General features: G+C 41.4%; 1 protein-coding gene across 2 annotated transcripts; it reads right to left on the reverse strand.

Moving 5' to 3' along the window:
• Nucleotides 1-2,585: 2,585 nt before the first annotated feature.
• Nucleotides 2,586-55,433, reverse strand: GOLGA3 (golgin A3). Of its 2 annotated transcripts, none has more exons than XM_075832671.1 (24): nucleotides 54,909-55,433; nucleotides 52,566-52,855; nucleotides 39,922-40,194; nucleotides 37,686-37,798; nucleotides 34,738-35,417; nucleotides 33,162-33,273; nucleotides 32,435-32,741; nucleotides 31,995-32,197; nucleotides 31,760-31,897; nucleotides 30,740-30,901; nucleotides 30,266-30,634; nucleotides 29,479-29,556; nucleotides 26,941-27,204; nucleotides 25,516-25,610; nucleotides 23,395-23,611; nucleotides 21,752-21,895; nucleotides 21,170-21,367; nucleotides 10,941-11,057; nucleotides 10,516-10,655; nucleotides 8,898-9,030; nucleotides 7,349-7,471; nucleotides 5,958-6,122; nucleotides 3,623-3,783; nucleotides 2,586-2,907 (listed from the first exon to the last, which is right to left on the reverse strand). In XM_075832671.1, exons 2-24 carry the CDS (start codon nucleotides 52,687-52,689, stop codon nucleotides 2,712-2,714), a joined length of 4,512 nt encoding a protein of 1,503 aa, XP_075688786.1. In that variant the 5' UTR covers nucleotides 52,690-52,855; nucleotides 54,909-55,433; the 3' UTR covers nucleotides 2,586-2,711. The 2 variants fall into 2 exon arrangements, with proteins under 2 accessions (XP_075688786.1, XP_075688795.1); XM_075832680.1 differs by having other exon boundaries at nucleotides 40,036-40,194; nucleotides 54,909-55,431.
• Nucleotides 55,434-58,785: the final 3,352 nt, after the last annotated feature.

Raw genomic sequence — 58,785 nt, forward strand, 5'->3', positions numbered from 1 at the left:
ATATCACGATAACACCTGTGTAAACCATGGCTGAGTGGAAGGGACCCCAATCCTCCCCATTGCCAAATGGAGTAAAAATATACCAGCAAACTATCTAGAATAGAACTTCTATAGAGTTTAGTAAGACCTAAAATAATCTATTACCACTGCCAAATACCATATACTGTTTGTATAGCATTAATATTTGCCTGTATGTCCGATACCCACATGATGTATGTCATTGATGTCTTTATTTGAATGTATCCTTAAAGAGTATGGTCAAATTTATTTAATCCATCAGACTCGCCAGCAAAGCCGGCAAAGTATTAATCTGATCTAGAAAATGAAAGTTACCTTTAAATGTTTACATCTTTAAAGCAGTACTGTAACCGGCAGTAGCAGAGCGCAGGGAGGAAATAAAACAAAGCAATGAATGAAAACTTAGAACAAAATGTTCTAATCGATGAACTGCAATCTACAATTTTGATGACGTAACCATGTGAAAAGTCACAGACTGATTCATTTGTTGGAGAAGCTAACCTAGAGTAGAGAACAGTCACATAAACCATGCACTGTGCAGATTAAAACAAGAAGACGGTTACAAGAGGTGGCTGTTTTTAAGTCGTTAAAGGGGGTGAGCAGTTTTGGACAATCCCTACTTATTAGAAGGGTCCATTGACAATAAGCTGATAACAAAGGGATCCCCCCAGGGATCAGCTGTAATACGTGGGGAAACCTGGTGTTCAGTTTCCCTGCAGCGCCATCACAGGTGAAATTAAGCATTACACAGTGCCCATTTAGATCAACATGTTGTCTGTGTAATGCAGGACAGTACAGGGCCTACAGAGCGAGAGATGCTCTTTGTAGCTGCTCTGCATTCTGGCTAAGAGGTGAATGATAGAGGACCCCCCTCTATTATTTTAGAATTCCCTAATAGTATATATGAAAATAATTTTCTAAACTGGACAACCACTTTTATAGCATTACTATGACAAGCAAAACAGAAAAAACTAAATTACTTCTCATTACCAATAAGACTCCATTGCTTGGGCCTATGGGGCCTATGTAGTGCAAGGGTTCACCAACCTGGCATAGTTACTCAGAGACAACACTACTAATTGCATAGGTCTCACTTAGTAGGATCCAGGTGTCGCTAATGCCAGGTCACTGTAACAATAAAAACACCAGAACATAAATAGAAAATCAAAGGACTTGGAAAAAAAGACGTGTGTTGTGAAAGTAAAATTGCACATGCAAAAGTAGTATAAATTGCTTAGTGGTTCTCCCGAAAACTTGCAGTCTATGACACACACACCCAGGAATATAATGAAAAATCATATAAATTAAACAAGGAATATATCAAAACCAATATTACCAATGGCAATAGCATAATCCTCGTAAGGCTGGATTCACACGAGCATGTTCGGTCCATAAAGGATGGAACGTATGTCGGCCGCAAGTCCAGGACCGAACACAGTGCAGGGAGTCGGGCTCCTAGCATCATAGTTATGTACGATGCTAGGAGTCCCTGCCTCTCCGTGGAACTACTGTCCCGTACTGTTATCATGTTTTCAGTACGGGACAGTTGTCCTGCAGCGAGGCAGGGACTCCTAGCGTCGTACATAACTATGATGCTAGGAGCCCGACTCCCTGCACTGTGTTCGGTCCTGGACTTGCGGCCGACATACGTTCCGTACTTTACGGACCAAACATGCTCGTGTGAATCCAGCCTAAAAGTCAAAACAGACCAAAACTTCTGGTCAGCTACATGCACATCTTAAAGAGGATATTCGGGGGAAAGAAAATTGATTGCATGTCCTCAGGACAGACAATAAATATCTGATCGGCTGGGGTCCGACTCCCGACACCCCAGCCGATCCCTCTTAAAGGGAATGAGAGGAAACTGTAATACATGTGATATTGTGATAGGCCATCAATATTCTTTCACCGGATAAACCCTCTAATAAACTACACATTTACACAGATCATATTCACAATGTGTAAGGCCTTACCAAACATCTTACCAAGACAGTTCAGATTTGTTTCTACTACATGGCACCATCAATACGCTTGCAAAGTCTTTTAGTTATGTGGGCATTATAACCATTTGAGTGAGGATGTGAACTCATCACACCCCTCTGACCACCACTCTTTATCTGAAGACCATTCTCAGGGAATGTACGTTTTTCTACACAGAACCAATTACTTGTAGAAGCTGCCTTCAAAATGCTAGAATTTTTTTATCATGATGATAAGAACACTAGAGGGTTCTACCTGTGACATACCGTAAATTAGAAAACCTTAAATGGTGATATTTCCATAATAAAATAGGCACAAGTGGGCAGCATACGTTTTTAAAAAGCCTATGCGTCTAGTAATATTCTTCCTTCAATATTCCTGTGCATTCTGTGAGGGAAGTACATGAAGAAAAATGAAAGATAGGGCCGTGAAATGAAAGATAGGGCCGTGAAATAGTTAGAAATAAGACTATAAAGGTACATCCAACCTTTCATTTTTGTTATAAATCGGGTGGTTACTAAAGGCACAGAACATATGTATGACTTACACAATATACAAGCCATCAGATCCCCACAAGTCCAACGATGTTTCTTGCCGTAAGACATTTAATGATCAAAAAAATGTGCTGTGCTTTTTTTTTGCTGCCAGACAGCGATACAGATAGGAAGGTTTCCCTCCAGAAAAAGAAAGCAGTTACAATAGACAGTAGTAGTCTATAATGCTTGCTCTTTTCTTTCTCTATCATTCGTGTTGAGGTTGTGATCCTGCAGCGGGAGCCGTGCACTGGTCACAACTTGGGTGTCAGGTAATGGAAAGTCTTGTAGCTGCCCGTCAGTCCATGAAGTCATAGATTCATGCACAGTTATGGTGTGCTCTTCCATTTGCTTTTGGAGACTGTCCATTTCTTGCCTGGAAAGCAAACATTACACGATTAACAGACTGGTTAAGTCCCTTTGAGTAGGAATTCATTGTATTTTAATCACAAACAAAGCTATCCCATTATACATATCAAGTCCCATTCATATGCCTGTAATGGTAAACTACGCCGGATATGCCTATATATTACGTATATAAATACTAAATCTGCTTGTCATGCGTTTTTTTTTTACCAAGAGCAAACCAATATAAAAGGCGAATTAGCTATGCAATGTCCTATAAGCTCAATGTAATATAACCAACTTTTTAGAAGGGCAATTTACTTTCCTGTTCAGAAGAAAAAAACTAAAAAACGCCAGCACAACTTCTGTAGTATAGAAGTATATACGACAATTTTTTTGCCTTGTAAATTGATCTGAAGAACAGAAGGAAATCTTTTTTTTTTTTTTCTTTCCCCTCATACAAATTTGTATATGTGCCTAACATATTTCTTGTTTGTAATATAATGTAAAGATATAAGTGCTTAATCTCTGCGAGATCTAGAGCCAATGTTTTGTACCAGAAATCCATGCAACGACAAGAAAACAAGAAGCAGCAGCAGCACAAAAATAGGTTGCTGACAACACAAAAGAACATATCCCTGGCGTTTTCAATTTCTGTGACCTAAGTTACAATGAGAAAACACAAAGCTCCTTTAACGATTCAAAAATCTGATGGTTGTAATATTGTGCCCCTTAAGTAGTATTACTTTAGCTGGCGCAGGCAGCTGTTCAGGTTTTTCAGAGGCTCTCTGCTGATCGTAGTCGGCTTTAAGAGCTCTTCTAGCAGGGAAGCTGGTACAGGGCAGTCCGGTATCTTAACTGGAGTCACAGGATTAGATGATGTAACGTCTCCTTTAAATTCCTTTCTCTATAGGGAAAAGCAGGAAATTAATAATGCATGCAACATTAAGAAGAATGCGCCTAGCCACACTAATACAATAGTGGTTTTATTAATATTGGGGGTGATGGTGCTACATATACACAGCGAAGTAACAATGCACATGTTAAAAAGCAAGTATACACCAATATGGAGCTGCCAAGGACAGCAGCTTGGTAACATGCGCCATTCACTAAAAAGCTCCGGTTTGCCTTCCCTGACCGCATTTTAGATTTCCCATCTACAGCAGATTTAATTGGATGACCGATTTTGACCCCTCAACGACGTTGCTTAGTTTGGGCCTTAAGCACAAAGCGAATTTTGATGTTTTTCATCTCCGCATTCTGAAAGCTATAGTTTTAGGGTAGTGTAGGGGCTTGTTTTTTTGAAGAATGAGCTGTATTTTTTTATGGCACCATTTTGGGGTACACAATGTACTGAATAACAGTTTTTTTGGGGGGGGGGGGTGGACGGGACACATTATATATATTTTACATTTGAACTTTACTCTGAAGGTCGTTACAATTACAACCATACCGAGTTGATATCGTTTTTGTGTTTTTGAACTTTTACTGCTTTTGTACAAAAAAAAAAACTAATTTTATTTGATCGCATTTCAATACTTAGAAATTTTGTTTTCCCGTTGACGTAGCTTTATGAGGGTTTGATTTTTGTGGGATGACTGTTTTCATTAGCACAATTTCAGGGTATATACAACTTTTGATCACTTTTTATTCCTCTTCTGAAGAAGGCAGTATGAACGAAAATCGCTATTTTGGCATTGCTTTTACATTTTTACGCCGTTCACTGCGCAGGATGAATAACGTGCTTATTTTATACGAGGATTCATTACGTACGTGGCGAAACGAATTATGTGCTTTTTAAAAAAACAAAAACATTTTAAATAATAAAACACTGTATAATGAAAATAAAAGGTGGTTGTTCATTTTTTTTATAAACATTATTTGACTACGTTTTTCGTTCGTCCGCTGGGGGACTTGACCATGCAATCCTTTGAACACTAAGATAATACACTGCAATACCTCTGAATTGCAGTGTATTATGCCAGTCAGTGCTACCGGACAAGCAGACTACTAGGTCCTGACATGACAGAGCTGGAGGCCATTGTTGGGCCCCCCGGCTGACACCTTGCGATCACGCCGATGGGCTTACACAGGGAGCACTCTCCCTCTGCAAAACCACTTAGGTGCCCCGCTCAGTATGGACTGTGGCATCTGAGGGGTTAAACAGCCTGGATCGTCTTAAACCCACTGCCTATGGCACGGGTAATAGTACAGAGTAATGTGGGCACTAGCCACTCCCCACTACATACTCTTGTGGCGTGGTGCCGGAAGGGCTTAATATTTCACTTATTTTTTACAGCTATTAATTCACATATTACCCAGGAAGATTAAAGCCAGTCATACATGGTTTCATATGTTGCCCAATAATTGAAACAGTTGGTTAGATATCAAGCCTTTAGGAGTATCAGAAGCTCTCAATATTAAATAAGGTTTTAAAACATGTTTTTCCAACATTATTATTATTCCTTTTCCTCATATAGAGGTGTCATACTGATCAGAGATATTGGTAAGGCTAAGTACACACTACCGTTGTCTCCCATTCAGGTCTCTTCTGTCAGAGGAAGAGATGACCGATAATCCAATTGGAAAGCATTGCTTCCGTATTACCTTTGATTTCAATAGTAATTCTTTTGTTTCAGTTGGATTCAGTTTGCCTCTGTTCCGCTAGGTTTCAGTTTTTTTTTTACGAAAGCAAAAGTGCAGTGTGCAGCACATTTGCTTTCATGAAAAAAAAAAGTTAACCTAGCGGAACGGAGGCAAACTGAATCCAACTGGAACAAAAGAATTACCATTGAAATCAATGGTTATTCAAACGGAAAGCAATGCTTTCCAATTGGATTTTCGGTCATCTCTTCCTCTGACGGGGGAGACCTAAACGAGAGAACAGTAGTAGTGTGAACTTCGCCTAAGCTAAGAAATGTTAATTAAATTAGGACGTATCATAACAAGAATTATGGTTTTAATTGTGTTAAATAACAAAGCCTATGTAGGAGAAATACATGTATTGTTAGCAAGTGATCCCTAAACAAACGTTATTATTTTTGTAGGGCTGGCAGTACATTTTTGTTTTTACTTTCGCACCTTCTTAGTCCTGCTTTGTCGAAGATCCAATTTTAATTGCTGATTCTGTTGTAGCAATGTCTTCATGCTGTTCTTTAGTTCAGTCACTTTTGTCTGCAGAATGAACTTGTCCTTTTGAGTCATGGTTAGATCTTCACGTACAACCTCAAGTTCAGCTTTGAGATTCTATGGTTTAACAAGAGGACAGAGTTATAAATCATCCAATGAAAACACCACATTGTGGCTGTGTGGATCACCAAACCAAGATGTACTAAACCAGATGATACTGGTGAAAATTACCCATGCAAGCACATAGTAAGGCCTATTGAATTTTAGCCTTCTGTTAGAAGGACTCCCGACGTATACCTCTGAGAGATGGCTGCAACGTATCCTACTGTACAAGCATACTGTGTGATATGTGGCCAGAGCCCACCTGGGCAGAGCGCTACCTCAAGTGCTGTGCCCGGGAAAGCTTCTGACGTCAATGTCCATACACGTACAGCGACCTATAAAGTACATTGACGTATATCAGCACAACAGAGACCAAAAGAACACTCTTTTGCTCTTCAGCAGGCTAATGGAGCCCTATGGACCAGATTATTTATTTCTGTTACTTACATAGCACCAAAACATATTCCGCAGCGCTGTACAGAGGTCCTCATTTACGGCCCCCATCGGGGCTCACAATCTAAATTCCTTATCAGTATATTTTTTGGGGTGTGGGAGGAAGCCGGAGTACCCAGAGGAAACCAACACAAACATGGGGTGAACATACGAACTCTATGCAGATGTTGTCCTTGGTTGGATTTGAACCCAGGACCCCAGCGCTGCAAGGCAATAGTGATAGTCACATTAGTGTGTACATTGGGAGCTTTCCGGACGTACACACTAAAAATAAGGCAAAAACAGGATGTGAACTAGGCCTGATATTTCCTGAATGCGAAAAAGGTTTTACCATTATAGACCATCATATTAAGTGATGGCATATAGCATACGTTCAATCATTTACTGATCGGCAGAGGTCCAACAGGGTTTCCAAGTCACCCACTGTACAGGGAACTGCAACACAGCCCCATTAACTTAAATGGGACTCTGTTGCAATTACTGCACAGCAGGTGGCCAGGAGTTCTGACCCTCACTGATCAGAATGTTATGGCATATTCAAGTGATATGCTACAATATTCTAAGCTGAGAGTACCCCTTTATTGGGTGTTTGTTAACTAGTAAACTGCTACAATCTAGCTTACTCTCATTCACACCGAGATCTATTAGATTAAAGGGTATTTTTTTTATTGTATTACCAAAGATAAAATAAAATTAAAATACATCATTACCTGCTTGTAAATACTAATAACTAGAGGAGACAGATGATGGTTTATGATCAAAATAACTTTTTACAAAGTTTTGTATACCTGAAGCAGCGTCTGAACATTCTCTAGTTCTCTTTGGTTGCGCTGCTCAGTCATATCCAACTGTTGCTTCAGAGATTGAATCTCATGCTCCTTCTGTTCCACTTCCCACTTTAGATCTTCTACCTGGAGAAAAGAGACACAAGATGTATTAGATGTACAAATGCTACTGCAGAAAACACAGCTGTAAAAGAAAAAGGGCAGATATGTGGATATAAAAATCCCTGTGACAAACAAATCTTATGAAGATTATGGTCATTGAATCAGTATATCTTTTGCTTCGAGGAAAATCCTGCAAGCTTAAACTGGCCACGGTGTCTCCCGACTCCCCCCCCCCCCCCCCCTTACGTATGGACGCTTGGCCCGGCCGAGCAAGCATGTCTTTTCAATAAGGAGAAGAGAAAAAGCCGCTGCCAGACTCCTTTGGCAGTGGCTTAGCTACTAACCAACTTAAGGATTGGGCATTTCGCGACGCCGCCATACACATTAGATGGTCGGCTGGTCCTGCCAAAATGGGTGGGTTCGGCCCACATACATCTAGTGTATATGGCCAACTTTACACTTAAAGTGTAGCTAAGCGTTTGACAAACTTCTGACATCATAGTGACATGTCAGACGTTTTGACTGGTGGGAGTCAGAGCACGGAGACCCCCACCAATCGCTAGAACGAAGCAGCTGAAGAGCTCATGTGAGCGCTCAGCCGCTTTGTGTCTGTTCGGCTTTTTCCGGAAAGAGGATGTATCGGAGTACGGCCCCTAGACTTTCTATTGAGTCCGTACACCGACACATTTATTCCCGGAAAAAGCCGAACAGACACGAAGCGGCTGATCGCTCACAAGAGCTCTTCAGTTGCTTTGTTCTAGCGACTGGTGTGGGTCTCAGTGCTCGGACCCCCCACCAATCCAAACTTCTGACATGTCACTATGACATATCAAAAAAGTTTGTCAAACGTTTAGCTACACTTTAAGGTGCCCATATGCATTAGATGACAGCCATCTGAACCCGTCAAATTTTGCGGGACAGGCCAACTATCTAATGTGTTTGGGGTGTCTCAACTCTCCCCGGACAAGAAATGTCACGGGAAAAAGGGATCGGCATGTTCAATTTCAAAATGCCCAATCCTTTGTATCCGCAAGAGATAAGATGCTGCCTGAGGTGTCTGGCAGCAGCTTATTCCCCTCTTAAAATTAAAAACACATGCACACTCGGCCGAGCTGAGCGTCCATGTGTACGGGGAAGTGAGGAGGAATAGCAGTCGGGCCAAAAAAGAGTTTTGCCGTCAGCTATCTAAAGAGTATGGTGTTCTTTACTGAGATATGCCCTTTACTTCCTATGTGGCACACAAAAAGTGCTGTCAGTATATCCATGTGTGCCACATGAAATTGTGGTGAATGTAGGTTTAGGTGATTGTACAAATGCAAATTATGACAAGAGTTGGTAGACCTGAATGTGTCCCTCACATGTCACAGCCTTTATTGCTATACACATTCAGTCCTCAATGGGATTTCTATTCAAGCCCAAAGTGCTTGAACATTTTTCAACTTCTTGTTACCTCTTGATTCATTTGTGGCTTCTTAGCAAGTTGATCATCTAGTTCCTTCTGGAGAAGTACCAACTGGGACCGTGCCTCAGCCAATTCCTGCTGAAACTGTGACAACTCCTGAGAATGCTTCTCATCCTGAGACCTACAAGTTGAAACAGACAAGATTTTAAAGCAAGTTCAGTACATAAAGACTTATATTCGCTTATTGTGGAACACTGACAGTGGTGGATTAAGTAGACCATAGGCCCTGGGCTGTTACCCAAACTTGGGCCCCCCCTTCTCCACCGCCACCCTGCCGCGCCATAACTATTGTTAACACTACTTTTTTGTGCAAACATTAACAAATGGTTATTACTATTCCCCTGGTCAAAGGGATGTGTCCCTACATACTGACAGTCTCCAACCATTGCTGACAGTATAACACTGTGCAGGGACACATCCTCCTGACATGGGGAATGGTAACACCCATTTGTCTATCCGACCGGGACTGCACAAAGACTTTTTGTGAAATACAAGGATTTCCTAGACTAAACATATCAGAAGAGGTGACAGATTCTCTATAAATCCAGTGACTCACAGGTGAAGACTTGTCAGATTCTAGTACTTTTTTTTCTAATTTCTTCTCCATCCAGTCCAGACCTCATGATGACTTCACCTGGCCAAGACTCGTTTCTGCAGAATTTGCCACTCAGATGTCTTCGGCTTCTCACTTTTCCAACATTTCCATAACTATAAACAAAGAAAAATTTCTCATGGTGCCACACACTGTGCCCCAAATATAATCGCACCATACACTGCGCCCCTGAACGGTTTCAAACACTGTAAGGTATAGCACCACACACACAGTGCCCCCTGTAGATAACGCCACACACAGCCCATGTAGATAGCGCCACACCCCCCCTGTAGAAAGCGGCGCACAGCCCCCAGTAGGTAGTGCCTCACACAGCCCTCCCCGTGTAGGTAGCATCACACACAGCCCCCCCCCCCGATAGATAGCGCCACACACACCCCCTTGTAGGTCGAGCCAAACAGCCTCCCCTGTGGCTATAACCACCCCCGCTTGTAGAAAGCGCCACACAGACCCCCCTGTAGTTCGTGCCACACTTACCTGTCCCCGTTCCAGCACCGTCCTCTTCTCCGATGATGCAGGTCTGGTCTCTTCTGATCAGGCTGCATCCAGCGGAAAGAAGTGGCGCGCCAACGTCATCACACCGCCTGCATAAAAATAAAGTCTGAATTGCGGGCAAAGGAACCGATTGTTCCCTTGCCTTGCCAGCGATGTCAATTGTATCCGCGTCCTTTGGACGAGGATACAATTGATTCTAGGGGCCTTCAGTCTTGTCGTGGTTTTTGCCGCGATTTGCTGCAAAAACGTGACAAAACTAAGATGTGGTCTTTGGGCGGTCATGGGCCTCCCGGGCGGCCGCTCATAGCAGACCTATGGGGATCCGCCACTGAACACGGTTTGCTAGATGCAGCTCAAATGTGGCAATCCATTGACAAAATACTCCACCCTGCTTTAGACTGGAGTACAAAACCTAGTTTACCCAAGATAACTTACTTAGGATCTATTAGCATTTGGCATAGGGAGAATCTCAGAGTTTTCATTTTTCTTTCCAGTACTTACTGCAGTTTTTCAGCTTCAGCTTGTAGTGCTTGAATCATCTGTTCTTTTGCCTGTAGTTCCTTCTTAATCTCACTTAGCTCAAGTGCTGCAGCCCTATAGTGCCTCCTGTTGTGTGCTGCTTCTGCTTTAGCGGCAGCGACCTATCAAAAGACCATAATGTGAAGATCTAGTGGAACTTACTGTTATCACTAAACTCAAAAACATTCAGATACAAATAGATTCCCACAATTAACTACGTAGAATAAAACCCTTTACACATGTATCAAATCAATACCAGTGTCCACAAGAAAAGATTAGTACAGGTCACCAAACTAAAACATGTGTCGTAAATTTTACATTACCCATCAAATAAGAACAAAGATACCCATCAAACATGTCCAAGTACATACTTTATCTGACTTTGTGACCAAGAGCATATTCTTTACCTGCTCCGCCAGATTAGTGACTTTTGCTTTCTCTTTTTCCAGAGCATCTTGCAGACTATGTACTAGCTCTCTCATTTGCCTATCTTCCTCTTCTTTACGTTTCAAGACTGCTTGAACCTGTTGAACAATCACAGGAAAGAAGTTATCATATACATATGGACACTGCTCAAATCTCAGTGCAAACTCCGTGATCTTAATAAATAGACACAAAATCTAAAAATGTCAACCCATCTAAAGAGTCAATATTATTAGATAGTAATAATAATAGTAAAACACCATATGACAATTGAATCATACAGGTATATACTGTGAACAACTGTTAATAGTGTACAATCAGCAATAAGGACATGATTGGAAAGGGGCAGAGGCCAACGAATGTACATACATAATTTCAGAATGGTACAGTACAGAGTTTAGAAATTCCAAGCTAGTGGCGTCCACACTTATCCACCGCGCATGCTCCAAGATGGCGCCCAAACCGGAAAGTCGATGAATGGGCTACATCAGATCATAGAGGAACTCCCACGCATGCGCACAATGGCGTATGTGTTCCAGCAGTTCGATGCTTGCGCTAATTGCTTCCTCACTCTGTATATATTATTCTAAATAAGAGAACAATTGCTACAAAGAAAAAACAGGCACAAATGTCACACTCCATCAAAAAAAGGTGGAGCACGACATATGTGTCTCAAATCAGACTGAAGATACATAACAGTAACTATGTCCCCAACCCATTTAAGGGATAAACGTAAGATCAATTACGCTGGTATGCATCATAACCTCAGTGGTCACCTCCTATGCTTATCGAAGAAAATCTTCTCTTTGTATATAGTGGAGAGTCTAAAGAAAACTATCGCACTATTCCCTCATACTAGCTCTATAAACATAAAAACATATCCAGCAATCATGTATACTCATAATCTAAACAAAGGGGAAAGCTAGAGATTGACATAGTGCCCTGGAGATTGACAATTGCCGTAGTTAGCGCAAGCGTAGAACCGCTGGAACGCAAGTCAATGTTTATTGACAAGATCTTAAGGCCATTTGCGGACTCTTACATCAAGGACACCTCAGATTTCCTGGTCAGAATTCATGACCTTTGTGTCCCTGACCAGTCAACCTTGGTTACCCTTGATGTGGGGAGTCTTTACACCTCTATTGATCACCAGCAGGGCATTGGGGCCTCTTTATTCTATTCGGATAGATCAGGGCTGTCTGATTAAAAAATTTATTGTCAGATCACTACTTGAATTCATTTTGATGAAAAATAATTTTTTGGTAGGTGATCGATTTTATTTGCAGGAAGGAGGGACAGCAATGGGGTCCAATACGGCCCCCACATATGCAAATAATTTTATGCGGTGGATTGAGGAGGACCTCGTCTATGTGTCCCACCACTTCAGCCAGGTGCTGCGGTGGTGGCGATACATAGACGATGTCTTCCTCATCCGGACCGGTTCATTAAAAGAATTACAAGAGTTCCATACTTTTTTTAAATGACATGAATCCTATGATCCAGTTCACCATGTCACATTCTTTTTTCATTTGTTGAATTTTTGGATACGCAAATCTCAGTGTCTGGGAACAATCTAATTTGTGACCTTTTTAAAAAAAAAAAAAAAAAAAACACGGACAGAAATAATCTTCTTCTCTATAATAGTGGACACCCTAGGACAATGACAAAATCATTGCCTTTCAGTCAATTACTCAGAGTCAAGAGGGTAGTCAGTCAAGAAGACAGACTATCCTCACGGCTTGACCAAACGCGTAGTAAATTTATCACAAGGGGCTATCCTAAAAGTATCTTGGAGATTAACGAAATACAAGTTCAAACACTTGATAGGTGTGATCTATTGAACGGTAATAAACGAAAGAAAAAGAGTGTTCGTATACCCTTTGTCTTGACGTTCTCCACGCTTAGATCAGAGATCAGTAATATCCTAAGGAAAGACTGGGGTCTGTTGACTAGGGAATTTCCAACAATTATTGAATTTCAGGATATGCCAATGATGGTTTACAGGAGAGGCAAGAATTTAAAATTGTCTAGTCAAGGTCGATATTGGGTCCAGAAGTAAGATCCAAACTTTTTGGCTCCACCTAAACAGGGCTGTTATCCTTGCTTATGCTGTAATAATAGGATTAAGGGGAATACATTTAATCATCCACAGACTGGCAAAACAATCAAAATTAATGGATTTTTCACTTGTCATACTTCTTTTGCCATCTACTTATTGAGCTGTCCATGTGGACTTCACTATGTTGGTGAGACCACCACAGAAGTAACCGTAAGGATGAAGAATCAAATATCAACACAAAAAGACGTGATTTACCAGTTTCCAGACATTTTCTGTAACAAACATGGGGTGTCACAATTACGATTCAGAATTATAGATTCGGTACCCCAATGAGACTGGAAACTATGTCCCCCAAAGGACTAAATATTGAATATCCATATGTTCCACATATCTAGAATAGTGGGGGGGGGGGGGTAACTTGCCTTGGCCCTGAGGTTTATTGTCTGTATCCGATCGTTATAGTATAGTTCGTTCATATACATATAGGAACTTGAGTCTTATTTTGACTTTTTTCCAGGTATATTTTGTATGCATTTGTCCATATATCGTGTGGACTAATCAATTATTTATTTTATTTTTTTCACAGATCATTACTTATTGTGAAGCAATTGGACGTCTGTTGCAAGGGAGCAGAGGCCGTTGATTTCTTTATATGGTACTCTCCAAAAACCAGGGCACTATGTCAATCTCTTGCTTTCCCCCTTTGTTTAGATTATGAGTATACATGATTGCTGGATATGTTTTTCTGTTTATAGACCATAATTGATCTTATGTTTACCCCTTAAAAGCCTGAGGGTTGGGTACTATCGAAATCTCTAGATTTAGAGATATTATTCCAAGTTGTTGTCATACCCCTGCTTTGGATGGTCAACCTGGGTTGGGGACATAGTTCCTATTATGTATCTTCCTTTTCAGTGGTTCCGCTATTTGGGATTTTCTCTGTGTTCTGTATTTTTTCTGATTTGAGACACATATGTCGTGCTCCACCTTTTTTGATGGAGTATAAAATTGGTGCCTGTTTTCTTTGTAGCAATTGTTCTCTTATTTAGAATATATGCAGAGTGAGGAAGCAATTGCCGTAGTTAGCGCAAGCGTATAGCTGCTGAAATGCAAGCGCCGTTGTGCGCACGCACGGTAGTTCCTCTGTGATCTGATACGGCTCATTCAACCGACCTTCCGGTTTGGGCGCCATCTTGGAGCATGCGCGGTAGATAAGTGCGGACGTCACTAGCTTGGAATTTCTAAACTCGGTACTGTACCATTCTGAAATTATGTATGTACATTCGTTGGCCTCTGCCCCTTTCCAATCATGTCCTTATTGCTGATTGTACACTATTAACAGTTGTTCACGGTATATACCTGTATGATTCAATTGTCATATGGTGTTTTACTATGTAATAGTAATAATATATAGTAATTAGATCGTATCTAATAATATTGACTCTTTAGATTGGTTGAAATTTTTTGATTTGGTGTCTGTATTTATAAATTATAGACTTACCAAGTATTTATCAATTTATATATGTACTTCCTATATAAACCTTACACTTTGCGGTAGCTTGAGAAAAGTTTTGTGTTGAACCGAAACGTCGCTCACTTGAGTGAGATGAATAAAGCAACCATTTTCATCTTTACTGAAGTTCTGGTGCCGTTCCTTTTTCCTATGGTTTTCTCTACAAATTTTTTGGTAACGTGCACATGGCCTAATATTTTTTTTTAAACTCGTTTTATTAAAAGTAACGGTCAGAGTCAAACCATCACATACATCAGGATAACATTATACACTCAATAGTACATATGTCAGAAGAATCAATACATACAAAAGGAGTACTCGCAGGTACCCATGGTGTTATACCGTGGTTCGCAGACCACATATATATAGTACAGATTGATCAAATCATTCTAACACAACTTTTAATCCGGTACATCACGAAAGTAGGAATACGCCCCCAGTTCAATATTCTGCAATAACGCACCCATCATTTTGTACAACATAAACCAAAGCACCTGGAAGTGTCCTCCTCCCGACTTCTTTACCCGCTCCCGCCCCTAGCTTGAATCAGAGCATCTGATAGCCCTTGGACTGTACAGTGAGTGAGATTCGATGAGCACCAACCATTCCAGATCAAATCAAATTTAGCCAGTTTCCCCCGGTGTTTATACACTATTTTCTCAAATGGAAGTATGTCATTGACTAATTTACGCCATTGCGCTACTGTCGGGGCCCTATCCACCATCCATCTCATGGCCACCGCCTTCCTTGCCATGAATAGTGTTTCTCTGAGGAAGGTCCTCTCATATATTGACCATTGTTCCTCATTGAGCAGTCCCAGCAAACACACCTCCGGCCTACAAGGTATCGTCCTCCCCAGCACTGCTGTCAATAATGCAACCACCTCCTCCCAAAAGCTAAGAATCCAGTGACAACCCCACAGTAGGTGAATAAAATCAGCCCGTATCTCTCCACACCTATGACATTGTGGGGACTCCATTCTTCCCATACGATGTAATCTTACGGGCGTCAAATAACATTGGTGGATGATGAACAGTTGCACTAATTTATTGTTTGCCGCTGGTGAAACCAGCAAATGGGAACCCTGAGCCTCCCTCCATTCCTCCGCTGTGAGTTGTGGAATTAGTGCACGCCACCTATCTTCAGCCACAAGGGGCTCCATTCGCATTTTAGCCTCCAGTAGAAAAGAATAAATTTGAGAAACGACTCCACGTGTAAACGGCGTGTTCAACCTCACCACCAAGTCACAGCTAGAGAACGTCACGGAGTTCAGTGGAAATTGTGCTAATAGAGCATGATGGAGCTGTATGCAATATAATTCATCCCCCGGTGGTATATTGAATGCTGCCCGAATCTCACTCACCGTCATGACCGACCCTTCTTCCGTTATCAATTGTGATAGAGCAGCTACCCCTCTAGAGGACCAGTAACGTTTCCCCACCATCCCGTGCAAATGGGAAAAACTCGGATTCTCCCACAGCGGACTTTCCGCCACCACCCCCTCAAACCCCAGTAGATCTTTAGCCTGTTGCCAGACTCGTCTGGCCAACTTATGCAAGGGTAGCAGGGAGCGGTGTCTAAAATCATGCGGTTCCAATATCGGCCACAGGGTTTTCAAGCCCAACACCCTGGCTAAATGACACTCAGCATTAGTAGTTAGGGGGGGGGGGGGGGAAGACCCAAGAAGTCAAGTACCTGAGCTGACCCGCCAAGTAATATAGAAAAACATCCGGTAACGCAGCTCCGGCCTCATCTTTAGGTCTTTGTAGAATCGACAGCTTGAGTTTAGATCTCCCCCCCCCACACAAACGGCGCGAACAGCGAATTTATTATTTTAAAGAAGCTTTTAGGCACCAACACCTCCATGTGCTCCAACACATACAAAAACTTCGGCAATACTATCATTTTTAACAGATTAACGCGTCCTGCCACTGACAAAGGCAGACCTTTCCACACCTGTATTTTATCCCTTAGGTACGTGACCAAGGGCGCTACATTTAACCCGTACGATCTAGAACTATCCCTAGCAATGTTAATCCCCAGGTATTTGAACTCTGGTCTTACTGGCAGTCCACAGAACTGGGTGCCCCATCCACAGTCATCCTGCCTCAAAGGCATCAGGTACGATTTGGACCAATTAATTAGTAACCCGGAATACCTTCCAAAAACGTTAATGAGGGATATGGCCCTAGGAAGGGTGGCATTGGGATTCGCCATAAACAACGCCATGTCATCCGCATATAACCCTATCCGGTCCTCTCTGTCCCCTATTCTAATTCCCATATATGCGGGATCCCTCCTGATGTTAAGAGCCAATGGTTCAATGGCCAATGCGAAAAGAAGTGGCGAAAGTGGGCACCCCTGCCTCGTGCCCCTATGGAGGCCAAAGGATGGGGACAGGACCCCATTCACCAGCACTCGTGGAGATTTATATAACAAGGAGACCCAATTAATAAATCCATCCCCAAACCCAAATCTTCGCAGCACTGCCAGCAGATAAGGCCATTCTACCGAGTCAAATGCCTTTGCCGCATCCAGAGATGCCACCGCCCAGTCCTGCTGCTCCTCCCATCCAATCGGCGTCACCACCTGTACCCGTCTAATATTCTCTGAGGTGGACTTGCCGGGTATAAAGCCACACTGGTCTGAGTGGATGATCTCCTTTATCACATTACATAGCCTATTAGCTAGCATTTTAGTCAAAATCTTGTAATCCACTGTCAGCAGCGAGATCGGTCTATATGACACACATTCATCTGGATTTTTGCCTGGTTTCAGCAGTACAATTATGGTGGCGTCACACATGGATTCCGGAAGAGCAGAGCTCCGATAACGATGCTCAAACAGGGTCAGCAATTGAGGGGCCAGCAGCTCCCCATACTGTAGATATACCTCAAGGGGGATACCATCCGGCCCTGAGGCTTTCCCCTTAGCCATAGACGCCATCCCCTCCAAAATCTCGTCTACCGTGAATGGGGCATCCAGCACTGCCACCCGCTCGGCTGTCAATGTAGGAAACGATATTCCATCCAAATACTTCTCCATCCTATAATCAACTTTTGAAGCATACAGCTGATCATAAAACTGTGTGAATTGTTCGAGAACATCCCTCGAGGAGGTGTAGGTTCTATCGCCAGGCCCCATTATACCCATCACCGGGGGGGATCTAGAACTGTTTCGCACCATATGAGCAAGAATTTTACCCGATTGATTGCCCAATTCAAAATGAGATTGTTTACTAAAGAATAGACTACACGAAGTCTTATCCCTCAAGACCTGTAGGTACTGTCTACCCAAATCCAGCCAGGCATTCCGGTTAGCTGGTGTGGGATCCTGAACAAATGTCCCTTCCGCCTGTGAACATTGATATGCTAAGTCCTCCTCCTGCATGGCGGAAGCACGTTTTACATAGGATATGGAGGATCGGAGACATCCCCTCAAATAGGCCTTAAGGGTATCCCACACCAGTGACTGATTTTCCATCTGAGCATGTGCTTCTATAAATATTGATAGCTGATCCGGTATACGATCGTTTTGTTGAATGAGCTGAAGCCAAAACGGGTGCATTTTACCCATACCCCTTCTGCCTGCCTGTGGCCTTTTCAATGTTAGTAAGATCGGGCTGTGATCCGAGATCCCCCTCGGTAAATGTTCCACAGAATCTACCTCCTGGAAAACTGCAGGTGATCCAAATATATAATCAATTCTGGACAGCGCATTGTACTGTGGGGTGTGGCATGTGTACTCTCTGATCCCTCTGTGTGTCGCTCTCCACAGATCAATCCATCCCATTTCCTTTACAAGGAGACTTAACTGTGAGGGGCTTCCAGGACCTCTATTCCCATTCCCCTGAAATCTATCTATACCAGGGTCCATAACCAAGTTGAGATCCCCCATCATAATCACCCGTGCTCCCGGGTATGCTGACACAAACCGAACGGCTTCCTGGATTATTGCCAGTGAAGCTGGTGGAGGATTGTAAACCTCCAAGATCACATATGGACATTCATCAAGAACCGCATGTAGAAAAATGTACCGCCCCTCTCGGTCCATGCTGGATTGTAACAATTTCCAACGGAGCTCCACATGCACTAAGATGGCCACCCCTCTAGAGTACGAGGTGTGTGAGGCATGTCCCACCCACTGCACCCAGGGCTTACTCAAACTCCTCACAGTATCAGGTGTCATGTGGGTTTCCTGCAGACACGTTAAATGTGGACGCTGTCTCCGCACAGCAGCGAATATCATGTGCCTCTTTTCAGGAGACCCCATACCCCGGACATTCCAGGACATTAACCGTAATCCTGCCATTTCGTACTGTTAACACATATTGGGGCACCGTAGCCCAGGATCCTAACCACAAGCCCCTGAGTGTCAATTGTCCCAACCCCGTCTGCAGTTCCCTCTATGTCTCGTAGGTGTACAATATTTATGCCAATTTCTGCGGTAATGTGAGTTGACTCAATATCCTTCATAACAACATCAAGAACAGACATTGCTCAACAGGAGCAAACCTTCGTAGCCAATACTCTAGGGGGTAGTGTCTACGGCTAGCGTATTTCTGCCGCAAACACACTATCTGTATAGGTATAGCGTTTCTCCCGACCAGCATCCCATCCACCAGATATCATAAAACATTTTAAAACCTGACTCATATTAACGGTCCCCCATCTCTCTTATTCAGAACACGTAAGGAAGAGATTATGAGGACTAAACTGCCCAGCTTATAACACAGAACTCAGGCCCCCCATAGCAGGTTGCAGATAACATGTTATAACATCACATCATTATCTTATAAGGATACTTTCAACTGGAACTTCTGTACTACACGCAATATGGGGTATCCATGAGTTCCATATATCGGCAATGACCTCCCAGCCTGCACAGCCACAGCGATCAGCGTCGAGGAGATGGATCCGTAAAAAATATGGCTCGATCTCCATCCACAACCCGTAATCTAGCCGGATAGGCCATCGAATATGGAATCAGCATGTCCCGGAGTCGGCGCTTGATAGGGACATATGACGCCCTCTGTCGCTGCAAATCAGGAGAAAAGTCCGGATATATGGACACAGAGGCATTTTCAAATCGAATCCCGCCGGCCTTCCGAGCTTCCAACAGAACCGTGTCCCGATCTTTGCAATTCAACATCCGAGCAAGCAGTGGTCTTGGGGGAGCACCCGGAACTGGTAACCGTGCTGGAACCCCGTGCGCCCTTTCCACCGCATACGCCAACGAGAAGGAGGCAGCTGGAAAAATCTCCTTCAGCCACTTTTCCACGAATTTTCCCGGCCTCTGTCCCTCTGCCCTCTCCGGCAATCCCACAATGCGGAGATTATTGCGTCGCGATCTATTTTCTAAATCGTCGGCTTTCTGGAGCAGATCTTGAATAGCCGCCGGCATGTTAGCAGTAAGGTCTTCCAAGGTTGAAATCCTGCCCTCCGTCTCCGTGACTCTCTCCCGCACATTTTGCAGATCCTGCCTCAATAGGCTCACGTCCACTCTCACCTCATCAATCTTAGCCGTTAGTGTCGTACTTGTCTCGAGGATGGCTGTCAGCAGCTTATCCGATGCCTCCTGCAGCGTGATTCCTGCATCCTGTTCCGAGGGAGCAGGGGTGGATGTCCCAGCCACAGCCGCGGCCTGCACAGAAGAACTCCCGCCGACGCCATCTTGGATCACCACGCGGGCATATGATTTCAGCTTTTCCGCCGCGTCCATCGCTTTAGGCGGGCTCATCTTTTTCCTGGAAGTTATCCTTCCCTTCCGACGCAGTTGGTAAGGAATTTTGGCTAATTTCAAGGATTACAGCACCGTCAGGAGGATTTTAGACAGGATGCTGGCCCGGAGCTATCGCCACACACGTCCTCTCACATCAGCAGCTGGCCACGCCCCCCCACATGGCCTAATATTAGCGGTGTTGGAGTGCTGTGTTCAACTGTGTCTGGACGTACGTATATATATATATATATATATATATATATATATATATACACACATACATATACACAATGAAATGACATAATATTAAATTGTTATCGGGTAAGCCCCCTAAGAAGCAGGACTTCTTCAGTAATACCATGCTTGTAATTTAATGGGTAAATGACAAAGGATAAAATCCAGCACTTTCTCATGTATTTTAGCTTTTGTCGTTTACCCATTACCCATGGCTGGTGATCCATGAAGCTATCCATGCACCCTCCATGTATCCAGCAGTCAACACTAAAGAGCATACCTTTAATTTGGGTGAGCTCACTAGTCTTTTCTTTTCTACATTATGGAGTCTCTTGAAATTTTAACCCTGGGCTGCAATGTATTCCTGTCAGCAGACTACACGCTGCTATTTACAGCAGTCTTTAGTGTGGAGAGCAGATACAAACTGTTATAAAACAACCTTTGTCTGCGGAGTTATCTACAGGGCAACTGTGGGGAATTTGAGATTCCTAGCAGCCCTGTGTACTATTATTGAAACACGCAATATCTAAATTTCCTCATATTCTTTAAAGCATCTCTAAATTGTAGCTTCACTGTAAGACATGGAAAAATCCATATGCCACATTTTAAATTCGACTAATTCAGTTACACAATTTTACACAAGGCATTGGTTGCCAAGAACTTCAGATGAATTTAAACGTATGTACCTGTAAGTTCAATTGTACCAAATCTGCCTCTCTCTTTGCCAGAGCGGTTTCAAGTACACTGTTGTGTTCACGTAAAGCAGCATTAGATTGTCCAAGTCCAGTCAGCTTCCCTCGTTCATGTTCTAATTCTAGTGTCAGTTTCTTGTTTAGGTCTTCCAATTTTTTTATTTTTCGTTTAAAGCCACGAGATTCCTGCAGCTGCAGCATGGAATAAATAATAAAAAGGTAATAACGGATATGTTTGAAATCTAGTATTAATATATACCAGAATAAAATAAAAATAAAAAGAAATAAGTTATGCAGCCTACACAACAGACTAAAGTTTCACATTTTTACATAAACTCACAACCGATTTTCATCCTGGTCTTTGTTTCACGCATGAGGTGAACAACCGCTCAGCTCTATGCGTTAAGGACTGTTGGTATAGATTTATGGTATAGATTTATTTTATTCTAGTGTTTTTTTGGTATTGAGCAAGCTTTCTAAAGAGATATACTTGTACAGTAATTTCAACGCAAATTTGGGCAGGGCCACAATAAATTATTCCTTTACAGGACAATCTAATATTAACATTTTGCTCACCTCATCTTCTAGCTCAAGTACCTTCTCTCTATATTCTTCCAGCTCCTGGCTGGTTAGTGATATGACCTCTTGCAGCTCACGCTCCAGCATGGCCTTACTATGGCTCACAGCCTGTAATTCGCTCTTTAATCCATTCAGTTTTTCCTGCATATAAAATATCAAAAGCATGCTGGTTATGGAAAAAATAAATAAAAAATAATAAATATATATATTTAACCCCTTAGTGACCAGCCCATTTTAGGCCCTAATGACAAAGCTATTTTATTTGTTTTTCTATAGTCGCATTCAAAGAGCTATAATTTTGTTATTTTTTCGTCTACATAGCTGTATGAGGACTTGTTTTTTGCGGGATTAGTTGTGCTTTTTAATAGCACCATTTTTGGGTACATATAATTTTTTTATTAACTTTTATTAACTTTTTTTGTGGGGGATTATAAAAAAAAACCTGAAATTCCGCCATTGTTCTATGCGTTTTTAAATTGATGCCGTTCACTGTGCGGCGTAAATAACATGTTACCTTTATTCTATGGGTCGGTACGATTACGGCGATACCACATATGTAGAGGTTTTTTATGTTTTACGACTTTTGCACAATAAAAACACTTTTGAACTAAAATTATTTGTTTTTGCATCATGGCTTTCCAAGAGCCGTAATTTTTTTATTTTTCCATCAATGTAGTGATTTTTTGGGCTTGTTTTCTGCGGGACAAGACATAGTTTTGAATGGTACTGTTTTGGGGTGCATGGGACTTATGGATTCATTTTTATTATGACTTTTTTGGGGGGCAATGGAAAAAAATTGCAATTTCGCCATGGTTTTTTGTGTTTTTTTTTTACGGTGTTCACTTTGCGGTTTAAATTACCTATTAACTTTATTAATGGAGTCATTACGGTCGCGGCGATACCACATATGTGTACTTTTTTTTTTTTTACACTTTTACTAAATAAAACCACTTTTTATGGAAAAAAATTGATACATTTTTTTACTGTAACTTTTATTATTAATCTTTATTTCACATTTATTATTTATTTCACTAGTCCCACTAGGGGACTTTACTGTGCGATCTTCAGATCGCTGCTATAATGCTCTGGTATACTTCGTATACCAGAGCATTACTGCCTGTCAGTGTAAATCTGACAGGCAATCTGTTAGGACGTGCCTCCGGCGCGTCCTAACAGGCATATGACCAGGGCAGACCTGGGGGCTTTGATCAAGCCCCCGGCTGCCATGACACCCCATCGGAGACCCGCGATTGCATTCGCGGGCCGCCGATGGGTGACAGAGGGAGCTCACTCCCTTTGTAAACAAAGTTAAATGCCGCGGTCGCTATTGACGGCGGCATTTAACGGGTTAAACGGCCGCGATCGAAGTAAACTTCGATCGCGGGCGTTGGAGCAGGAGCTCAGCGGTCATCAGACAGCAGAGCCCCGGCTCCAGCCTGCACGGGAGACCCGTGCAGGACTTAGACTAGGCGAACGTTAAAAGGCGTCGGCCTAGCCGAAGGCCCCTTAGTGACCGACGTGAAAAGGCGTATTGGTGGTCACTAAGGGGTTAAAAAAAAATAATTAACGTTTCAGTTTTACATCTACAGGTCACGGCTAACTCTTATAATATGCCCCTTCATGATTTATTTCCAAGGTACCTGAAAAACTTGACTGTCGCCTCCCTCTGATATTTGCGCTTTCAGCTTATTGAGCTCAGATTCCATTGTTTCTTTTGCAGTCAGTGCTTCCTGAAGACGTCGGCTCAGGATCCCAACTGCATTCTCATATGCTTTGTGTTTGACTTTCATCTCCTTCTGAGCGCTTGTCAAGTCTGAGCCCAGTCTCTTCATTCTGTGCTTCTGCTCTGTAATTGCCCTTAAAGCGCAGCAAGGAAAGGCTAGTTTAGGAACCCTCACTTTGACAATTAAACTTTGTTAAAAAAAAATAAAAAATACTCCCCTCCAAAATTCTCTGTAATTTATCACCTTCACCAGAGCGTTTTTAGCAATACATTTTAGTGAGGTCACTAGCTATTGGCAAACTGCAAACTTGAACTATGGTTTACAATAGTTTTTATTATATGTAGAAGAATAATGGGTGTGTGAAAGTGATTAGAATATGTTTAAAAGAGAACATTTTGCATGGACTCTATCTTGTATGGTAGGCGTCCATTTTGGATTGTTGGAATCCATCTTTTGGCCTGAAGGAGCCATCTTGAGATTAATAAGTAAAAAGTAATATGTCAGCAGATGTCCTGAAGCAATTCTATGTTATCTGTTCTTGAATTGAATGTTTTATTACTCTTGTAAGGAGCAGATCAAATAGCCTTGGTCGAATGAACAAGGACATTGTTTACCATGAGGGAAGGGGATTCAGCCCTCTGTTTAAATGATTTAAACTTATCTGCAGTCTCCATTCTCTAGTGAGATAAGAAGTAGACACATTAACTTGTGTATCTGAAATGTGTGTCTTCTCCATGGGACAAGGTTCAGGCCACCTGGGGCTTGGAGGGTGAAGAATTATTATAATGCATTGAAATATTCTCATTGGCTGAATCAGAGTCATTACCATATTGTAGATGATTGGCTGAAACCAAAGCCTACACCTTTCCTGTCATTATACTTATATACTTGTTTGGATCAATAAACCGCAGAGAAGGATTTTGAGCATACAAGCATGGTCTCTTGTGTCATCTTTTCTCTCAGATATATATATCTATTACCTATGATTTGGAAACTGGATAAATCACTGGAGGGCGGGTATCGGTTGACATACCCATTACAAATTTCAGTCTAATATATTTTGGCCCATGATTGCGTTAACAGTGTGTTAAAGGAACAGTGTCATGGCAAATAATTTTTTTTATATGTTAAAGATGTTAGTGCTTTAATAAAAACGTTTTTATTCATTTGTGTGTTTGTGTTTTACTTTTTCTTATTTTTACACTTTTTCTTCCCTATGGGGGCTGCCATTTTTTGTTCCATTTCTGTGTGTGTCGATTAACGACACACACAGACATGGAGTACGGCAGCCACAGTCCCATAGGGACTGTGAACGGCTCCCGTCCCATTCACGTCCGTGTACGGCGTCTGTGTGGGAACTGCGCATGCGCCGCTCCCACACAGTCCTATTCGAAATTGGCGCCGTCCGGCGCCATTTTCCTGTGGACCGGAAGTCGCGGCCGGACTGTAATATTACTACTTCCGGTCGCGGCTTCCGGACTTGTGCACATGGAACAGCGGCAGCAAACGGAGCGGACGGGCCAGAGGGAGCCGCGGCGGCAGGAGCAGGTAAGAGATTTCAATGTATGTTCGTGTTTGTGTGTTTACTACTGTATGTAAACCTACTACACTGTGGGTTACCTCAAAAAATGGCGACACGCAGTGTAGCAGGTTAAACCTTTCAAACCCCTCGTTTATCCCGGCACTAGCCAGGATAAAGGAGGGGGGGATGCTGAGAGCTCACTAGAGCGAGGGCTTTTAACCCAATGTTGCAATGCTGCAATTTTGGGAACAGCCCCATCTAGTGGCCAAAAATGGGTAGTATTATAAATTAGAAATAATTTATAATATTACATGGCTCGTGCCAAAAAAAAATAAAAAAATTTGAACAATGTTTAATCACCCACACACTAAATGTTTAATTTTTTAAAAAAAAACATGTTTTTAGGGCAACACCATGCCTTTAAGGTTATAAGACAAAAGACGACTATCCTTTATATAAAAAAAAAAAAAAAAAAAAATATATTACATTTGCACATTATGGTAAAAATCACTTACGTCTTTGCCTCATTTTGTAACAGTTCTATTTGTTCTTTTAGTGCAGCATTGTCTTGGGTTAGAGAGATTAGCTGATCTTTATCAAATTGTATAGACTACAAGGGGAGAAAAAAAAACCAACATGGACTAAATATATGCTCATTTATACAAGGTTTCTTAACCATCTGCATGCTAAGCAATAAAAAGGTGATTTTGGACAACTACAGTTGAAAAAATATAAAATTTACATTGCAGCTAAAAACACACATTTAATAGCATACATTGTTACCATACTGCACTCTATATTGTGTACAATATATAACACCATATTCCCTCCCTTCTAGGGGAGAAAACAGTCCCACCAGATATTGCATCTGATGGAGCACGTCACAATTTGTCTTCTTTTGTTTGATTAGCATATAGTAAAGTATTAGGTGTGGTTTAAAGTAAAATCATCCATTACATTTTCAATCTTAGGACTAATGGCTTGTATCAATATTTAAAAACTTCACTCCATGGTTCCCCAAGAGTCACTCTTATTAGGCCTCATGCACACTTCCATCAACGTTTTATCGGCCGTTTTTGACGGATCCGTGTGTCCGTTTTTGTTTCCGTGTGCACTCAGTTTCCGTTCCGTGTTTCCGTTTTACACGGACGTTTTGCTTCCGTTTTTCCGTTTAAAAAACGGAAGGTAAACTTCATTTGAACTTGTCACTTGTCCCGGGAAACACCCATAGAAAGGTTACAAGAAGTTTTTGGTGCTGTTTTCTGCAGCTTTCAGAGCATAGAGAACAGTTTGAGATTACTCTGCTTGGCTTGCTTTGGTTTTTTGGGTGTTTTGGAGTGAAATGTGTGCACTTATCTTGTGACGCTGGGCACTAGTTCCCTGCTGCCATCTGTGCGTCAAAAGCTCCTTGGCAAGTTCCTCCCACGCGGCGTCCTTTTTATAGCATTCTGCCCGGGTATCCCACAGTTCTGGGTGATCATGCACCAATGCTATGAGTCTCTCCACATCCATCTTCAGGAATGAATGTGTACTGTAGTCTCAGTCTGGGAACTTTGGCTCACCCAGCCGTTGCTATGGCAATGGATCCGTCAAATACTGACAGAACAAGGAAGCCTTCCGTGTGCCATCCGTTTTTTTGACTGACCCATTGACTTCTATGGGCCACACGGTCACTGAATCACTGACCAAAGTAGGACATGCTCTACTTTTGACGGAACGGAACAACGGATCCGTTTAATTAACTGAAGTGTGCATGAGCCCATTGAAATGAATGGGTTCAGGGTGCTATCAGTGACAAAAACGGATATCACCCTGAAGGAAAAGACTGAAGTGCGCATGAAGCCTTAGATTAGAAATGTTCAGGATGTGCAAAGTATCCTGGCTCAAGTAAAATTCCATCCAACAGGCATACAAACTTAATTATGCCTCTTTATACCAACCTGTAAACGGATTTCCATTTCATCTCTGTCATTTTGAGCAGCTTGGAGATGGGATTCAAGTTCTTCCATCTGTTGTTGCAACTTAGACATTTCCTTCATAACCCGGGCTTTTTCTACCTCTGTTGCGGACTTTTCCCCTTGCATCTTTAGAAGCTCTCTTCGGAGTTCTTTCACCTCTGAATCTAGCTTTTTCTTGGTGGCTTTGAGTTCGCTTATAAGTTGGTCTTTGGAGCTAGCATCCCTACGATAGGCTTCTACCATCACCTACCAGAACAGAAAAACAAAATGTTTTTACCAGTATTGTTACAGAAACGTATTTATTCATGAAAGTTAGGGTAGAATGTCAAGTTCACATTTTGCAGCTTTGATGCAGTTTATTCATTGTCCAAAAGGAGATGTTTTTTTTGATTAGTTCCAGCTTCAAAAACACCAAAAAGTGTGAACTGGGCCTTACTATGTTTTTATATTTATGTATTGTCTAGCAAGTAAAATAAATAATAAATCGCCTACATTAACACATACCAGGTGCATCCCAAAAGTAATGGGAATGACTTAAAATTTTAAAAAAATAAAAAATCCTTTTATTCAAAAAACACACAGTTAGGCTCGATCATCTTCAAAGTAAGTCCCCTGGGACTGAACACAACGATTCCAGCAACACTGCCATTTTTGTAGCAGTGCTGGAAGTCTTCATGTGAGAGATTGTTCAGAGCCCTTGTCGCGGCTGACTGGACGTCTTCAGCAGTACCAAAATGGTGTCCTTTCAGGTGAGTTTTGATTTTGGGAAGCAAAAAAAAAACAAAAAAAAAGTCGCACGGTGCCAAGTCAGGGCTATAGGATGGGTGAGGAAGGGTAGGGATATCTTTTTACGCCAAAAACTCCCTCACAGCCAATGATGTGTGACTCAGCGCATAGTCATGGTGGAGGATGCACGTTTTGGCAATATCCTCAACGACTTCCCTTACAGCCTTGAAGGCCTCGTGCCATCTGAAAACTTGGGCTGACAACAAAGCAGCACACCCATACGCGGTCTTCAGCGTCTTTAAAGTGTCTGAAGCGGTTTTTCCAAGTTTCATGCAATATTTGATTGTATAACGCTGCTCGATGCTCCCCTGCATTTTCATCTGTGACGAGAGGTAAAAAACAAGGGTGCAATTTTGTAACGTACTGACGCTTCGAAAGACTTAGGCTCTAGTGAGGATGGTCCGGCCGTCTACTTGAGATACCTCCGCAACAAGCCCCATCCCCACTTTCCTCAGGCAGCCCTCGTGGGGAGCGTAAAAAATAAATTAAAAAGCATGGTCATTACTTTTGGGACGCACCTTGTATATGCAAATACTGGACAAATGCTTTGCAAGTATCTTAATTAATGTCTAGTGGTATACCATGTTTCACTAATTATTATTCTAAACTTAACTCAGATAAATAAACTATTCTGTATAATAAAATCTATTTCACGTCAAACCCAAGAAAGCATGCCTGCCTAAACCTCCACCATACACTTTCAGTTGCAAGGGGCATATTCAGCATCCTTATGGGGTAGACGACAACAACCCTCAACATGCATTTCACTTTTAGGGCCCTCAACACACGCTCTCTCTGAGAATACCTTAAAAGAGTGAGTTGTATGTTAAGGGTTGTTGTATTCTACATCAACCTCCAAACTGCACCTTCACGCTCTTAGTACTCCCCGAAAAACGTTACTCCATCTGCGAGTATCAAAAACCGTAGTAAGAACTGATCAAGCTTTATGTGCATTGGTAGGTAGTTTCTCAGGCTTAGTACATAAAATGGTTGCTGCCACTTTAAGATAGCAAAACTTAAAGGGGTTGTCTCATCAACACAACTCCTTTTACAATTAAGCCAGCACAGTGACCAGCTTATTGCGGTGAGTCAGGCTTCTGAAACTTCTCACACACCGCTGACATCTAAGGAAGCCATCATTCAAAAGAATGGCTGACCGGATCAGGGGACCCTTCTATAATGCCCATAACCATTTTATCTCTATGTTTGTATATCATAATTTAGTATTGTTCCATATATTTACCTTTGTATTTCTTTATTGATCACACAGAGAATCTGTGTTTAATATGTACTTTACCTTAAATTATAATTTACAGCAAGCCTGCCTAGAGAAATAAGTATATCTGTTCAAAGTTTGTTTGAGAATAGGCAGAAACACACACGCACAAAAAAATAATATATGAGCATAAGGCCCCATGCACACAACTGTAGAAAATCTCTAATTGCAGACCGCAATACGGTCTGCAATTACGGACCAGTCAGGTTCTATTGGCCGCGGACACCTTTCCGTACCGCTACGGAAGGGTGTCCGTGCCGTAGAACTGTGCAGCGAATTATGGAGCATGTACTACTTTTCGTTTTTTACGGGCCGTGCTCCCATACTTTGTATGGGAGCACGGCCCGAAAATGCAGCACGCGGCAGTCGGCCGTGCTCGTAATCGCGTGCCATGATTACGCCTAACCGAACTAATATGTGCAAAAAAGTAGTAATAAAGGGTGATTTTTAGGACTCACTTTCTGTTGGACAAATTGTTCCTTCACTTTTTGGGTTTGTTTTTTGAGAAGGTTATTCTCTTGCAGCAGAGTTTCCGCCTACAAAAAATAAGAATAGTTTAAAACCAGCCTGCCTGTCAGTTTAAAATAACTCATACATATATTGAACATATTGCTGGATTGAACAAGGTTTAAAGAGGCTCTGTCACCAGATTATAAGAGCCCTATCTCCTACATAATCTGATCGGCGCTGTAATGTAGATAACAGCAGTGGCTTTTATTTTGAAAAACGATAATTTTTGAGCAAGTTATGAGCCAGTTTAGATTTATGCTAATTAATTTCTCAATGGACAACTGGGCGTGTTTTTACTTTTTACCAACTGGGTGTTGTAAAGAAGTGTATGAGGCTGACCAATCAGTGACCAATCAGTGACATACACTTCTCATTGTTCCAGCCCAGCTTCTTTCACTGCACAATCTCACTGTGCTGTGGATCATGCTGGGCTGGAACAATAAGAAGTGTAGGACACTGATGGGTCACTGATTGATCAGCGTCATACACTCCTCTGTACAACACCCAGTTGGTAAAAAGTAAAAACACGCCCAGTTGTCCATTGAGAAACTCATTAGCATAAATCTAATCTAGCTCATAACTTGCTCAAAAATGATCGTTTTTCAAAATAAAAACCACTGCGGTTATCTACATCACAGCGCCGATCAGATTATGTAGGAGATAGGGCTCTTATAATCTGGTGACAGAGTCTCTTTAATTAATTCTCAGTTTTGATGCCACGTTTTATTTTGTTACCTGTCCAGATTTAACAGCGATATCTTGACGCAGTTTTTCCAACATTTCTGCTGCAGCTTCAGTTCCTTCTTCTAGTTTTTTGGCTCCCTGATCCAGGTCATCTTGCTCCAGCTTGGCTGCCTGTAATGCAACCTCTAGAACAATCTTTTGGTTTTGAAGATACTGGATAGAATCATCTTTTGAAGATAGATCATTTTGTAGCTCCACAAGCCTGGCGTCAAGTTCATCATATCTCATTTGAAGATCATTCAGCGATTGATCTTTGGTGTGAAGAGTTTCTTGGGTTGAAGTTAGCTGTCTTAAGATATCAAGGTATTCCTGCTGGAGTGCCTCAAGCTGCAGGTCTTTCTGGTTCAAATTCAGCTTTAACTAATAAAAAAAAAAATTAAATCTAAATTAGATTTATCAGTTTCCTACAGTACAAAAGTATTTACAGGCAGAACCCAATTACATGCCAATAATTCATAAACAAACCTGCTCTACTTCTCTTTCCAAAGCCGTAGCAGAATCTGCAAGTTTTTGAAGCTGTTCTCTCTCCATCTCAAATTCATCCAATTTTCTCTGGAGGTCTTCTTCCACCATGTGTTTTGCTTCTTGTATCTGATGGAATGCAGCCTCCTGGTCCAACATGTCAGCCTGCAAGGAGTTAAAAAAATAAATACATTTGAAGGGATGTCTTAGGGTATGTTCACACGCAGTGTCTTCAGGCGTATTTTGGGGCATTTACGCCTCGAAACACGCCTTAAAAAAACGGAAGCTGAACGCCTACAAACATCTGCCCATTGAAATCAATGGGAAAAACAGCATTTAGTTCATATGGGGCGACTTTTTACGCATCTGTCTTAAAAAACGGAGCATAAAAAAACGCTTCGTAAAAAGAAGTAGCATGTCACTTCTTGAAGGGTTTTTTGGAGCACATTTTCCATTGAACACTATGAAAATGCCTCAAAAAACACCTCAAAAGAAGCTCCAAATTAGAAGAAGTTTCATTTTCAGCTTCAAAAACGCCTGAAAATCAGATGCGGTTTTCTCTGAAAAACAGCTCCGTATTTTCTGACGTTTTTTAGTAAGCGTGTGAACATACCCTTATTGTCATCTTAAATAAGATATTGAGTTGCTCCAGGAAACTTCTCAACCTTCTAAAATGCATAAGGCTCTGTACACATCTGCATATTTTTTGCCAGAAAAAATAGCGCAGTATGTAGAGCTATTTTGTCCCGAAAAAAAAAAAAAAAAAGGATAGACCGTATTATATAAACCCGACAAACCCCATTAAAGTCAATGGCTTCTGTCGGGCGCTGTGGCTGTCCGTCAAGAATCGGATCCAGCACTTTCATTTTTTTGTTGTACTGCTCCTATGACGGAACAGAACAACGGAAAACCCTAACGCAGATGTGAACAGACCCTTACATTGCCCTAGAGATGTGTGTACAGTACGATTATAGTACTGAAGTTTGTTCGTTTTAGCTTTGAAATTAGGAAATGCCCCATTACCTCAATAGTCTGAAGTTGTGCAGCAATGCGTTCCTTTTCTTTAATCGTCCTGTGATGTGTCTCAGTCAGCTGGTGTGTAAGAGTCTCATTCTCGATTTTAAGATGCTCCAGAATACCAGCCTGGCTCATCTGCCCAGCCTATGAAAACATAAAATAATATATTATGAACACATACAATTTTTTTAATTTTTTTTAAGTATGGTTAATGCCCATTATTAAGGAGCTAGGAATTTACCTGTATGTTTGCCATCTCGCTTTGGAGTCTGACACGTGCTTCTTGAGCCAGTGCGAGTTGCTGCTGGTACCACTCACGTGTTTGCTGCAGTGAAGTTATTTCTGCCTTTGAAGCTTTCAGTTTGTTTGTTAATGTTGTGCGGTCCAGTTGAACCTGCTGCATCTGGTACTGAAGTGACACAGTTTGTTGTCGCAGATCATGAACTATGTGGGATATAACATTATAATAGGTTGTCAGCTATAGTCAGGTCTACACAGTACAGAAAAATAGCATTACACAAAGTTATAATCAATGTTTATTTAAAGTTGGTGGAACCGATTTAGAGAGCTAGAAAAATTATTATCTGCGGGCAGTCTGTTGGTAAGAACTCATCGAAATATGGCCAAACAAAACTATGTCAAAACTGCTTTATGTATATGTAAGTAACACATCAATCTCACCAACGTTATCTTTCTGAATGATTGTCCTTTGTAACTCTTCTACTTTGCTCATCAGACGTTGATATTGTTCTTCCGCAACTTGCAAGTCATTGCCCAATGAAACCAAGCTGCTACTCTTCGCTTCTAAGCTGTTCTGAAGATCTGCCATTGCCCTCTCCAGATCTGTGCAGGACTTCTTCAGGGTGCCAACTTCCGAACTTAGAGATTCTTGCTTATGCTGGCTGGCAAAACTGTGCTCGACCTCTGCTTGAAGCCTGGTGCTTACTGCTGCCAGCTGGGCCTGGAGCTCAGTCTTTTCTTTTAGTGCCTATTCAAAAACAATTCCAATGGTACAATCAGTATTGTTAAATTTAGACTTATCGGTCACGGGTGGCCATGAATGGCGGAACACAGATTTCTATCTAAAAACGGAAGTCTTTCCCATTACGGATTCTTTGTAAAGAGACTGTGTATAAACCATTCATTTTGTTTATTTTTCAATTTTTACAATCATAAAATTTCTTTCCAGGAAAGTAAGAACATTAGTTACATATTTACCGCTTTAACTATAATATCAAGTATGTTATAGACCAATTTGTAATGAATAGATAAAACGTCACAACCCAATTTGTATTTGTAGCTCGTAAAATAAGGGTACCCGTACACATGGATTCAATATGCTACAAGCCATGCCGCTACGTGTATGGGCACCCCGAGTGAAGAAAATACGAAAGAACATGGTTTTCACCTGGCTGGCTTCTGCGTTTAGTGACTCCAGCTGCCCCTCCAGTCTCATCTTATCCTTGAGAACCTGAAGTAGTTCATCGTGGGTGCCAGCAATGGAGCTCTCCATTGAAATACTGTACATCAAAAGACAAATAGATGGCAAATCATTGTAAACTTATAGGAGCATATGGGCTCACAATAGCAATAACCTATAATAATGAATACTGCCTTAAAGGTAATATGATAGAAAATGCAGATAATGGGTGAACCTGGAAATTGTAGGCAGTGTAAGATGGATTGTCCCATCACGTTAGAATAAATATACCATGGAAAGACTTCAGGCAGCATTCTCTATGTGTATCTGCTTCAAATATGAATTTATACTGCATAAAAGGTAGCGACATATCCCGGATGTAAGGCAGAGACGTAACATTAGCAGAGAAGCATGAACAATGCCCCAGACTTTTTGACTTCAGTAATGTACTTTTCAAGCTAAAATACTAAGTTATGTTTTTAAAACTTTTGCACCAACTCCCCCACTCATCGCTTAGGATTTTTATTTGTACCGGTTATTGCCTACTTCTCTAAAACCATTTAGTTAGTTGATGTATGCCCACATATAATACTATACTGCCCAGTGTTATAATATTCATGTAGTAAAATTAAAATAACTACAATGTAAGCATCCCAATTTCAGAGATAAAAGCTTATTTTACAGGGGGAAAAAAAATGCACCAACTCTAGTTTTTGAAAAACAGAGGGAGAAAAGTGCTGCACTGAAAATATTGATGTCAAACTGCAGCCACGGTTTTGAGATTTATGTTGGTTGTGAGATTTTTCTAAAAAGGACACCTGGCTTAATCTATTTACTCAAATCTCCAATAATTAAGTAAAGACCAAATGCATAATTGTTATGCACTACAGCAGGGGATCCGCAACTTTTTCTTGCTTGCAAGCCAGTTTCACATCCGATAAGTGGTGTTTTTGCACACTGGTTATTAAAAGGGAGAAAGTCTATAAAAGTTATGCCCCAGTCATGTGGCTCTTACCCCTGTGTTAATTTCCTATGATATAATCTTAGTGCCAAGTTTCAGTTACACTATAACATCACACTAGGGCACAATAGTATTTAGGCCCAGTTCACACAGTTTCTTTTTTACGCGGAAACCACGTCAGAAAACGCACCAAAAACCGTCCGAAAATGCCTCCCATTGATTTCAATGGGAGGCAGAGGCGTTTTTTTTCTCCCGCGAGCGGAAAAAAACGCTCATGGGAAGAAGAAGCGACATGCCCTATCTTTGGGCGTTTACGTCTCTGACCTCACATTGACATCAATAAGAGGCAGAGAAAGCATATTTCGCAGCGTATTTTCCCGTGGCGGTCAATGGGAGCAAGCGAAAAAAGCGGCAAACGGCTTGTAGGCAAAAAAAAACTCTGTGTGAACATAGCCTTAGAGCAGGCACCTGCTGGGGAGCCACATGAGGGTGCCCAGAAACCACTAGTTGGAGAACACTGCACAACAGTATTGATATACTGCTTGCAATAATAACCAGTCTGCAAAAGCTTTCGCGTGAATGGAAAAAACAACAATTCCTTACCTGCTTGAAATGCTGTCTCTCCGGCTTCGAGGTTCCCCATTACTCTCAAGGTCCTGAGCACGTTGCTCTGCGGCAGCTGCTTGTAGTACATCTCTGAGTGATGGGAACTGTCCTACATCCTCTACAGCTATGCTCTGACCATTTACAATGTATTCCTCTTCCCTCCTCGGAGACACAGCATTCAAGTAAATACCATGTCCAGCAGAAACACTGCTATGAGTAGAGCCATCACTTTCATTGCCATCATGCCTTATGCTCAAATCGCTTCCATCAAACTCCGAGCTGTAGTCAGCAATATAACTCATACTCTCTGCTCTTTGTCCTCCTTCCACACTGATCTCGGACACTACAGATGTAAGACTTCCCCTGTTGGGCTTCAGGGAGCCAGGAGAAGAATCTGAATAACCTACACTGGCATTGTTTGTTTCTGAAGATTCTCTGCGGTAATCTGCCAATGAACGTATCTTGCTGGAAGACTTTGAAGATTTGGATGACTTCTCTTTGGAAGATGTTAGGAGGCCAAGGCTGCCTAGTTTGGGTCCCCGTGGGACACTTGTGCGCAAGAAAGAATACTCCTTAGTCATTGAAACAGTGCTGGCCCGAGGAAGAGTATCTGGATTAAACATAAGTTCGGGATCCAAAGTGCTTGAGGGGCGACTTTTAGGAGTTGATTGGATAGACTATAAGAAAGGATATGCATAAAAAATAAGTTATAATAGAAGAAAAAACGCAAGACAATTAAGGTGTACAACTTTTGCAAATATGTTTCCCCATACTTTGTACTAATAACCCCCATTTTTATGAAAAAACGGGAACAAATAAAAAACAGTGAAGACAGGTTTAAAGACACAGCCTATATGTTACATTTTAGCAATAGGCAAAGGACTTTTAAGCAGACCTCCACCTAAAAATGAAGGTTTCTCTAGAGTTGGATATTCCCAATCAATTTCCCACAAACAAAAAAAAAACAAAAAAAAAACGCTGCAAACTGTAGGTGTTTTTTATGTGAATAACACGAAAAAAAAAAAACTGTGTAAATCCAGCCGTAAACAGGGAAAGAAATTCAGTTAATTATCTGTAGTCACAAGAACTCAACATCTACATTGTGAGAACCCTGCACATAGCAGCCCCATCTATTTTTCCTGAACCGCTGTGGGTATGACTTTGGTGGAGAATTAGGGATTGGGAATAATAGCATTTAAATCGAAATTCCCAGGAGGTAAGATTTAAGGGTTTTTATGGTCTGATGTATGCGTTTCAGGTTTGTATGAAAACGTAAATCCAATTTATGCAAAACCACATTCTCAAGCAATACATAAAATATAAAAAAACTCACAAAAACATCATACGTGTTCTGATATTTACAAAGTCGATTTGGAAACACAATTTCCTTTTGAATTATTATTAGTTTTTTTTTTTCAATTACATTTGTTTCTGAGAGGCTGAATTAAAATAGCAGATTACGTTGGTAGGCTACAGGTCTGTGTTATCCATCACATCTAAGTTCATAACTTAGATGTGATCGATTACATGTCGATCCTGCGACCCGCTTTCACTGAACCTGCCAGTCCTGTGGATCTGATAGATTCAGATCTTAGCACACGATACAGCTGCTCTGTATACAGAATACAAAGCAGCTGTATGTCAAAAAGTAAAAATAATTTTAATAAAAACTAAAATTATAAAGTTGCACAAAACAGACTGATTGACTTTTTTTTTTTAATTATAAAATCGCTTTCAAAGGTTTACATAGCCTTTAATGGTACATCTTCAGAGTAGGTCACAGTTACCTGTAGGGTCAGAATTGGGCCCTCTTTTTTTTTTTTATAAATTTATTAAATACCTTGTAGAGGGTTTACAGAGTATAATTTCAGTATTTGCAGATGATACTAAGCTCTGTAAAGTAATCAACACAGAGGAAGATAATGTAATATTACAGATTGGATTTGGGGAAGCTGGAGGTTTGGGCAGAGAAATGGCAAATTAATTTCAATGAGGATAAAATGTAAGGTTATGCGCCAAGGAAACAAATTTTACAATGATACAATAAATCGTAAAACACTGGATAAAACTGCTACTGAAAAAGACTTTGGGATATTGGTTAACAGCACATTTACCTTTAGCAACCAGTGCCAGACAGCTGCTGCCAAGCCAAATAAAATCATGGGATGCAAAAGAGGTATAGATGCTCATGACAAGAACATAGTTTTGCCTTTATACGAATCACTAGTGAGCCCACACATTGAATAGTGTGCACAATTTTGGGCAGCTGTGTATAAGAAGGACATGGCAGAACAAGAATGGGTGCAAAGAAAAGCGACCAAGGTAATGAAGGGAATTGGTGGATTGCAGTACTAAGAAAGGTTATCAAACTTGGGTCTATTCAGTTTAGAAAAAAAAAAGACGGCTTAAGGGCGATCTAATTACAAATATGTCATTGAACAGTACAGAGATCTTTCGAATTATTTTTTACACCTAGGCCTGTAACAAGGACAAGGGGGCATCCTCTACGTCTGGAGGAGAAAACCTTTCACCACAGTCAGACGGGGATTCTTTACTGTAAGAGGAGTGAGATTATGGAGCTCTCTGCCACAGGATGTTGTGATGGTTCATTCTCTGAACAAGTTCAAGAAGGGCCTTGATGCCTTTCTTGAAAAATATAATATTACAAGTTACGAGTACTAGATTCTGGAGATGGGACGTCGATCCAGGGATTTATTCGGATTGCCATATTTGGAGTCAGGGAGGAATTTTTCCTTTAATGAGGCAATTGGCATCAACCTCACGAGGGTTTTGCCTTCCTTTGGATTAACACAGTAGGATTATAGGTTGAACCTTATGGGTCTGTGTCTTTTTTCAACTATGTAATTCCCCTGGTAGATTACATAATTGGATCACATTTGTTGATTATATTAAAAAGGAAACACAGTTATGATCTTTGGGCTCACCCTCTCCTGTTGCCGTTTAATTCTGTACTGTTTTAACTGTTCCTCCAAGCGACGTCTGGCTTGCAAACGTATTTGCTCCTCTCGCTCAAGTGGTAGGGGAGCATTACTGAAGGCTAAAGAGAATACATACATCATAAAATTAGGTGAGCTCTTGGGTATGCACCCATTCAATGTTCAAATGTAGACCTACTCAAAATGCATAACTAAAATTTACTTTAAAATAGGCAATGCAACAAGCATAGCACACAAGATGATAACACGAGCAAGAGTAAAAGGATGCAGGAAAAGAGTAAGAGAGCATCTATAGATGGTTATACTCATCAAACTAGTGGCCAACTGTGAAGAGGAAACACTCGCCAGATAGTTTTATTACCTTGTTTATATCTACTTTTGGGTCTTCATTATGTAAATGACTATCTGATGACAGATTAACTGCACACTAGGAACTATATAATCTAAGGCTTCGTTCACACCTGCGCCTGGGTCCCGTTCCGACGTTCCGTCTGAGCTGTCCATCAGAACGGGACCCTGACTGACACAAACGGAAAGCAAAAGGTTTCCGTTACCATCACCATTGAAATAGCATAGTCGACTACGGTATTGATTCCGTCAAAACGACTAAAAACCCTTGCACAACGGAGACAAACGGAAACCATTGGCACCGGATCCGTCACCATTGAAATCAATGGTGTTAGAAACGGAAACCTATGGTTTCCATTTGTGTCTGTCAGGGCTCCGTTCCGACGGAAAGCTCCAACATAACGTCGGAACAGATCCCTGACGCAGAGGTGAACGAAGCCTAATATGTTCCATTCTGAACGCACTTTATACAGGAGAACCACAGTTTATACCTTGAACGGTTAGATATGCGCTACACTTAATAGGGAAATTACTTTTTCTTTGTTCCATGTAAACTAAAGTTGATGTCAATTCACTTTTAGTTAAAGAGCCTCTGTCACCAGATTTCCAAACCCCTATCTCGTATTGCAGCAGATCGGCGCTGCAATGTAGATAACAGTAACGTTTTGGTTTTTTTCAAAAACGAGCATTTTTGGCCAAGTTATGAGCATTTTTATATTTATGCAAATGAGCCTTTCTTAAGTACAACTGGGCGTGTTTAAAGTTAAGTCCAAGTGGGCGTGTATTGTGTGTGTACATCTGGGCGTTTTTACTTGTTTTACTAGCTGGGCGTTGTGAATAGAAGTGTATGATGCTGACGAATCAGCATCATCCACTTCGCCTCTGTCGCCTGGTGCCGATGTGTCCTCGCTCGTCCGACACGATGCAGGACCTGGGGCAGGAAGTGACGTCACAGCGTGATCTCTGGAGAACACGCTGTGTGTCTGCACTGCCAGAAGCTGGGTGTTAACGAAGAGAAGTGGATGATGCTGATTCGTCAGCATCATACACTTCTATTCACAACGCCCAGCTAGTAAAACAAGTAAAAACGCCCAGATGTACACACACAATACACGCCCAGTTGGACTTAACTTTAAACACGCCCAGTTGTACTTAAGAAAGGCTCATTTGCATAAATATAAAAATGCTCATAACTTGGCCAAAAATGCTCGTTTTTGAAAAAAACCAAAACGTTACTGTTATCTACATTGCAGCGCCGATCTGCTGCAATACGAGATAGGGGTTTGAAAATCTGGTGACAGAGCCTCTAATCTACACTTACATAATAGGGAATTGTATAAATCGTAATTTTCCAAAATAACCTTTGAAATTACTCAATTTACTCTGTTATGCCTCCTAGAAATGTATTAAATAAATTGGATACTGGGAGTCACCATTCCCATTGTCAATGGGAATGTACGTGTGTACACACACACACACACACACACACACACACACACCAATCAGTGCTAATAGTGCCATAGTTTGCAGGGATACACCAGTTGTCAATTCATTCATACACTTCAAGGAAGAATAACAGAGGAATGGCACTACACGCAGTAAGTGCTCCATATTTGTTATTTCATGGGGATTGCAATTATTTACTAAAACGAACATAACAGGAGAGCTTGCCAGGGACCTTGAATTGTTAAACTTAATGCAGGAAAACTTCTATCAGTAATCTGGGGCGTTAATTACAAAATGCCAAATAGAGACATTCATTATTTTGAAGGTTATTCTATTAGTTTGGCACTAAAATAATCACATGCAGAATTTTCCAAGAAAGTTAAATGTTGCAAGGCAGTAGATGGAATTTCTCTCCAGAAAAAGTGCTTACACAGGTCAGTTTCCTGCATATGAAGGCTTAGCTTCAGCGACTGCAAAGCTTCTTTTCTAAGAACTAGGCCCTCAGTACTAGACTCCGTTATGCGGTCATTGAAACCAGCCACACCTGGGGGTGCTGCTGTACTACAGGAGTTGATGACAGATTCGGAAGATGAAGGATGATCTGAGTAATGAGGTTGAGGCCCGTTCTGACATAAGTTTTCAGATGGGTTAGTCTCCATACTGCCTCCCAGCTTTAGCAATTTCTCCGATTGCATATCGGTCACTAGAAAGAAAAGAAAAAAAAAAGAAGAGTTGTTGAAATAGATATTCAATAGAGTATCTCAGAAAAAAATATATACTAAATGAGTAATTTAAGACAATGCTTAAAGAAAATCGTACTGTCAAAATGACCCAGAAAAATCCTACAATGATGCATGCCTTTAACCTTTCTAGCCTCCAAAATACGCCTGACCAAACTAAAAATGGTCCACACAGCAGTGGACGAACAAGTCCTTACCATCTACATGCAGCTTGTGCGATGGTGTAATATAAATATACGTGTTCTTTTTTTTCCTGCTAGTCACATGAGCTGCAGTACTTTTACATTATTTCTTCCCCAAGGGTCAAAACACATGGGCTAGAAGTAGTTTACGTCTAACCTAGGTAAACCGCATTGTGGCTAGACTTCACATTGTGGCATGAAGTTTGTCCCCGAGTAGCGGTGTGTGCGCGTGATAGATATAGATATACTTCACGCTCACACACTAACCTTTTTGGGTTGCTTTGTGTGAACCAACTGGCTCTTAAAGTCTACAGTAATTTGTCTAATCTCATATAGATATATTCATGCAGGGGCAGGCACAGACAGCAGAGGGTCCCATGCAAGAACAGTATATGAGCCCACTGCTCGAATAGTTTAACAATCCACTAATTGCGAGCCATGAGCAGTTTAGTCCCGTACATACAATCAGACTATAGGAAACTTATTTTAAACTGTCTGTGCACTTCCTAATCTACTGGGCCCCTGTGAAACTGCACAGATTGCAACTATAGTATGTCCGCCACTGTATCCATGTCTATACCCAATACTTGATTTACATCTTAGCAGCCACAAAATGCCTGGTACCTTCGGGCCCACCCCATAATATAGCCATACCAAAAAGCCATGAACGTGGAAATTTAGTCTAAAACAAAAATATAATTGTCCAAAAACCATTGAATTAAGTCGAATTCACCAACTCCTGCTAAATCATTTCCAACTATGTCTCCCCTAGTCCCAAGTATAGATATAAAAACATACAAAAAGCAACTTTACAGTATATATTAGTATTTGGTGCAACAGAAACCAAATCCGAAGATTCAACCTGTTAGCACTTTTCTCCAGTATCGTCACATATATCATTTGTGTCCGTCCAGTACTTTTTTTGCTTCAGCCGGACACAACCGATGGGAAAAACCTGTCTGGCAGCCATAGCTGGACAAAGAAACGTAGCATGCAACGGTTAGAAGTCCGGCATCACAACTGATGCTGCCGGACACAAGATTAATCCCGTAGGGAACTATGGGATCAGTTTTGTCATCAGTTTTCCGAGAATATATCGCAGGTCATTATACCATTCACAGTTTTCCTCTGATTTGCAAAGTGACCTTTATACTACAAGAATGTAAAGCAGCTGCATACGTATGCAATTATACTGTCAGAAACAAAGGTTTACTACAGATTAACCCCTTGGCAACATGTCACGTACTATTACGTTGCTGTCGCCAAGGTCTTAAGGCACAGCTACGTAATAGTAGGCGATGATGATGGTGCGGGCTCAGAAGCGGAGCCCGCACCATCGCCAGCGGGCGTCAGCTGTATATTGCAGCTGACACCCTGCTGCATGGCCAGGACCGGAGCTAGTCTCCGATCCGGCCGATTAACCCCTAAAATGCAGCGCTCAAAAGCGAGCGCTGCATCTATGGGGTTTTATCAGCAGATCGGAACCCAGCAATGTAATCGCTAGGTTCCAATGACTGCTCCGGCAGACAAGAGGCCTGCCATGTACGGAAGCCTGCAAGGTCTCGCCCGAAGGCGGGGTCTAAAAGGCTTCTGTACCCAGAAACAAGATGGCGCAAGCTCAGAAGCGGAGCCTGCGACATCAGTCACCGGTGTCAGCTGTATATTACAGCTGAGACAGAGCTGTAATGGCAGGGAACGGAGCTAGCTCCAATCCCTGCCCATTAACCCCTTATATGCCAAGATCAAAAGCGATCGCGGCATCTTAGTGGGTTTTAGCTGATCAGCATCGCTGCGATGCGCAGTGTTGCAGATCGTTGCTATGGCACCCAGAGGCCTAACAATGGCCTCCTGGTCTGCCACGTATGGAAGCCGATTAGGCCCCGCCCAGAGGTGGGGCCTAATAGGCTTGCGGTCAGTGAATAACTACGTGGGTAGTGCAATGTATTAGAGTAAAGATCAGAAGTGCAGGGTTTCCAGTCCCCTAGCGGGACCAAAAAAAAGTTTACAAAAAAATTAAAAAAAAATAAATAAATAAATAAAAAAAAATAAATACCTTTTTCCCTATAATATGTATTTTATTATTGGGGGAAAAAATGAAAACATTAAAAATAAAATAAAAAGTACACATATTTGGTATCACCGCGTACCGACCCAGACTATAGAACCGTAATGTTATTTTTCCTATTCGGTGAACACTGCAAAAAATAAAATAAAAAACAACGCCAGAATCGCTATTTTTTTCACCACTCCTCACAAAACATAGAATAAAAAGGGATCAAAAAGTCACATTTACCCCAAAAACAGTACCAATAAAAATTGCAACCTGTCCCGCAAAGAACAAGTCCTACACAGCTTTTTTGATGAAAAATAAAAAAAAAAAAAAAAAGTTATGGCTCTCAGAGTATGGGGACACAAAAAAATAAAAAAAAAGGGATTTTATTGTGCAAACGCTGTAAAACACAAAAAAAACACATATATATATATATGGTATTGCCGTAATCGTATTGACCCGCAGGATAAAGTGAAATGTCATTTATAGCCCACTGTGAACACTGTAAAAAAAAATGAATAAAAAAAAAAAGAAGTCAGAATTGCTGGTTCTTGGTCACCTTGCTTGCCAAAAAAATGGAACAAAAAGGATCAAAAAAATTAAAAAATGAATTCGCATGTACCCAAACATGGTACCAATGAAATCTACAGATTATAACACAGCAAATAAGCCCTTACACAGCTCCGTTGCAGAAAACATAAAAAAGTTCTGTCTCTGTTCTATGGCAATGCAATCCATTATTATACACTCTTATTATACCCTGATGTATTCTGCCCAGCTTACATATGCCCCCACATTATAAACCGAAATACTAGCAATACCGCAAACAGAACTACCAAGCAAAGTCTGCGCTCCAAAAGCCAAATGGCGCTTCCTCCCTTCCAAGCCCTCCAGCATTTTACTTCACATATATGGTATCGCCATACTCTGGACAACCTGCTTAACATTTTATGAGGCATTTGTCTTCAGTGGCACAAACTGGGAACAACATATTGTGCACTAAAATGGCATATCAGCGGAAAATTTTAATTTTTACTTTGCACCATCTGCTATGCATTCATTTCTAATGAAAAAACAAGTCGGGCCAAAATGCTCACTGCACCACTTAATATGCCCTACTTTAGTAGTTTCCAAGATAGGGGTCATTGCTTGGAGGTTTGTTTTACTATTTGACTTCAGGGCACTGCAATTGTGGGCCAATGCTGTGAAAATCACCAAAATAGGCCTCAAAACGCATATGGTGCTCTTCACTTCTGAGCCCTGTCATTTGTCCAGGCAAATGATAAATGCCTTGAGGGGTGTAGTTCGAAAATGGGTTCACTTCTTGGGGGCTTCCATTGTACTCTGGTACCTCAGGGTTTTGCAAATGCGACATGGCACCCAAAAATCCAATCCGCAAAATCTGCATGCCAAATAGCGCTCCTGCCTTTCTGAGCCCTGCAGTGTGTCCAAACAACCGTTTATGACCACATGTGGGGTATTACCGTACTCGGGAGAAATTGCTTTACAATTGTTGGGGTGCTTTTTTTTTCCTTTATCCCTTGTGGAAATTAAAAAATGCAACATTTTAGTGTCAAAAATGTTGATAATCATTTCCACTGCCTAATTCCACTAAGTTCAGCAAAAAAAACTGTGGGATCAAAATGCTCACTTATACCCCTAGATTAATTCCCTTGGGGTGTAGTTTCCAAAATGGTGTCTTTTTGAGGGTTTTCCCTATGTTTTGGCACCACAAGACCTTTTCAAACCTGAGATGGTGCCTAAAATATTTTCTAATAGAAAGGAGGCCTGAAAATCCACTAGGTGCTCCTTTGCTTCTGAGGCCTGTGTTTCAGTCTATTAGCACACGTGTGGGATATTTCTAAAAGCTGCAGAACCCAGGCAATAAATATTGAATGGTGTTTCTCTGATAAAACCTTCTGTGTTACAGAATTTTTTTTTTATTACAAATAAATTTTGGCAAAAAAAAGAAAATTTGTACATTTCACCTCCACTTGCTTTTAATTCCTGTGAAACACCTAAAGGGTTAAAGAGGCTCTGTCACCACATTATAAGTGCCCCATCTCCTACATAATGTGATTGGATCTGTAATGTAGATAACAACAGTGTTTTTTATTTTGAAAAAGTGTCATACACTTATCTCCATTCATTTTTAGCAGTACTAGCAGCAAAGAATGATCATGCGAGATCACGTGTGCGGTCATTCACAGAAACTTTACCGAAATGTCGGGAGTGATGAATAGACATCGCGTCCTGGCTGGAAGTGATGTCTATTCACTCCCGAGACTCTTCGGTAAAGTTAATATGGGAGTATGTGACTGCACAGCATGATCTCGCAAGATCACGCTGTGTTGCGAGTACTGCAAAAAATGAATGGAGAGAAGAGTATGACGCTGATTGGTCAATGATTGGCCAGCGTCATACACTTCTCTTTACAACGCCCAGTTGGTAAAAAAGTAAAAACACGCCCAGTTGTCTATTAAGAAACGAATTAGCATAAATCTAAAGTTGTGCATAACTTGCTCAAAATTGATCATTTTTTCAAAATAAAAAAAACACTTAACGTTACAGCGCCGATCAGATTATGTAGGAGATAGGGCACTTATAATCTGGTGACAGAGCCTCTTTAAGACACTTTCTGAATGCTGTTTTGAATACTTTGAGGGGTGTACTTTTTAAAATGGGGTGATTTATGGGGACTTTAATATACAAGGCCCTCAAAGCCACTTCAGAACTGAACTGGTCCCTGAAAATATAGCCTTTTGAAATTTGATGTGAGAAATTGCTTCTCAAGTTCTAAGCCTTGTAACGTCCTAGAAAAATCAAATGACGTTCAAAAAATGATTCAAACATAAAGTAGACATATGAGAAATGTAAACTAGTAACTATTTCGTGAGGTCTTAGGCCGGATTCACACGAGCATGTGCGCGCGCAAAAGGTCCATTACAGCTCAGTGTGTCATCCCTGTATGATGCGTGGCTGGGTGAGTTTCACGCAGCCGCCATCATTATGACACTCTGTTTGTAAACAGAAAAGCACGTGGTGCTTTTCTGTTTTCATTCATAGTTTTTACTGCTGTTGCACGAATCACGCTCGTCCAACGGAAGTGCTCCCGTGTGCTGCGCGTGATTTTCACGCACCCATTGACTTCAATGGGTGTGTGATGCGCGAACAATACATAAATATAGGACATGACGTGAGTTTTACGCAGCGGACTCACGCTGCGTGAAAATCACGGACTGTCTGAACGGCCCCATTGACTAACATAGGTCCGTGCGAGGCATGTGGAAATCACGCGCGTTGCACGGACGTATGATACGTTCGTCTGAATAAGCCCTTACAAGCAGATACATTTAAATTTAGAAAAAAGCACATTTTTCCCTAAATTTTGGTGTTTTCAACAAACAAATATTGAATTTAATCGATCAAATTTTTCACTAACAAAGTACAATATGTCACGAGAAAATCTCAGAATCGCTTGGATAAGTAAAAGCATTCCTACGTTATTACCACATAAAGTGACACGTCAGATTTGAAAAAAAATCATTGTCTCCACAAGGCCAAAACAGGCCGTGTCTCCAAGAGGTTAAACGAAAAAAAAAAACACGACTAAGGATATAAAATTATGGGTAACTACCTATTACCTAGTTTTCTCAACTTTTTAATGTTGAAACATCTTCACTTGAGCAGCTCTGTTCAGTTTTCTGCACGATTTATTATTTCTATAAAGAAACGTTAGTCCATATATTTTTGAGAAGTTATTTAGTTTGCATGGCATATAATAATGCTTTTAAAATATAAAGTGTCAGCTTTGTAAAATTAGAAACTGGCACTTCAGGTCATACTGAAAACATTTTTCAGTTCACTATACTTACACACTAAAAATAGATACCAGTTTATAGATTTGTAGTCTTGACTGGCTGCATAATATAATAAAAAGAAAACAAATCCGTCAATAGTAACCAACTACATAAACTCCACAAATACCAAGGGTACGGGCACACAAATAATGAAACATCAGCAACATCCTGTAGGGCAATGCATAGGGATGCAGATTGATGGGAGAGGATGCCTTTATCCGTACAGGGTCCTTCGCGCTGGAATGCCTAGTTTGTTCACCAGGCAACCACCTATTGATGTACGTTAGATTCTCAGATCAAAAAGACAGGATGTGCTCAGTCAAGTGCCTAAACCCATTCTTGGTTAATTGGAGATTAGAATCAATAGAAATATCTTACATAAGGCTCACAGCACCACATAAGTGATTTTAATTGGTCGGGCATTGTGTTGCAGTGACGGATTTCCAGACTAGTTCCACAAAAAAAAACCTAACCAAAAGATGCAATAAACATTAAATGGATCCTGTATATACCAAAAATATTCAAAATGTTTGGGCTGGTCACCTTTATAGTATTGCGTATCCTTCAACATGGTTATTGGGCGGGCATCCAGCGTACTTAACCGCTCCCAGCCGGTCAGCAGTAGAGAGAAATAGGTCTCTCCTCAAAAAAAGGCAGGTGCACGGCAACCCTATTAAATGGCAGATGTTGATGTGTACCCTTATTTAAGGAGTGATGCAGGGGAATTTGCAGACCATGTCTATCTTTATTATTATTTTTTTAATGTATGAATTTACGTTCCACTTTTTAATTCCGTATACTTTGTATATGTATCTATATGCTTTTTAGAGGTTTAAGAGCGAAAACCTATACTTCTACTGTATGCTCCAACCGTAATGTTAACGGAGAGTGGAACAGCCCAGTTTCTGTCATTTTGGGTGGCATCATCTAAAAGATGTATCATAGTTAGCATTCTCTTTATTCAGAATTTATAATCATTATGGTCCAGAAACATAAAGTAGAATATAAGTCAGAGGGAATACAGAGCAACCAATTAGGATACCTTCAAATCCAACATTAAAGAGGCTCTGTCACCACATTATAAGTGCCCTGTCTCCTACATAAGAAGATCGGCGCTATAATGTAGGTGACAGCAGTGCTTTTTACTTAGAAAACTATCTATTTTTACCACGTTAGGAGCGATTTTAGCTTTATGCTAATGAGTTTATTAATGCCCAAGTGGGCGTGTTTTTACTTTAGACCAAGTGGGCGTTGTACAGAGAAGTGTATGACGCTGACCAATCAGTGACCAATCAGCATCATACACTTCTCTCCATTCATTTGCACAGCACATAGTGATATAGCTTATGTAGGAGATGGGCACTTATAATGTGGTGACAAGAGTCTCTTTAACGCTATGTTCACACAGAGTTCTTTGCAGGCAGAAAATTCGGCCTCTATATCCCATCTGGAATTTTGAGGCCGATTTTGATCTGCCTGCACGCCGTTTGCCGCGTTTTTCGCCCGTGGCCATTGAGCACCGCTGGCAAAAAACGCAGTGAAATACGCTTTCTCTGCCTCCCATTGATGTCAATGGGAGGTCAGAGACGTAAACACCCGAAGATAGAAGAGACATGCCCTTTCTCCCGCGAGCCGGTTTTTCCGGTCGTGGGAAAAGAACGCCTCCGCCTCCCATTGAAATTAATGGGAGGCATTTTCTGCGGGTTTTTTTTTTTTGCGGTTTCCGCGTCAAAAAACTGTGTGTGAACCGGCCCTAATGCTGCTTTTTACTGCAAAGATGACATAGTTGTAAATCACATTTATGAGATGTCCCATTCACACCATGTGTTTGCCACGCAGTTTGGTGTGGTTTATGTAGCCCCCTCCATGGCTCCAAAACATGAAAAATGCAACAAAAAAATAGCTCCCGCTCCGGAGGAACCTGGTGTGTCCTTGCATTACAAGGACAACTATTGAATTAAATAGCCGGCATATAATGCTGCATTAGCCCTGAAGCAGCCGCTTGGCATTAACTGCTGCTTACTGCAAGGATTTGTTTTTAAAAAGGGTTGTCTTCATGAGATAACCCCTTTAAATCAACCACCACTGCAAGGTTAGAACTGCATAGAACGCATCTACTAAACAATGCAGGGTGTTCAGACAATAAGGGAACAGAATGTTCTCAAGTCTAACTTGACCTTAAAAAGGATATCCTTGTTTAATAACATTAAGGCAAATAATCACAAAGCACCAGATTCTGATATACTCTCAGATAACGCTACTCTATAAAGGTAATATTTCACCTATAGTGAGGATCACGAGATATAGGTCTACCCAAGGAGCCCATATTAATTGTTTCGCCTCTTTCTTCACATTTCTCCTTAGAAATATATATATATATATATATATATATATATATACACACACACATACATACGTATTGATCCAATATTCTTTTCTATTTGAATGTTTCACCTACATGGAGTTTGTTCAAACTTTCAGATGTGTGGGTTGTTTTTTATTCCAAGTACCTTAGTTCTTTTCAGGCTTTTATACAGTAAACTCTAAGGTGACTTCTAATATTCTTATCATTTAAGAAGAGAGGGAGCAGGACCTGTCAATCTGTGGTTGGCACAAGAGAGGAGACTTCCTGTAAAAATAATCTGCAATGGACTGCTTGTGAAGAAAGAGATAAGTAGTGTCTCTGTAGCATGAATACCCAAGACTATAAATATTATAAAACAAAAACTACTAAAACACATTATTTTAGTAAAAATAAAGAAATATAAACTAAAGGCTATGTAAAAAATCTTTTGAATTGGGGTTTTTAAAAAACAAAATTAAAAAAATGTTTTACTTTTTTTTAGGATACAGCTTCTATGTATCCTGGATGCATAGAAGCTGTATCTTGTGGTCAAAGCCAAATCTGTCAGGTCAGCGGGACGGACAGCTTTGGTGCTGCGTGTCTCGGTCATGCAGGATCTAGCTATTATCGAATCACATCTATGTTGAATTTAGATGTCATGGAAAATAACTGGCTCCTACGTGTCAGAGATACGCAGGACCAGCACTCACCATTACGGATTCAAGCGTTAAAATCGCAAGATACAGCTTTTATGTATCCAGGATACATAGAATCTGCATCCTAAAAAGTTACTTTTTTTTTTTAATAAAGCCTGATTCAAAAGCTGTTAAAAATAAAACATTGATTTACCAAAAAGAAAAAAAAAAAAGAAAACATTTTTTATTTTTGTACAAATTTACCCTTAATAAAAACACAACACAAATTATTATAAATACCATATGGATAAAAAAAAAAAAAAAAGCGTCAGGGAAACACAAAAATTATTTCGGAGCCCAACTAATAGAAAATTAGGGCCGTTAAACCGCCACATACAAAAACTATTTACAAACATGTCAATGGAAACTTTACATTATATTCATAAATAATATTTGTAGATTTCTATTTGAAGTATTTTTGACAGCACATAAAGTCTCCCCAATTCCGCGTTTAGTTTCAATAAGTGTTTGCACTGAAGACAAGCCAAATTCCACACTTACCTAAAAGTAGGGAGCAAAATAGGACAAGGGTGATGTACTGAGCAATCAGAGGATAATGTAGTAGGATGGGGTTACCCTAGTCAGTGGGGGGTTTCTGTCAGCATGGGCATTTTAAGTGGTGTTTCAGACTGCGCTTCCTCTTTGTTCCTACTGGAGATATGCCCCCCCCCCCCGGCCCCATTTATGCCACGAGAGATGTCATGTGAGGGATCACAACCAGGAAAGTGGTAAGGAGTTGATTTTGGTTCTCTAGGGTGAGCTCAGAGGACAAAGGAATGTGTGTCAGACCCATGGTGTTCAGGTGCCCTCAAGTCGGGGTTGGGCTGACTGAAGTGGGATGGGAACCCTCAAAATGACTGCATTTCACTTTACGTTTGACGCACTGCTTATGCACTTTAATGACATGTGCAGTGTTTGAATTATTTTTATATAAAAGGTTATTTGTATTATTTAGATTTTTTAATAAAGGGCTGCTATGGCCATCTAATTCATGTCACGCAGTTTTTTGTTTTTACTTATACAGCTTAGGCTTCGTTCACATCTGCGCTAGGGCTCTGTTCAGACGTTCCGTCTGAGCTTTCCATCGGAATGGAGCTCTGACAGACACAATAGCGTACAATGAATAGCGTAGTCGATTACGGAATTGATTACGTCAAGACGACGGAACCCTTGCATAACAGAGACAAACGGAAACCATTGGCACCGAACCCATCACCATTGAGATCAATGGTGATGGAAACGGAAACCTATGGTTTCCATTTGTGTCTGCCGGGGCTCCGTTCCAACGGAAAGCTCCGACAGAACAGAGCCCTGACACAGATGTGAATGAAGCCTTACTTATAACTCAAGTATCTCTAATCCTTCAGTCATGTGATGGACACACAGGTGCTGGGATTGTTAGGAGACACAGCCCTGATACACATACTGTACTGTAACGATCCCCGCACCTGTGTGTCCATCACATGACCATGGACAGAATTTTATCCACTAGAAGTAAACAATGAATGTTCCTACTGAATACCATCGAACAGAGATCTAGAGAACCTTGGAAAATGGAAAAATGTATAAACTTCTCATTATACAAAGAATGAAATTTCCTGAAGCCGGACAACCCCTTCAATTTAGGAGTTTTGAGTCCACGATTCTTTTTTTTTTTAAAACCACAACATGCTCTAGAAGGAAAAAACGGAATAAGGAAAACGGTGTTTTACATATGCAGTTTAAAAAAAAATAAAAAAATAAAAAAACACCCATCAAGGAACATTTCCTCAAACAATATCTCAAAAATGCTCTGTTCACACTGGCGTCATCTTGCATTGCATTGGCTTACTGTCACCCTGACAGCAGAGCAATAAAGTCTGCTACACTATTCTACCCAGCATTAGGGGGGGGGGGGGGGGAGTTACTTTTTTTATTTAATAAATGCAGACCTCATTGATAACTAAACAGTTTATATTCAACTAAAGGATACAAATCCCCTCTTTCTATACCCCCTCCTTCCTCTTTTTTTTTGTGCCAGCAATGAAGTCTGCACTAATCTACCCTGTAAGGGTATGTTCACACGGCTTATTTTCGGCCGTTTTTCGGGCCGTAAACGAACGAAAAATTTGGAGCTGAATGCCTCCAAACATCTGCCTATTGATTTCAATGGGAAAAACAGCGTTCTGTTCTGATGGGGCATTTTTTTACGTGGTGGTTTTAAGTGCAGTTCACTTCTTGAGCCGTTTTTCATTGACTCTATAGAGAAACGGCTCTAAAAAGGGCCGTAAAAAACGCCACAAAAATGCTAGTTAATTAAAACATCTGAAAATCAGGAGCCGTTTTCCCTTGAAAACAGCTCTGTATTTTCAGCGATTTTTTTCTAAGAGTGTGAACATACCCTAAAGAAATGTTCAGACGCAAAGTCAAAAACGGTTGAAAATTACGGAGCGGTTATCAGAAAAAACAGCCTCTGATTTTCAGCCGTTCTTTAAGCTGAAAATTAAGCTGCTTTTAAAGCGTTTTTCATAGCGTTCAATGGAAAATCAGCTCCAAAAAACGCCTCAAGAAGTGACATGCTACTTATTTTTACGAAGCGTCTTTTTACGCGCCGTTTTTTAAAACAGCGGCGTAAGAAGACGCCCCGTATGAATAAATGCCATTTTTCACATTCATTTCAATGGGCAGATGTTTGGAGGCGCTCCGCTGCCGTTTTTTCAGGTGTATTTTGGGGGCGCTTATGCCCCGAAAACACAACGTACCCTTGGAAGACAGCAACCTGATAGACTCATAAGTTAATAGGATTTGTCATATATAACCTGAAATCCATTATGGCAGTGAGAACAGAGCCTAAAAAGCATTTATAGAAACATGAAGCTTTTGCTGGGTTTTTAGGTGATCGTGATACAGCGGAGTTCCACACTATTGCGCAGCACGAACGAGATTAACAACGTCATGGTGCTAGTGCATTTCTCATAGAAAATTATGTTGGTGAATTGCTACAACCAGTAGCAGTAAGCCACCAAATCAGAATTTCAAGGAGAGTTTAAAATTATAATGTTATAAAATATAATATAAAATATAATGTGTTACTATAAAACGTGAACACAATTGCTATGTTTTTCTAAGCCTAACAAAACAAAAACCTAATGAGAATACATTTTTATTGAACATTTTAACAATGCAATACGAAAGTGATCAAAACGTAGAAAACGACCACTTACCATCCTCTCCATTTCTCCTGCTTATTTCTACACTGGCACCAGCCATTGCAACTTGATTATCAGAAATGCCATTTCCATTCACTGTGCCAAGTAAGACTCCCGGTGATTCAGACACAGGCTGCATGAACGCACTTCACTGATTTTTTGCTATAAGGTATATGGAAGTGCCTTGACTTGATATGTTTCTGATGTTTTTAAAATGTTTGTATCATCTCATCTGAGAAACTGGGTTAACATGCTAGGCTGGTTGTCATGACCGAGTGTGACAATTTGTGAAATCTATGCAGTCCCTGAAAAACAAAAAGCATGGTGTCTATGAGCACACCAGAACAGATACTTACACCACATGTCCCAATACAAACAAATTATAGGCAGAGAATTTCACAGTATGCAATTAAAACAGTAAAGTAACAGCCTCATAACGGTGCAGATTTACACCCGCACGCTTTCTAATTCATAGCATACAAGAAATGACATCTACATCCAGTAGATTATCATCATCATACATCTAACATAACCAGAACAGCCAAATAGTTACTGAAGAATTCTACGGAATAAACAGTAAGGCCCCATGCACATGACCGTGCCCACAATCACGGCCCGCAATTGCGGGCACGGCCGGCCGCCGACTGCCACCCGCATTTTCTGGCCGTGCTCCCATACAAAGTATAGGAGCACGGCCCGTAAAATAGGACATGCTCCATAATTCCCGACACGGTTCTACGGCACGGACACCCATCCGTAGCGCTACGGAAAGGTGTCCGAGTTCAATGAAAGTGAATGGGGAACGGAGGTTTTTTACAGTCGTGTGCATGAGGCCTATGGGGTATGTGCACACGACCTCTTTTCAGACGTAATGGAGGCGTTTTACGCCTCGAATTACGCCTGAAAAGACGGCTCCAATACGTCGGCAAACATCTGCCCATTGCCTGCAATGGGTCTTACGATGTTCTGTGCAGACGAGCTGTCATTTTACGCGTCGCTGTCAAAAGATGGCGCGTAAAATTACGGCCGCGTCAAAGAAGTGCAGGACACAATTGGAGCCGTTTCTCATTGACTCCAATGAAGAACAGCTCCAATTACGTCCGTAAAAGACGCCGTGAAAAACACGTGCACTTGTAAAAACGTCTGACATTCTAGAGCGGTTTTCTCCTGAAAACAGCTCCGTAATTTCAGACGTAACTGGCGTTGTCGTGTGAACATACCCTAATAGAGGTTTACTATGTGTGGGGGTAACAGACTATATAGTGTTGAAATCATCAAATGTTGAGCGTGCACGGGAGAAGAACTGGAGTAAGTGCTTAGCATAGTGTGCAGCAATTGGAAGGGTCTGACTGTTTGAGTATATTCACTCCCTGGATATGAAAAAGGAGAGGGTGAGCCGGTCATAGGATGTAACATGGTATTAGGGATATAGGGCAAGTTACAATGTGGATGTGGCATGGTACTAGGGGTGAATTGCAGATTAAATGGCTTTGAGGCAGGAAGTATGGTACAAGAGAAGTTAGATATATGATCTCTCTCGTATATAATATATATATACATATATATGATAGAGGAATTGACCTGAAGCAACATACTATAGATATGACCAGGTTAGAGGGATGTGACATACAACATGCTACAGATATGACCAGGTTAGAGGGATGTGACATACAACATGCTACAGATATGACCAGGTTAGAGGGATGTGACATACAACATGCTACAGATATGACCAGGTTAGAGGGATGTGACATACAACATGCTACAGATATGACCAGGTTAGAGGGATGTGACATACAACATGCTACAGATATGACCAGGTTAGAGGGATGTGACATACAACATGCTACAGATATGACCAGGTTAGAGGGATGTGACATACAACATGCTACAGATATGACAGGTTAGAGGGATGTGACAGACAACATGCTACATATATGACCAGGTTAGAGGGATGTGACAGACAACATGCTACATATATGACCAGGTTAGAGGGATGTGACAGACAACATGCTACATATATGACCAGGTTAGAGGGATGTGACAGACAACATGCTACATATATGACCAGGTTAGAGGGATGTGACATACAACATACTACAGATATGACAGGTTAGAGGGATGTGACAGACAACATACTACAGATATGACAGGTTAGAGGGATGTGACAGACAACATGCTACATATATGACAGGTTAGAGGGATGTGACAGACAACATGCTACATATATGACAGGTTAGAGGGATGTGACAGACAACATGGTAACAAGACGATACGGCAGGTTACAGGGGATGTTATGTGACAGACGATATGGCAGGGACATGGCACAACGATATAGTATCTGACGACTATACTCACCGGACATGTGCAGCCCCGTGTCACAGACAACTGTCACTCGGCTCCTAGCTCCAGCTTTTCCCTTTTGGCCTCTCCCATTAGACGTGGCTCTTGGTGACCGGCCCGGTGTCTATATATTTTCCTTTCCACTAGGAAACATGAGAAACCGGAACCATAAGCAGTCTACGGTGCTCTACTAAACCGACGACGTATGACCCCGCACACTAGACACCGGCACCTCGAATAGTCCTTTGATATAGGGGAACAAAGAACAGCAAGCACCGAATAGCGGCCACGTCGCTTTCCATGTAATATCAGCTGTGTAATGTTTCCCAGAGGAAGACAAATCTGATGCACCAAACACTTCCGGTGCCACCTGAAATAAGAGGAGGGTTTGTGTGTTTAACCTGTTCGCTGACGGCAGTAAACATACATCGCGGATACAGTCTGCTGCGAGCACTGCACGGTTACTCTTCAAAACACACTTGAATAGCACCATTTACCAGCAGTACAGACAATATATCTCTCTACACGGTATCAGATTCCCCAGCATAACCCCTTCGGCCAAGCAGCCCAACTGGCAGTCAATTACAACGCCACACTCCACAGCGCATATTTTGTCCCGCCCCTGAAAACTAAGGCCACACCTCCAAAACCGCCCCTCCATTAATATGATTTTATACAGTATTATTTTACAGGATCCACAATGCATCTGTAATAATAGGTTTATAGTAATTCACCTTCCCGCTGCAGCCACTTTTGACCGTCCTGACAGACTTATTTTTCAAATGTCGCACTTTATGTGGTAAAGCGATTCTGAGATCGTTTTCTCGTGACACCTTGGACTTTAACCCCTTCGGGACAAAGTCATTTTTTGATTTTTCATTTTCGTTTTTCCCTCCCCGCTTTCCAAGAGCCATCAATTTTTTATTTTTCCGTTAGTAGAGTGGTGTGAGGGCTTATTTTTTGCGGGAGGAGTTGTGGTTTCTTATGGTACCATTTATAGTTCCATATAATGTACTGGGAAACTGAAAAAAAATTAGTTGCGGGTCGAAGTTGGAAAAAACTGCAACTCCTCAATAGTTTTTTGGGTTTCGTTTTTACGGCTTTCACCGTGCGGTAAAACCGACAACTTATCTTTATTCTGAGGCTCAATACGATTATGGTGATACCAAATTTATATAGTGTTGTATATATATTATACTACTTTTATTGATAATAAACTTTTTGTTAAAAAAAAAAAGTTTTATGTCGCCACATTCTGAGGGGCAAAACTTTTTTATTTTTTCACCGATTAAGGTGAAAAAGGCTTATTTTTTGCGGGACGAGCTGTTGTTTTTCTCGGTACCCATATTTTGCTACGTAGAGCATTTGATCCATTTTTCTTCCGTTTTTTTTTTTAGAGCTAAGTTGACCAAATAACAGCGATTTTGGCGTTTTACTTTTTTTTATTTTTTACGTCGTTCACAGTGCGCATTAAATAGCGATATATTGTAATAGTTCAGACTTTTACGGACGCAGCGATACCAATTTTGGGGGAAATGGGAAAAGGGGTGTTTTTTGAACTTTTAATCTATATTTTTTTTTTTCACTACTCAAAACTTTTTTTCACTTTTTTTACACACTTTACTAGCCCCCCTGGGGACTTGAACCAGCAATCGTTAGATCGCTGGTACAATATACTGCAATACTAGTGTATTCAGTATATTGTCATTTTTACAGGCTTCTGCTTCATTAGGACCCTGGGCTGCCATAACAACCATCGTCACCCCCTGATCTCACTGTGGGGGCACGATGAGCTGTCGGAGGGGGCCACCCCCTCTTTTCAACGCCTCAGATGCTGCGGTCGCGATTGCTGCTCCCGGCTGTTTGTCCCGGGTGTCCGCTGTAAAATACAGCCGACACCCGCAGCGTATGGAGCGCGCTCCAAACATCACCCCCCGCACCCGGACATAATAGCACGTCTGGGTGCGCGAAGGGGTTAAGTTAGTGGTAAAATTTGGTCGATACATTCAGTATTTAATTGTGGAAAAACACCAACATTTTGCAAAAAATTGCAAAAATTAGCATTTTTGTAAATTGAAATGTATCTGCTAGTTAGGGCGGATTTACACGAGCGTGTGCGTTTTGCGCACGCAAAAAACGCGGCGTTTTGCATGCGCAAAAGGCACTTAACAGCTCCGTGTGTCATCACATAGGATGTGCAGCTGCGTGATTTTCGCACAGCCGCCATCATTATGACACTCCGTTTGGATGTTTGTAAACAGAAAAGCACGTGGTTTACTTTTCTATATATCGCTTTCTGTCATGGGATTGATGTGCAGAGATGTTCCTTGGAAAAGTTGTTTTCTATATGTTTTGCATTGTGTATATCATGCATTGAATGGCATGTAATTTTGATGTTTATATATCACTGTATGATATATTGTAATATTGTGATTTATCTACTGCAAGCTTTGAGTTCAATAAAACGAGTTTAAAAAAATAAATAATCCATAGATGTGTGTCACACGAACGTGTATTGGGTCCGTGCGGGCCGCGTGGTTTTCACGCGCCACGCACAGACCAATACAAGTCTATGGGGCAGTACAGACAGTCCGTGCTTTTTGCGCAGCGTTTGTCCGCTGCGCAAAAAGCGCGACATGCTCAATATCTCCGCGTATTTCGCGCATCACGCACCCATTGAAGTCAATGGGTGCGTGAAAACCATGCAGGTCGCACGGAAGCACTTCCGTGCGAACCGACTGAAGCAGCGCACCAGCTGTCAAAAGGATGAATGTAAACAGAAAAGCACCACGTGCTTTTCTGTTTCCAAACATCCAAACGGAGTGTCTTTGAGATGAGCGAACCCGGACAACCAAACCGAACTTCACCGGGTTCGGCCAAACTAGTTTTGGCCGAACCCGGCAAAAAAATTTCCGGTACGCGACGTCAGGAGATAGTCACTGTCCAGGGTGCTGAAAGAGTTAAACTGTTTCAGCACCCTGGACAGTGACTTCCGATCCCAATATACGTGAACCTGTAGAAAAAAAAAGAAATTCTGACTTACCGATAACTCCCGGCTTCTTCCTCCAGTCTGACCTCCCGGGATGACAATTCAGGCCAAGTGACAGCTGCAGCCAATCACAGGCCAAGCACAGGCTGCAGCGGTCACATGGACTGCCGCGTCATCCAGGGAGGTGGGGCCCGATGTCAAGAGAGGCGCGTCACCAAGGACGCGTCACCAAGGCAACGGCAGGGAAGTTCTCGGTAAGTACGAACTTTTTCTTTTTTTTTTTAACAGGTTTCTCGATATTGTGATCGGCATTCACTGTCGAGGGTGCTGAAAGAGTTACTGCCGATCAGTTAACTCTTTCAGCACCCTGGACAGTGACTGACGTCGACTAGACTCATCTCTATGATGGCGGCTGCGTGAAAATCACGCAGCCGCGCATCATACACGGATGACACACGCAGCTGTCAAGTGGTTTTTGCGCGCGCAAAACGCTGCGTTTTTTGCGCGCGCAAAAACGCAACGTTCGTCTGAATCAGCCCTTAAGCTGTGACACAATCCTTTCTGCACAGGCCGCCGGTGTCGCACTGATAAATGTCCTTCCTTATCCCCCTTTTGGTCCACACTCTGCACCTTTGCAGTTTGGGGAATTTTGCTGGGAAAGTGTTGTCCTGGTATAATACGGGCACCGTCGCTTCCAGCAGATATGTTTGGACCCTACACTTCCTGGTTCCCTAATTTTAGGGCCTTGATAAATCGCCTCTTGAAACAGAAGAAATGTTCCCCTCTGATCTGCAGAACTGCATATTTTTTATTTCCTGACTTATTGGAGCCATAACTAATTTTTTTTTTTCATAGACATAGTGGTATGAGGGCTGTTTTTTTGCGGGACGAGCTGTAGTTATT

Source organism: Rhinoderma darwinii, chromosome 1 (assembly GCF_050947455.1).
Source record: "Rhinoderma darwinii isolate aRhiDar2 chromosome 1, aRhiDar2.hap1, whole genome shotgun sequence".
NCBI lineage: Eukaryota > Metazoa > Chordata > Amphibia > Anura > Rhinodermatidae > Rhinoderma > Rhinoderma darwinii.

Coding starts and splice junctions, on each gene's coding strand:
- GOLGA3 (XM_075832671.1), bottom strand. CDS start 52,689: ATGCAGCCTGTGTCTGAATCACCGGGAGTCTTACTTGGCACAGTGAAT. Junction 32,742..33,161: donor TAAACGCAGAAGCCAGCCAG/GTGAAAACCATG, acceptor GTTTTTGAATAG/GCACTAAAAGAAAAGACTGA. Junction 23,612..25,515: donor TTACAAAATGAGGCAAAGAC/GTAAGTGATTTT, acceptor CTGCGCTTTAAG/GGCAATTACAGAGCAGAAGC.